General features: G+C 34.0%; 1 protein-coding gene, 3 long non-coding RNA genes and 1 pseudogene across 5 annotated transcripts; 2 read left to right on the forward strand and 3 right to left on the reverse strand.

Moving 5' to 3' along the window:
• Positions 1 to 3: 3 nt before the first annotated feature.
• On the reverse strand, positions 4 to 36,589 carry LOC134249055 (low-density lipoprotein receptor-related protein 2-like; the record flags this gene model as incomplete). The annotated part of the gene is made up of 7 exons (XM_062731414.1): positions 36,504 to 36,589; positions 24,689 to 24,931; positions 24,439 to 24,591; positions 22,417 to 22,545; positions 13,159 to 13,422; positions 12,885 to 13,034; positions 4 to 93 (listed from the first exon to the last, which is right to left on the reverse strand). Coding segments are annotated over exons 1-7 (1,099 nt in total), but the record flags the coding sequence as incomplete, so codon positions are not given.
• On the reverse strand, positions 5,925 to 8,180 carry LOC134249056 (uncharacterized). The gene is made up of 3 exons (XR_009988206.1): positions 8,030 to 8,180; positions 7,657 to 7,730; positions 5,925 to 6,494 (listed from the first exon to the last, which is right to left on the reverse strand). It is a non-coding gene; the product is annotated as an uncharacterized LOC134249056 (long non-coding RNA).
• LOC134249057 (uncharacterized) lies at positions 16,713 to 17,966 on the reverse strand. Its single transcript, XR_009988207.1, has 2 exons — positions 17,684 to 17,966; positions 16,713 to 17,319 (listed from the first exon to the last, which is right to left on the reverse strand). It is a non-coding gene; the product is annotated as an uncharacterized LOC134249057 (long non-coding RNA).
• LOC134249058 (uncharacterized) lies at positions 18,023 to 20,690 on the forward strand. Of its 2 annotated transcripts, XR_009988209.1 has the most exons (4): positions 18,023 to 18,217; positions 19,373 to 19,472; positions 19,746 to 19,793; positions 20,177 to 20,690. It is a non-coding gene; the product is annotated as an uncharacterized LOC134249058 (long non-coding RNA). The 2 variants fall into 2 exon arrangements; XR_009988208.1 differs by lacking the exon at positions 18,023 to 18,217 and having other exon boundaries at positions 19,346 to 19,472.
• A 1,883-nt stretch (positions 36,590 to 38,472) lies between the features above and the next one.
• LOC134249054 (uncharacterized) lies at positions 38,473 to 41,675 on the forward strand (annotated as a pseudogene).
• Positions 41,676 to 72,089: the final 30,414 nt, after the last annotated feature.

A 72,089-nucleotide genomic window follows, 5' to 3' on the forward strand; every position in this document is an offset into this window, starting at 1 on the left:
TTTTGTCAACACAGTTCTGAAAACCATCACACTTTACCGTCGAGTCCACACACCAACCATTATCACAACGGAACTCACCCGATAAACAATCCCCTGTAAAATAATGAAAATGTTTTATAATATTTATAATAAACTAGCTTCTCTATAATAATTCTTTTAAGAGTCACGGATCATGTTAAGGATCAAGCTAGGTGTTTGGATGTCTACTTATGTATTATGCACCTATATACTCACTGGCAGATTAAGGGGGGGGGCGATGGGGGCGCACGCCCCCCCCCCCTTTAAAATTTTTAAATTATGATATGACTAATGTTAATAATGCCATATTATGGTACATAACTAATCAGTACCACTGTTATTGTGCCTGGTTATACTCTTTTAAATACACCAAAACCCTGAAGCTTCAGGCTTCGCCCCCTTGGCCCCCATCATTCAAAGTACAATATGGCTAGACAAGTGTTAATAATGCCGTACTTTGGTTCATAACTAGCCAATACTACTGTGACAGATCGGGCTCGGGATGCTAGATGGATTACATCACCCGGACTTTATCGTAGTGCTCTATGATAGCGGCCGAGGGTAGTCCGGGTGATCTTTACTATATAAAAGAGCATTCTGCTGAAAGCTGACAGTTGCCAGTCGGAGCTCACAACAGAGGGTCGTCTAAAACGAAATAACAAGGTACGGGATTTAAAAGGATACAGTATACGGTGGCTAGTATACTGGGTTAAAATATATTTTGAAGGAATATAGTGATAATTTACTTCATAATAAATGCTTAAATCTGTCTGGGTAAAGAACAGAAACTTAAAACGTACCTGTCACAGACGTGTCCGAATACATCAGGGACAGAGACCTATACGCATTAGTTATTTTTATTATGATAAGGATAGGAAATCCTAAGTAATATATGTAATATATTGACTCGTTCATTTTTCTTATGCTTTGTCATCTATTATATCTAATCATTTGTTTTAATTCGTTCTATCTCAAGTTTGCATAATCATTTGTTTAATTCATTTGGTTGATTAAGGATCTATACTCAAATTCACGGACCCATATACACGTTACACTACTATAAGTTAGTAAGTAAGTGAGTAAGTAAGTAAATAGTTTATTATCGCAGGGACATACATGTATATATTAACGGGATAGGATACACGCACGATACGATAGGATACACGCACGATAGGACAGGATACACGCACGATAGGATAAACGCAAAACACGATACACGCAAAACACGATAGACCTGATAAACGATCTTCACGATAAGATAAACGCAAAAACTGATAGGTTTGTTTCAAAAGTCGGAACATTTTCTGACAAGACGAAAAGATTATTTTGTTTAGTTACTGCAATATTTTAATTTAAATAGCTTCAATCTAAATTATAGAGTACATTTAATTATTATAATAAAAACTTTGATATCACTGGTCATTTTACAAAAGTTGTCTATTTGTATATATTTTTTGACAATGATTAATTGGATTATTATGAAATGGAAACTGTAATTTTTTTTTAAATTTCTACTCAAGGGTGTGGATTTACGAATAATTGTGTAAATGTTGAAATTCTCATTTTAAGGTTGAACTATGAATCCTTTAATTATGGATATTTTAACATTCATGTAATTGTTGCACAGAAATCCCTTACATAATTATGTGCAGTTTCTCATGGATACTATTATAAATTTATGAAACTCTATGAATAGATTTATTATTTATGAAAAAAATATACATTTGTACCTAATAAATTTATCTACAAGTAATAAATTATTTCACGGAAGAAATTTACGCAATAGATTAAATATTTGTATTTAATGTCTAAAGTTTGCAATCTGCGGTGTATCCAAAAGTCGCAATTAAATATTAAAATCAAAGGGGAAAAAATAGATGTATAAGACCGGCCGAAAGAAAGGTCCTAAGAAATCGGCTTTAAAAAACTATATAGTTCAAGAAAATTAATTTCCTGAATAGAAATCTAAATAATTGTTAATATATAATAGCGCTCTGCATTAATACATGTAAACTGTGTCAACAGAATATGAATCTGCTACAACTTCACATGTACGTTTACGCTAAGCTCTTCCTCATATGTATGTACATGTAAACATTTATATATCATATTCTTAAAACCTCGTATTAATTAACGAACATTGAATTGAATAATAAAATACTTTTTTTTCTTTAAAATACAAAACACAAAAATTTATAAACAAATATTAAAAGGGTGAAATGCGACTTTTCCGACTAAATAATTATAAATCATTGCTATTAAATTTGTGTGTGCTGTTTCTAATGCAAATCAATAATTATCTGATAAATCTGAAAATTATTTTAGACCTACCCGGTAATCTCATATACGGCAGATTCGAAGGTCGGGATGTTGAAAATCCGTAACCAATTTAAAATTAAATAAACATGAGCTAACCAAATAGCCAAAAATAATATTGACTTCTTAAATAAAGATATATACGTATGGAATGAAATCGATTAATACTATAAATTGATTTGGTTCAATACATTTACTCGTCTCACATGGTCATTGCGGAATCAGACTTCTTTTTTGTCATTAATATAGTAAATTACCGTAGAAAAAAATCGATGCAAGCAACTTTTCGTAGTTTAGAATGTTAATATTATTTCAATCTTTTCTACGATCAAAGAAATTGTTTCCTGGAATTAATTTTGTTTGTAACCCGATGCAAACCCGGTGATCCAAAAGAAAATCCGATAATCCAAAAGTTCATGTACCATAAGTGCAGTATTTTTTTTTTAAAAAGTTCATTAAAAGACTTATTAACATACACATTATGGAAGCATCATAAATAAAATAAATCAGCGGATTGAGCTAAGGGACGTTGTTTCATTAAATTGATTTTTATGATTTTTTTTATTTAAATTCAAGCAAGGAAATGATTTTTTTTTTAAATCCACAAATTGTACAATTATTTAATTGATTTAGAATAATATTTCATGTAGTTCACACAAGGTATGAACAGAATACCGAAAATATATACTGTTTGACACAAGGTGAGAGAGCAGTTTAGGTATTTTGACGGTGAACACACACAGGCCGAGCTATCATTTAGGGGGATAGGGGAGAAGGGGGAGGGGTTTTGACCGCGCAGGAAGGCAGTGTGCTGATTAGAGAGGTACACATACTTTTCAGTTTTATGGCAAGGAAAGCTCTTCGATTTGACACTCAGGTGTATTATATTTTCAGTTTATTTCCACGCCGGAAAGGTAAGCTGTTAAATGTCATCATGTTTTTCCTGTTTATTATTTTAAGATTAAATGCCAGATAAAATCAATGAAAAACTTCTATTTTATAGTAACTGCCATGGTTTGTTAAATCGGGTAGAGCATTTTCATGCATTTTTTTTTTTTACATTTTACAATTTTGATATAATTCTTTTTTTAGATTTAGACATATTAAAAAAATTAACTGATTAGATAGTGATAAAAACATGAAAAATAAATTTAAAAATTGTACCTATACGGACATAATCCGCGTTAAAATTATCTGGATCAATGTCTTAAACGCTTAGTTATTTTTATTTTTAAAATCAAAATTTTGAATAATTGTGCATAATTGTGCATATATGCAGATAAGAGACGAAAACGCATTCCTAATAGTACCAGACGATTGATCGGGACATTTAAAAAAGATACAAATAAATCCTCTGCTAATTATCATTATAATTTTTTTCAGGGGGGAGGGGGGTTACGTATACACCGTGACTTACCGAAAATCATCCTCTAGTGACTCTGACCAATTTAAGAAAATTTGATTAACATTTAATTTTGACGAAAAAAAATTATACAATTCGTTGAATTAAAAAAACAACAACCTGGGAATCGCTTATTTCATTTTCAAAAATTAATTTTTAATTCTCTGCTTGACTATGATATGAGTATTGTCTGAATTTAATGAATTATTAATTGTTTAATTTATTAATTATATTATTTTTATATTTATTCTTTTCCTTCCACGCTTTAATATTTCTTTTAATGATGAAAAACTGAGGGATAAAACTTTCTTTTCTTTTTCTTGGTTAAAATAATCTTATTTTAGTTAACAACACGAAAAAGAAACTCGGAATACCTCGGTAGGTTTTTCCTGTTGTAAAGATAAAAAGCGAGGGTTTCCGAATATACACGATAAACACAAAACACGATACACGATAGAACCTGATAAACGATCTACACGATAAACGCAAAACACGATAAACGGAAAACACGATAGAAAACGCAAAACACGATAAACGGAGAACACGATAGGATAGGATACGATAGGATATACACGCACGATAGGACACGATAGATTTGTAAAGAATAACGATGCGGGTACTGTACTTACAAAACACTGTGTTTTGACAGTATTCCATTAGTATAGCAAATCACATGCAAATGAGGCTAACAAAACACTCTAACAAACTACTAACAAAGCATAAGTAACAAATCATCAATAAACCATTAAATTTGAAATGTTTAATTAGCCCACCATTCAAGCATTTAAAAACATGTACCATGCAAGTTCACTCTCTTATATCATTCTCTGCAGTAAAGTAAAGTCCCTTGGTTTAAGAGATATAATCCTCATGTCACTGGCCACCTCTCCAATCACCTTGTTTTCACAGAATTTTCAAGTATTATAATTTATCACTTAATCCAATGCTTAAAACTGTTCTAAGCTAGTATATGGATTGAAGGTCAATCTTAAAATAAATAAAAACCCAATAAAACAGGGCCATATATATACACATCCACATTCACAGATTGAAGGTTATATAGTTATTGTAACCACCCCTCTATCTCAAGTTATAAAGAGAAGAAAATGGCTGTGGATAGGGCATGTATGTAGAATGCACCCAACTTTCATCCCAAGGGTTGCTTTGAAATGGACACCACCTGGCAAGAGAAAGAGAGGAAGACCAAAAGAAACACGGAGAAGATCTGTAGAGAAAGAGATGGGAAAGAACCGCTGGACATGGGGACAGATACAGAAATGGACACAGGACAGGCCAGCATGGAAGTCTCTGGTGACGGCCTTATGTGCTACCCAGCACGAAGAGGATTAAGTAAGTAAGTAAGTAAGTTATTGTAGTCCAGTAAAAAAGAACTTTATGTCAAGCAATAAATATACCTCTTTTATCACACCTCCCAACCTTATTAATATTCAGGGTCATGAACCCAAGGGAGCATTCATTGCATCAGATAGTTTCTTTAAACAAGAAAAGACAACTCAAGATTTTTTTTAATGGTATAGTCAGTTTCTTTTATCAATTTATATACCTTTAAATTGTAATTAATTGGGGGAAAAAAGAAAACAAAATATTGTAAGATATATGTTTTTATTTCATCAAGATAACTTCTGATCAATTTTTATGTTGAATAATTATAACATTAACACACAGTCTATTTTCAGTATGAAATACTGCATATGTATATGAATGTGTTAACTAAATATCTGTATAATAAATATAGGCAAATTGATTTTCAAGTATACCTGATTTCACATAAGCTACATATCTGCAGCTACTAGTACATGTAAATATTTCTGGAAGGTATCTATCTACATAATTTGGTTCAGTTATTATTTTTTTTGTTGTTGTTAACTGAATTCAACAAAAATAATTTAAACTGATATGCACACCATTCATATATCAATGAAGTAAAAATTTATAAATCAATATATAGATCTCCTAAAATTTGACTTTTTTTAATAAACAAAATTAAATGCACATATACATTCTAAATATTTTTTTCCTACTCTAAAAAAATTAAAGTTCCAATTTTTAAAGATAATCAACCTTATAATAAAATTCATAGTAAAAATGTTAAAGTCTTTCTTTTTTTACAGATCATATTTAAAATACATGTGTAATTACAATATGTAATTCACATATATAGTTTAAGCATGCAATACCAGTGAGAGCTACATGTAGCCATTACATCCCTTTTTTTGCAAATATTTTCTATACTGTGATTGAATTAAAAAAAATCAGTTTCAAGTTATAAATCTTATCTTATTATTTTAAAACCTATGAAGTCACCTGCATGGGACAGTGGCAAGAGCGTCTGCTTGAGAGTCATGAGTAAGGAGTTGATCCTTAAATTGCTGGTTCAAAATCCCAGAGTCGGACATAGAGATGAAACTGTAAATACAGAGGTCCTGTGTTGCAGTAGGTGCTAGCACCAAAAAGATCCCTCATTGCTCAATTAACCATGTGTGCCAAGTAAAGGACAAAATTTGCAGCTCTTCACCGGCAAATATAAAATTGGCATCCCCATATGAGTGAAAAATTCTCAAGAAGAATGTTAAACAATGTACAATTAACAATAAACTATATAGTCTTTGAATATGCAAATTCTTTTTTTCTGAGAAAGGGATCCTCAAATGATGTTTAGATGTGGTTCATAAGAGTAGAAACGTACTGTATCATCCCAGTTAGTCTTCATGAATTTGGCAACCATTTGTTATATGGCCTGAAAAGTATAAAATGTAAATGCATTAACATAAAAGTTTATGATTGATATTTTTATAATTCATCATAAATTAATTAAATGATAATAAAATAAAGTCACACTTGTTATCTTGAAATGCTTATTTGACTGCTGAAAAACTGAGATATCAAAGAGATTCAGGGTGAGATAAATAGAAAAAAATATGTTGTTCAAGGGACTTTAAAAGGACTTTGATATCTCAATGTATTCAAGATATCACTCAGTGTCAAAGATATATACCAAAGTTCGACTCTGAACAGAGTATATAAAATTCATATACATGAACATGTATGCCATTTACAGTTGCTAATTCAATCTATCACTGTTCATTAATAATCTGAATGAGAAAAAGATATGCGCAAAATTAGCAAATTAAATTAACAAAAGTAAATCATATAAATGCAATTCCAAGTGTTTGCAAATCATTCATCCAATTTGTTATACTGTCATGAACATCAACATACCCTAGGTAGTCAAAAGTTGTTTGATTTTAAGATACTGTTGTTTCACTGTACTTATTCAGACGGCACTTTAATCACTTGTTTTCCAACAGTACACAATTATCTGGCATCTATCATTTACTATCATGATGAGAGTTATGCCCCTTTTCTATAACCCCAAAATATTGCTTTCTTTCTGAAAATTGTAGCTTTTTTGATCTAAAGTCTCCATAAAATAGGAATCTAAATATGAAAACATATTATTTTAATCTCTAATTAACTTAAAAGCCAGGAAATAAACAAAATGATTGTCCAATATTTACATAGGACTTTCAAGATATACATTCTGTTTCTAATTATGGCACATCCATTACCCTTGAATCTGGGATTCTGTACTAGGATGTATTCGTTAAAAATATGTGATGTATCGTGCCCTGATAATCTTGAATAGATTTCATAATAAAAGGTTCAGCCTTAAATATTCCAGAATAAAACTTTTATCCCCCACTGTGTACCCACCCTACCCTACATATATGAACAAGTCTAAATCTGCTCATAACTATCTCAGAGTGACTAATCATGACCTGCTGTTCTTGAAAAGAATTAAGATTTAATTTTGTGTCTACGGATTACTATTGTTCTCTCTATCTTATTGCTGTACTCTATTTACATCAATAACATATCGTCACCACTAATCAACATACCTTCTCTTTGGGCTTGACATCCTTTCCTAGATGGTTGAAGCTTTCATCAGATAATTTGTTTTGTTACAGTTGAACTACAAATATGATTAATAAGTTAATACAATCCTCTTAATTTTTAAAATCAATCCAAATAAAATACAAGCATTTGTAATTATGTGGAAAAAACTGAATTAAAAATACTGACAAATATCAATGCACTACATGCAAATCAGAAAAAATATGTAATGCAATCATTTACAGTTTGCATAATATGCTGATTTATGTATGATGGCAGCATAATTTTCAGTTCATTAAATTGTTTGCTGAAACAGACAATCAACTGTATTTATAAATTCTCTTTTATAAATGGATTTTCTTCTGCCTTTGAACTTACATGTACTGTTATGCAGCATGATTTGAGAATTTATTCACCCATTCTTTATTATTAAAGTATCTGCTGAAAATAGAACAGAATGTGATTAAATCTTTTGAGAATTAAACAAAAACAAAGATCACTAATGCATGATTTTCAATTATATTGACCCTTTTATCAACATCTCTCTCTCTCTCTCTCTCTCTCTCTCTCTCTCTCTCTCTCTCTCTCTCTCTCTCTAACTATACATAACTTTACACAGGATTCTTTTACATTGATATACATGTACATGTAGATATTGGAGTAAATGGGCATGCTTAATATTTTTTCTTTGTTTATTCCAATCAGGATGATAATAATTAAATAATAATGGTGCCTGTTAAATGTTCTAAATTTATCCTTACAATTACATATACAATACTCACAACAGTCAAACCTTGCACTTGTCCTCAGAGTATATCCTGCAAGAAACATTCATTGCACATTATGATTGAATTGAATTGATTTTCTTTTTTTTATATTTGCTTTTTTGTTTTACTTTAATGAAATTATAATATTTGTGCATTTAATACAGTATCATGCGCATACATATTGAAGATCATTTTTAAATTCAATAAACAATGTCATCTTCAAAAGAAATGACAAACATTGTATACATTTAAAGATCAGTAAAGCCCATATTTGAAAAATGGGAAAAAATATTTTCTTGTGTGTATAATTTGTGTGGGATGGTGCATATCATTAAAAAAAAAAACAAACAAAAAATGATGGAATGTCTCGATAGCTGACTTTACAATGCAAGGCTAAAAAATAATTGAAGGCCCACGTGACTGGGGTCGGTGATTTTTTTTTATCTAGGCTAGTACATGGTAGGGGGCATATGTCTTTTGGGTCAGGTCTATGTATAAAAAAAATACAATTATAGTTGGGATAGTAAGTTGACAGGCTTGTTTCAAAGTTCTGTCATTTCGGAATCCTGTTTTGTTTAGATTAATTATTTGTCAACTGTGTATCACATTAAATACACAAAATATAGCTATTACATTTATCATGATTATTATTATTATGGTTTTGGGTCAGTCTCCCTCTAGTAGCCTAGTGGGTTAATGATATTATGATGAGCTGACCAGTAAAAAGCCTGAGTGAGCAGTGAAAGAAAACTATTTCTAGCCTGGGCCTACAATGATTTCACATTTGTGCTTCATTATATACATTTTCTAAATTCAATAATGTTTGTTTATTACCTTATACAGTCAATTCTGTTATTTTTGTCATACTTGGAGATGGCTGTTCAAAATGTACTCTAGTAACCTGCAATAGACAAACAAAAAAGAAAATTACTCTTCATTTAACACATTGAAATAATTAAACAATATGTAGATTAAATACATGTATTCTTTGAATATTTTTGTTTGTAAGAATACATGTATTTAATTCAAACATTTTCATAAACTATTATAATATTATGTGATTGATTGCATGATGTTTAGAATGTCCCTCTCGAGAATTTTTCACTCATATGGAGACGCCACCACTTGCTGGTGGAGGGCTTCAAATTTTGTCCAATGCTCGGCACTAAGGGCCTTTCCCATGAGCAGGAAGGGATCTTTTTTGTGCCAGTACCTACAGCGAAACGGGGCCTCAGTTTATACGGTCTCATCCGAAGGACTGGTCTCCACGTCCCACAGTGGGAATCGAACTCACGACGTAAGGATTGACTCCTTACTTCCCGACTCGAGAGCAGATGCTCTAATAACTGCGCCATGCGGGCCACAACTGCATATGTAAAGTTTCATACCTGATATATACACAAGTATGTGAGAACTGCATTGACATCATCTGATCATAAATTCTATGATATTAAATTACAAAAGTAACAACCATATTTCGATCAGTAGGCTCTAGTGAAAACTGCATGATTGATATAAACACCTGACACTATTAAAACTGCAAACAAATGTATAAAACAAACCTTTAATCCTTTATCCACACATGTATATGTGTAAAGGAAATTCGGAAGAACTCCTTGTGCATACACACGAGTACGGATAGAATTAAATTTTAGTCTCTTGGTTTTTGAAAAAACACATATTGTTTTCACAAATCACTGGGTATTGATAAGTAAATATAATGACTTTTATACGAGTAACAGTAACTCTGCATATCTATGCATGCATAGTAGACCACAAGTAGGAACGAACCATAGCACACCTGCATTTTCTCTTCAATTTTAGACATGCTATTAACAGCATTTGACAAATATGCCCTAAAATATTTAGTCATTTTGTGCGACAGGTAATCGAAAAAATAAATGAAATTCTACTTACGAGTGTTTTTGTTTACTAAATCAATGTATATGGGTTAATCTTAACGAACACAACTACTCCCTTCCACGTGGAAACATGTTTACAAAATCGAGAGGTGCTGTTTTGACACTTTAAAGTGCAATAGCACTTGACAGAATAAGAAACTGCAAACCTACTTTCACTTTTCAGGTAAAGAAACGTTTGTTTTTCAACTTTTTGCAATTTACAAATTTTATAAATCGAGATAACATAAAGTTTTACCTCTTTTTTCATGTTGAATTTCTCTCTCGATTTTCACCTCTAGCATGTTGGTCTCGCTGAATCTCGCGAGGAAAGCTGTTCGGACGTTTACGGATTTTGTACATATTTTATAACGTTTATCGCCGAATTCTTCCGATTTATGCAAATGAGGTTAGGAGGTGTGTTTATGATTCATCCTGATCTTCCTTTTTCCAATCAGGGATCAAATATATATAGTAACAGTAGTCCAGTAAAAAAGAACTTTATGTCAAACAATAAATATACCTCTTTTATGATTCATCCTGATTTTCCTTTTTCCAATCAGGGATCAAATATATATAGTAACACTTTGCATGTCCCTTCACCAATCTCTTTGTTTCTCTCTGACCTAGTACTGATGGTTTGAAAATTGGCGCAAATAGTCTAACACAGGATGTAAATAGATACGTTGTTCTTGGAAGCTTTTAGCAGCTCTTAGATAATTCAACTTAATCATGTCTGTTACTCAAATGAAATGCTAACAAAATATTACTTTGATGTAGACAAGTGTACAGAAATACTTTCAAAATGCAATTTCATTCTGCAGAGTGTAAAGAAACTTTAATAAAACACAAACATTGTAATAAAACATTTACAAAATACCATGCCACCCCATCCTGTAAAGTCTTGCATTGATGTTTCGTTAAATGTAACACTTTCAAAACGTACTAACAAAATATAAAAGTATGATTTGGTAGGGTTTTGAAGATATTTTGCAAGTATTTTGTTAAATTTCGTTTTCATTTGGGTAGTCCTGGCCAATCAGATTAGGCATTTATTTTTAGTGTATAATTGGCTTACTCTCCCTATATATAGAGCTACTCAACTTGCGAATTTCACTCTGCTAGGGGTCAAGAACGCAACGTTGGTGCTTAAAGAACTTCAAGTTTGGTAGCAAAATTATGTAGTATAATATACCCATAGTAGAGTCAAATATTGTTGGTTCATGGTAGAATTAAATATCATTTACCTAATTTCAGTGAGATATATTCAGCTTATCCCTGTGTTTATTTTTATACATGTCTACATTCTGGGTGTATGAAAGCTCTTTAGTGCAATAAATACATATTTTTTAAAAGTCATATTCTCCCCCTATATTTTTCAAATATTTATTTATTTTTGGATAAATCCAGTTGTTATATTTTGGAAACATCTTTGCTTTTTGTTATCAACTAGTATAAAATCATATTTACCTTTGTTCTAATAAATTATAAAACTTGACAAATCTTTTCATTTCAAAACACAGTGTTGATCATAATCTAGGAATCATTAAAGAACCTGGGTAAATATTTTAACCAGTGTATCCCATCTATACAATCATTTTGATAAGACTTTCCAATCTCAAATACTATAATTAATAGAGTACATTGAATTAAATAGTTACATCAAGGTTAGGACTTGTACTTTGGGAAAGGTTCGCCTTATTCTAGTCCCTTGATTACACTGGTTCCCGTTACAGACTAAATCTATATAGTACCTTTTCTGCACGGAAAATGAAGAAGGCATATGCAGAAACTTATGAGAGTGTGTCAACTTAATTAATTTATCACATGCATTTAGATGTATATATGTACATTTATGTCAATTTAGATACTCCATTGATGTGATTTTTCCTACTTAGAGACATGGCAGCTTAATTTTCAAGAACACTGCTTGTCTTAGATTTCAATTTAATCTCCCTGCATTTTTTTTTTTCAAATAATGCATGACACCTACGTGCACTGACCATTGGAGTATTCAGCTAATGAAAAAAACTACAAAGGAAATAGGGGAGCATTCAACTTGCAGTCGACTGCAAATAAAATAAAGGAGCATTCAATTAACGGTCAATTGTAAAGAAAATAGAGAAGTATTCAACTAGCGGTCAATTGTAAAGAAAATAGAGAAGTATTCAACTAGCGGTCAATTGTAAAGAAAATAGAGAAGTATTCAACTAGCGGTCAATTGTAAAGAAAATAGAGGATCACTCAACTAACGGTCACTTGTAAAGAATAAATTGGAGCATTCAACAGTACTGTGGTTTACTCTCTGCAAATGAGTTAAACTCTCCCTCATTTGCATGGCAAAAATTCAACTAATGGTCAATTGACGTTCAGTTGACCGTCAACTAATTAGTCATCTGAATACTCCGATTGAATTCTAATTATAGCAATTTTTCGTTTGGGAAGCCACATGCACAAAACACAGTGTACCTGTTAAATTCAATCGTGTGTATTTTCTGTCCATTTTTCTTGACTCACGTAAGGTCGAAAATGCTTGAGTCTCGTTAGAAGCGAATATGAAGAACTCACCGGAAGTGGGCGTATGAAAACTGGTAAGAATTATTTCAAAATTTCCCCGTTGTGTGATTATATCTGTCTTGAATTCTATAGGCATGAAATTATCGTCTGTAGTTGAGTAGTCTGCAATTGCTAACGAATTCCCACAAAGTCCTTCACTTCCTGTAAAAATGATATTTGAAACGAATTTATTAATATTTTTGAAGCACAGGAAACAAATTAAAAAGTACACAAAAATATAAATTCATAAATATCATTTCAATCGAAATCAATTTTAATAAAATACCTGTTAGGTTCTTTTTCTCCTTTAATCCGCTGTAGATATCAATTCTAGAGGACATGCATACTCCATCTTCTGGCTGTGAAAGACTTATAGAGCGAAAATGTGCATAAACACTAACAACCTCGCCAAGGTCTGGAAATTTACCATGGGCTACCACAATATTATCGCACAACACATCCGGTATCAAATAGCCGTCATTTGACTTCAGTTTTAAATATAAAGAATCATAAACGTGGATTTCCTGTCCACAATTTTCATAAAAATACACTGAAATATAAAGATTAGAATAGAGCATTTATGTGATGTTATAATGATGACAGAATTGTTTCCCGCTTTCACAGAAAGTGGAAGGGGGCATTAAATCTCATTTGACAGACCGTTTTCTTCTCTGTAGCCTTAAACTTAAACCTTGGTCATATATTCTGATTGAGGGCAGAGACTGTAAAAAGATCTTTCCAAGTTTATATCTACATGTATTACATGTGACCCGTGACCTTGAACTTTGTTCTTCTCAAAATATTTCAAAATTACTTGAAGTTGATTTTAAGTAAAGGTCCGTGTACAAATCATGCAAAGGGTGATATACAATACATTAAGACTTTTGAGACTTTTCTGCAAACTAGGGGCCATTTTACAATATCATATCTCCATGCTCATAGCAATTTCTCCTTAGCAACACCTAATAGAATAATATTTTTAGCACTGTCATGTACAATTGTTAAAGATTCTTCAATTCATTTTATACAAATAAAATCAGACATATTTAAAAATGCAATTAACATCTCATATTTTTTTTTTCACTTGATTAACCCATGGCAACGATTTTGAGCACATAACAACCAATATAATCTATGCATGATTTTTGAAAGAACCGATACTTAACATGAAAGTTAAAAAGATGGGCTTTATATTACACATAGAACACATTACCTGTGACTGGAACTTTCTTAATAAACTATGATTCTTCACACTGCGATCTTGACCTTGAAGTTTGACTTACTTTTTGAAAAAAAAGTAAGCAAGCTCACATACCCCAAAAAAACTCAAAGTGCTGAAAATCCCGGAAAAATTAAGGCTTCAGAGTTCCCCGGTACAGTGGCTGGAACGTTATTGTTGACAACTTACAAGAACGATCACGTTACACGCACGATTCCGCACGATTGACGCACGATTAAACCTGATACACGAACGATCTTTCACGATCTCACACGATCTTACACGATTGCTAACGCAAACGCACGATTCTTCACGCACAATAGTTCAAATTATTTAGGAATCGATATTTCCAAAACGAAATACGGCTTTATATTGATTTTAGATTCAAAGAATTATCAAAAAATATATTATATTATCGACTTTGAAAAAAAAACAGAAATGGGTATTTCTGGTACTAAATACATGTAAGATTTTTTTTTATTATTATTTTAGATAATAAATAATTATTTAGATAATTCTCCGACATAAGAAAACGGATTTTTTTGTTCTATCAGAAGATAGTAGTAGGTGGACAGGTAAAATTGGATTGAATTGGATTTCATAATATGAAGAATGGGGGGTACGATTGACAAAAAAATGGCAGCATGGACTGACTTAACTTAAAAGTTATATCTATATGTTTTCATTACTTCAAAATGTTTATGTATCTCTAAAACATAGAAAACGACATTACAAATTATTGTTTTACTTTAAAAATTAATTAAAAGTAAGCTATTGTACGACTTACTATTTTGCTTGTTTATAAGCAATAGTTAGTTCGTTCCGCATTCAATTATGTAAACTGCGCTTTATTTCTTTTTATTTGGATTAAAAATAAAATAAAATAAAAACGAAATACTTGTTTCACAGATAACATTCCGATAAAAACTTACAAAACGAAATTTACACGTTTCTAAACGCACGTTCACGCACAATTAAAACCGCAAACGATTGAGTCTGTTACACGCACGATCTCGCACGTTACACGATCGATCACGCACGATGCACGAACTATTCTACACGATTGGTGTGTCAACAATAACGTTCCAGCCACTGTAATATGCACATCTACACATTGTGTCCTAAATATCTGCAAAGTTTAATGAAATTTGTGCAGCGGTTTATAAGGAGTAACGCAGACAAACTTTTCATCTCTGTATTCAAGGTATGGCAAAAAATCTAAGTTTTTAGTGAGGAAATCCCCGGAAAAATTAAGGAATCGAAATTTACTGGTAATATGCACATCCACACATTGTGTCCTAAATATGTTCATCCCTAAATTCAAGGTATGGACAAAAATCTAAGTTGAAAAGTGCCGAAAGTCCCATAAAAATAAAGGAATCGGAATTTTCTGGTTATATGCACATCCGCACATTGTGTCCTTAATATGTGCAAAGTTTAATGAAATTCTGTGCAGCGGTTTAAGAGGAGTTGCGCTGACAAACTGTTCATCCCTATATTCAAGGTATGGACAAAAATCTAAGTTGAAAAGTGCCGAAATTCCCATAAAAATAAAGGAATCGGAATTTCCTGGTAATATGCACATCCACACATTGAGTCCTATATATGTGCAAAGTTTGACAAAATTTTGTGCAGCGGTTTAAAAGGAGTTGTGCTGACAAACTGTTTATCTCCATATTCCAGGTATGGCCATCAATCTAAGTTGAAAAGTGTGCAAATTCCAGGACAAAATAGAGGAATCGGGATTTTCTGGTAATATGCACATCTACACATTGTGTCCTAAATATGTGCAAAGTTTGGCGAAATTTTGTGCAGCTGTTTAAGAGGAGTTGCGCTGAGAATCTGTTCATGTCCAAGGTATGGCCAAAAAATGCAAGTTGAAAAGTATGGACATTACCGGAAAAAATAAAAGATTCGGAATTTCTTGGTAATATACACATCTTAACATTGTGTCCTAAATATGTGGAAAGTTTGGACGTCGCGCACAGAATAGGGGCCGATTTTGTAACGTCAAAATATCCATTTCTGACGTTATTGCATACGTCGTTTAAGCGTAAATACGTCAAAAATTTGAGGCGTAACAAATTAGACTAGACATCCAATATCTGCTCTTGTTTTCTTAAAAATGTCTAGTTCTTTGGTGTTTCTTTCAATACAAAATTTTATTTATCTGCACATCGTAAAAATAAGATTTTATCTGTATTAACTTTTTCCATTAAAAAGAGAATACAGCTCACATTTATGATATACCCCCTGCGAGACGATCATGAATAATTCATGAATTTCCTTGAATTTTTCATGAATTTTATTCATGAAATGTTCATGAAATATTCATGAAGATCCTATGAACTTATTATTGGACATTTTCAAATCATGAATTTTTATTCATGAAAGAAAATTGATGAATATTCATGAATATTTTTTTTCATGAATAATTCATGAAGAGTCATATTCATGAAGATTCATCATTTCAAGAATGTCCAATAATAAGTTCATTGGATCTTCATGAACTGTTCATGAATAATTTGATGAATTTTTTCAGGAATGTTCATGAATGAATAAAATTCATGAACCATTAGCATTCATGAATATTCTTGCTTATTTGTAAACAAAAAATGCAATATTATTATTCATGTTTATTCATGAAAATGCATGAAGTCATGCTAAAAAAGTAACAGTAGATGTTTTATAATACAGCATCTTGAAAGATTTCACAGAAATGTTGTTTATTTTTCAACCATGGCAACAAAATCTTTGTTAAAAAACTTAAAATAGACAGTTCTGACATATTAAACCATAGTAAATGAGTAATGTAGTTCATTCCTGGTAAAAGTATAAAAAAATTTCAATTCAAACGCAACTCTTTGCAGAATGTTTAACCTTACTTGGCCAAGAGGAGAGGGGGGTCCTTCCTCAGCATGTTTCAAAGTGTGCTTTAATGCATGAAATTGAACAGTTTTTAATTCCAGTCTAGGAGAAAAGTTTGTTCAGCACAAGGGTAACAGTTTTAAGTGCTTTCAAGCAGTTCGAGCAGAGATGGTCAATTCAAAAATCCTTATTGTCTCTCCATGTGGAATTTCCAGAATTTCATCATTTGGATCCTTTGATTGAATATCATTCATATTTTCAATTCTTTTTTTCTTTCTTTTTCAAGAGCTCAGATTTTTTTTTACAACCAGAGTTTCTTGTCTTCTGCTCATCAACATTTGTGAACTGCTTCTCTTTTTCCTTCAAAAAGAAAGATTTTCTGAAATTACCCATGATTGTAAAACATATGACTTTTTTGTGTATTTTCTTGCATTTTAGTTTCATTTAATTTTGCATCAGAGGCACTTCCAAATTAAAACATTCTGAATGGAATTTAAGCCTATTTTCTTGGACCGCCATTTTGTAGATCAATCAGGCCTATGAATGTTTCGAGTCTCAGTCTATAATTAATGTATGTTATATGGTTGGATTCAAACTCAAAGCAAAGTTAGACAAAACTTTCATTTAAAAAAAAAAGAAGACATATTTATTTATTTTACAAATAGACAGTAACATTTACAGACAGATTTCTGACTCAGTGATTGCCTCCATTTTTGTCACTCACCAGTTATGAAGTAGATCAATCCTATATATAGTCTTCCTTCTTCATATTCTGTTATTTTCTTTAAAAGTTGACAAAGATCAGTGACTATGCAAATTATAGATCACAAATACCGATCCTTCCACTCTCCAAATTCCCACTTCCAACGTCTCGCGCGTTTTCAAGTTTGCGCCTTTTCAAAAATGTACGGTAGAGCTAAGAAATACGTTAGTTTCGAATTTCCAAGATTTCTGTTTAAAAAAATAGCAAACACTATCTGAATAATTTTTCACTGAAAATACAATTTTTTTTATATCAAAATAAGTTTTATCAATAAAGAATTCGAACTTTTTACGTCATCAATTAAATTGGACTAATATTACAATAACATCGGGATCGAAGTCGGGCTCGATGAACAATTAATTTTAACAACACCGAAATTCAAAGATATCGAATACCGTGTTGATGTTCCACAGAAGGAAAGTTGGAACGAGTGCCACGAACAGGGGTATCATGGTCAGCTTGGGATGAAAGAAGATGACGACATTTTAAAGACCGGTAGGTACAATATTGTACAGTATTTTATGTGTCCTCGAACGAAGAATGTTTCTGCTACTTTTGATTAATCCGGGCACCATACATAAAATGCCCGACTGTGACATCCTTAGGACAAGCACTATTTCTGTAATGATTATTTAACAAATCTATACATATCATTAAGATCATTGATTTTAACCCGAATTTCCTTGCTGGGAATCGAACTGATGTAAAGCACAGGGTCTTGACTCAATCTGAGCAAAATTGAGTATATAGTATAATAGGGGAAAAGGGACCTAACACGCCGCCATTAATTTCTGGGTGCCTCGCTTCAAACTCTCAAAACTTTCATTTTTATTCGAAAAATCCATAAAAATGCCTTGCCAGTCGAAAGGCAGAATGTTATCCTTAATTGTCATAAATAAATCGTTAATCTTACTTCATTAAAACTTAAAAAAAATATCCGAACTTCCGAAAATTGGGTCGCCGTCGTTAACCTCGCACCATTTCGTTCATTACCTTGATTTTGACGTCCCGCACTTAATGACTGGAGTTTAAAAGGTGAAAGACGATTGGACAATATTACTTGGAAAAAATCTTTCAAATATGGCTGACCCAATTGACCTCTTAGGCTAATCGGTGGTGAAAATGGATGTGATCTCTCGAGACGGACGATTAATAGTCATTCAAATATTGTGAGGGTGTCCAGAAGGAGTTATATTATGAAACGCTACTCTAAGATAAAGTGCAACGGATGACAAGTGCGTGAAAATCAAGGTAATGAACGAAAATTGCATGAAAAAATGGTGCGAAGTTAACGACGGCGACCCAATTCTCGGAAGTTCGAATATTTTTTTTTAAGTTTAAATGAAGTAAGATTAACGATTTATTTATAACAATTAAGGATAACATTCTGCCTCTCGACTGGCAAGACATTTTTATGGATTTTTCGAATAAAAATAAAAGTTTTGAGAGTTTTAAGCGAGGCACCCAGAAATTAATGGCGGCGTGTTAGGTCCCTTTTCCCCTATTATACTATATACTCAATTTTGCTCAGATTGAGTCAAGACCCTGTGATGTAAAGAATTTTACCTGCACCTTCCTTTGTTCAAGATAACATTTACAGAGTATGACCATTTTCAGCTCTTATCTTGCATGTTTCGATTGTTTTAATAGTTGCTGCATTGCCTGAGATGATTTTCACAGCCCTGGCCTTTGATAAAAGTGCATATACATGTAGATGCTTAACCAATCAGTCACTAGGCTTGTGAATATGGTGAGAACCAGCTCAAATTATCATTCAAAACAAATAAACTAACTTTGATTTTATTAATCTATGTCTTTAAGCATAAGATTAAAAAGTATTGCAACTATGCCAAGTAAACAACATTTAAAGATTTATATTCTTAACATGCCTAATTTCCATATCCTTATTATTTTTAACAATGAATTCTGAAAGGTAATCTAAACATGCTAACAGCATGGATATGTATAATTATTTTAGATTAAATATATATCATCTTCTATGAAGTATACATGCATTTTACAGGAATCCGGATGCTCACAAGATTTAGGACAAGAACTGTATAAAAAAATGGTAAGATTTCTTCATTATTTTCTTAATCAATAAAATCACATGAATTGAAATTAATTTTTTTCAATGTTAGTCAGGCATTGAGCTTCAGCTCTAGCCTTTTCATTTAAGCTTACCTGAGCCATTTTAAGGCCTAAGTGAGTTTTTTGATCAGTGTCACAGTCTGGTGTTTGTCTGTTGTCTATAAACTTTTCACATTTTTACATTTATCAGAATTCATCCTAATTTGAACAAAAAATTGCAAGATAGTGAATTCATATTCTACAGTAAACTGATCTGCCAGGTAGAAAAGAACAATTGTTTTGTAGAGCTTTAGTTTATTATTTGTCATATATTTATACGGATATCAATAATGATACATCTTAAATGGTCATCTCCTCTTTCAGAAATTGTGCAAGGAAAGTTTGAAGTGTCTGTTGGAATGATCAACATCGAACTTGCTGAGCCTTCGTACTAAAAGTGAATCCGTTGGTGACACCAAATATCTGTCAACCCTCTATTGCAAATTTCATGGGATATTTGTGAGGATGTGATTCTAGCAACATGTCAGAAGTTTTGTATCTTCCATAATTGGGATCTTTGGAACGTACATTGGTGGAAAATAGCAACTGTTCATTTTATGGGATCTTTGTATCAATGTAGTTGTGTACTACATGTATTTTTGCATTTAATACATGTGTTTGTCACTCTCGTCACTAATTTTGTACAGTAAATGTACATGGGCCACTGGCACTTTATTGTAAATGTATATCCTGTTGAGGTTTCAATGACCTCTCCCAATCCTCGGCCAATGTCATTTAATGAATCTAACCTCTTATTAAAAAAAAAATGCATACTTTAGTTTACTACATACATGTACATGTATATCATAACTTGATTATCATTAATTTAACCAAGGTGATCCCCAGTAATCTTATTTTTTCTTGGATATTTCTGTTAATAACCTTTGATGTAAAATACTTTGCAGTTTCATTGAGAATACATACATTTAAAAAAGGTGTGCTTATATCGTACATCTGAGTGGTATATGCTATTATATTTGTCTCAAAAAACATTGTAAAAGAAACTGTGAATTTTTTATTTTGCAACTTGCTTAAAGTTTGATGTTAGAGAAAATTCGGTCGAACAAAGTTGTGGGATGAAAAACGACATTATTTAAAGCACATTATGATGAATATAACTGTTTAATTTAAATTATGAAGAAAATTTGAAAAAAAAATGCTTTCAATGGTGATGCAGTGTTTGTTAAATTAAAATCAAATAAAAACACGAAATGTTTAGAGATTTCATGATTTATTTTTTCAGATAGTTGGTGAAAGAATGTTATTAAATATAAATTATGCCAGGGGCTTGTTCAACAATTGCATCTGCATGCAAAAGCTGCATTATGAGAGTAATGAGTGTTTTCTGTCAATCATTTTTGTCAATTATTTTAGTCTTCATGAAAATTCATGAACATTCATAATACCTTGAACTCTACATTTTTTCTGTCTTTAAAATGAAAATTACCAATATTCATATAAATTCATCATTTGTTCATGAACTACATTTTATGAATATATTCATAAATAAAGTTCATGAACCATCTTTATGAACCAGTCATGAACTGTTCATGAACACATCATGAATGTTCATGAACGATTCATAAAAGTTCCTGAAATTATGAATTTCACCTCGCAGGGGTACGTCCTGTTTAATACATCATACATGTACGTATATTTGTGTCTTAGTAACAAAACAGACTAGACATCAACATCGCTCTATTAAACTCTACAATTAGGTGCTTATAATCTTTTAAAGAAACATTTGACTACTTCTTGATTTGCACATTTCATTAGTCACTTTAGTTTTACGAAAAGAAAATGTTATATAGTAAAAAATCTTGACCGAACATTCCACCTTTTCTTGTAACTCGTCAAGATTACGGCATATTACAGAATGCTTCCAATTTTCGAACAGTCGGTATCGGTCAGTATACTTGAGATTTATTATCGAATTTTGTTTGACATCATCACAAGACATTATAGAAGATTGGTATAAATTGACAGAAAAATCCATGTATCCAAAATAATAAAATGACCAAAAATTCTAACGCCCGTCGTTTACAGTGTTACAAGTTACGCAATTTAAGATCCCAATACTATGCGCGACGTCTAGATGAAATTCTGTGCAGCGTTATGAGGAGTTGCGCTGAAAAAAAAAACAGAACTGACGGACTGACTGACTGACGGCTCAAGATAATAATACCTCACGTAACTTGTTGCGTGGGGTATAACAAGTTGTCGTTCCTTCTAACTTCTTGTTGAGAAAAAAATATTTTTTGTTTCGTATGTGACATGTGCATGGTATGTGATAAGATGTTTCTAAGCATGCTATGACCCTTTGTCCTTGATATTTAGTTTTATTTAAAAAATGATTTTGGAAATTATTTTTGAATAACATAGGAAAGTTTATATTTGAAACAAATTGTAGTAATTAATGACTATATCTATCCACTAAGACACAAAAGCTTCGAATTTGTTATAAGCTGATTCTCTGAATAATATAAATCAAATGTCAAAGGGAGACAAGAACTAAAAAAATGTTATCATTATCCTTTCCAAAGTGAATTTTTTTTATAACATACTTGTTGTGTCACATGTTTCGTATGTCTCATCGCTGTTGTCTCCACAATTATCAAACGAGTTGCATCTGGTTGATGGATGAACACACCGGCCATTTCGACATTTCCACCACTTATATAAACACTTCTCATCTGATTTTTTTTAATGATACAGAGTTTAATGAACTAAAAGTTTCAACATTTGTCAGTTTTTAAGGCCCTTTCACAATTTGCGAACGCGCAGTTTACAACACTTTGCGATCGGAAAAGTTTAGCTTCACATGAGTTCTCGCCGAGCTCTCGCATACGTTGCACGATGTTTCATATTTCGTTGCATGTGTTTTAGTGGTCGCATCAAGTCTCCTCAAAATAGTCGACATCCACACTTTTCAGACGCGACCAAATGCGATTCACATTTATCGCAATTCAACGCACGAATATTAGTACGAGCATCGTACAACATTTTGTGTTCTGGCAAGAGTGATTCGCGATTTTTAAAGGTCGTAAGATGAATCGCAGCTGTATATGCGTGTGTTGTGAGACTGTTGCCTACGTGTCTCTTGTAATCTTGCAACGTTTTACTATGCACGATTTATCAGCTTCTATTTCCCATGCTTTGCCAATAGTATATGTTAACCCTGTATAAGCATCTCTGTTTCAGACTACAATTGACCAAGGATGTTGCTTCACCAATACCTTCTCGCCGTCTGATTGGTTTTCTGAATCTCCGAATACAACTCCAAGTACTCCAGCAATGACATATGTTCGTGCAGTCATTACTTCTTCGTCGTCAACAGAGACATGAAAGACATAGAAGACGTTGGTTGGTCAAGCCATGGATTGAGAGGCCCATGTTATTTGGCCAGTATGAAACATTGATAACGGAGATGGAGAGTGCCTTCTCAGGAAGCCTAAGTTTTTATCCAACCACCTCTGCCTGGCCTTGTGGTTGCATCTTTTCTGGCCACTCTTCTTTTTCTGGACCTTGCCCAGGATGGTCTGTTGGATCTATTCCAGAGCCTGATCTTTGCTACTGAAAAGAAACAAATGCCAGAATTGGTTAACATTAAGAATTTAAAATATTCATCAATAAAATATATCAAAATAAATCAATTAAAATATTCAATAATATGATTTTGATTTAAGCACCTGTTAAATTCATAGCTGCTGCCTTTTCCTGAATCAGGCGATCTTTTTTTTTTTTAGAGTTTTTAAATCACTCTGACTTTTATCATGGAAACAGGGGTTTTCTTGGTTAAAGTCTGCCAGCTCTGGAGTCATGTCCAACTATATATGTTTGATAGGATCTTCCTCGTCGTCATCCTTACTGTATCCATCAGGTTCGAAAGGCTCAACTAGCTGGTCTGGTGGCTCTTCCCCCTCGTCGACAAGCTCTGGCGGATTATGAACAGGGCTCGGCTGCTGCAGCAGGTCCTGGGCATCCAACTCCTGGGCCTTCTTTCTACGGTTTACCTTGGCTTGATGTAAAGCTCCAGCAAGTGTAGCATGTAGCCTTTGTCATCTTTTTTGGGAGGCATCTCTTGCATTCGACTGACGAGGGTCGGAAACAGTTAGTACATACATGTATGTATTCCCCTTCTCACTCGCACAATCATTCGTACCATGAAACGCATAATTGCACGAACACCTTACGTCCAATCGCATTAGTGAACGTTCAATCATCCGATCACTTGATCACTCGTGCGATCCTTTTGCATTATCGTACAACACTCGCTTTCATTGCACAACAGTCGCATATAAACACAAAATATATCGTAAGATTTAATGCACAACGGTCGATTTAAATCATGCGAATTTCGTACGAATACTTTTTCATATACGATTATTTCAGCAACAATTTACGATCCAAATCAAAGTTTTCCGGTCGCACGAATATTTTGTTGCTTCTGCTCGTGCGCTAATTGTGAAAGGGCCCTTATAAAGCATATTTTCACGGATAGGTAAGAAAAAAAATAAAGGAGAATTAATGACAAACCTGGTCGAAATGTTTTCAAATATTTCATCTAACTTATCTTACATGTATACCTTCTTCGACTTTATGGAAGTTTGTAACAATTGCATCAAATGAACCCTCTTTTGTAGAAGGACCAGTTGTCAAATTAAAGGTCATGATACTCTCATTGACAGTAAAGTAGCTGTAAGTTTTGTAAAGAAAGTCCCCACAAAGTCCGTTGATTGCTGAAAAAAAAGATTATTGACGGATGTTTGCTCACATATCAAAAGACAAAGTAGAAAGAAAGAAAGAAAAAAAAAACAAAGTGTAATAACAATTTACGTGTAAGCGGATTTGCATTTCTTGTTCCTTCGTAAAGTTCTATCCTTGACCTCTCACATTTTGATGTTCGTATGGACAGGTCGATGCTGCGAAAGCGAGTGTGGATCCTCGAAGAATCTCCAGGTGTAGCTGAAAGGTACACCAGACATGTCAAGTCTGGCCGCAGATGGTTGTCTTTGGACGCCTGGAGTCGGATAAAACTCTCCACATGCAGAGTTCGACCACAATGCTCATTAAGGTAGTCTTTAAAAAGAAGACGAGTTCTTCATTTGCAAATCTTGAAGGGGATGTTTGTACATTTTTCACACTTTTGATTTATTTAAGAACCATTAGGCAAAATTCAACCATAGAAAGAAAGAGTGGAAATTTGTCTTAGAATCACAGGGACAGAAAAAATGAAACCTCTAAATGATTCATCCTAAGGTAGTGTTATTTTTTTTAACAAACCATTGAGCTATCTAAAACGATGCTAGTTCATAGATCTGCTCAGTTAAGTAACACGAAAATATATTATGTTTGAAGATAAAAAACATTTCTAGAAATAAAAATGGAGCTTATCGTAAAAATATCCGTATATTCAAAGATGTTAAAAGTGGGGTCGGATTCACCCTCAGGGTTGAAAGGGGGGGGGGGGGCAATAAGTGATCAGGGTACGGGTGAAATTTTATATAGGGATACATAGGAAATGTGTTTGAAATTCATATTTTGAAAAAGAGTTAAACCATGACTTGTCATATAATATGCACATATCCTAAGATACATGTAGGAGGGATTCAAGATGATCAAAACCATCTCCGTCCCCTTCCCGAGGGGTGACTAAATGTGCAAGGTTTTGAAAAGGAATTTACGAAAATGATCGAATAATATTTCCATATCCAATTGTTTTCTCTATGATAAACACTACATAAGTCTATTTTGGTATCTTCTTGGTAATACCTCTGGTTTTATATTTCTCTATTGAAATACTATTGAAAGGTCATCCATCCTGTTAATTTCTTGGTAATGCCTGTAGTATGTATACCGGTATTTCTCTATTGAATTACTACTAAAAGGTCAATTGTCAACTGCATTTATATGTATGGCGTATAAATACACTGAAAAAAATAGATGTTTTGTTTATTTGTTAAAGTCAACAAGATTGCTTTGATCATAACTTAAAATTCTTTTGTTGTTTATTTCATAAATGTTAAACCGTTCACGGTAGCCTAGTGGTAGAGCGTTCGCTTCGTGATCGGGAGGTCCGGGTTCGATTCTCGTTCCCGGCGCCGCGTCAAACCTAAGACGTAAATATAGGTAGTGACTGTTCCTTCGCCAAGCGCTCGGCAACAGAAGTGAAAGTCACGGGTCTTTCGGATATGACCTTAAAAACGTAGGTCCCGTGTCACGGTAGGCGCTGGCACGATAAAGAACCCTCACTGCTCAATGGCCCTGAGTGCCGAGTATAGGTCTAAATTTGAAGCCCTTCACCGGCATACGGTGACGTTTCCACATGAGTGAAAAATTCTCAAGAGGGACGTTAAACAATATACAATCAATCAATCATAAATGTTAATATTTGACAATCTAGTACAGTAATTTAACAACCATTAAATTTGTTTCGTGTAGCATTTTAAAGTATTTCACAGAAATTTCCATTTTTAGCTCTACTGGTCAGAGACAAGTAGAGCTTGTGCGATAGAAAAGCGTACGTCGTCCGTCCGTCTGTCTGTAAACAATGTTTCAAAACGCTTCTCCTCCTACAGTTTTGGTCTGATTTCAATATAACTTGGCACACTAGTAGACTACACTATGATATATAATTCTGTTTATCGGTTTTTGATTTTGAAGAACGGTGTTGCAGTGCTTTCTAAAAATAGAAATTCCTGTGAAATTTATTCAAAATTCTAATCCTCCTACAGTTTTTGTCTGATTTAAGGATATCCAATCCTCAGCCAAGAAGGATAACTCCAAAAATTAATATCTAATTTGATATGCATCAAAATGAAGCTTTAAAATGAAAATTTTTCATGCAACAATTTTCATTTTATTCATCCTTATAAGATTTAAGGTCTCTGGAAGTCTTAGAAAAGGTATTATAAAAGTTGACATTTGTCCCCTATAAAAGTTATATAAAAATCAATACAGTTTTAAAAAGATAAGATTTTCTTGAATCCAGCCTTAGATACCAATGATTATAAACATGGTGTGAAATGAGAAGTGATCTGTGGTGTCTTGCAATGATAGCAAAAGCCTTTTACACTATGTATTATAGAATACATGAAGGGAATAGAAGACAAAAAATACCAAATAAGTATGAAAATCATGACAATTTCTCTGATTGCCTGGATACCTATCGTTTTTTAACCTAAAATATATTTGCTGATCAGTTTGCAATTAGAAAATGCATTGCTGATATTCCAGTTCGTTTGTTCTGCAAAAATATTGGAGATTTGTCAATTTTCACTATATATTATATGATTAACTTTAATCTATAACTTTAAAGAAATATTGTGGATAAATTTACTTAAATTGATGGATTCAGAAATACTTTTATGAGTATTTTTGATTACTTAACTGCTAATTTTATATACCTGAGGATCGGACTACCTTAAATATAACCTGGCACAAAGATAGATTACACTAAGATACATAATTCTATTTATCGGTTTCTAAATTTGATGAACGGTGTTGCCGTGATAACTAAAAATTAAAATGTCTGTGAAATACTTTTAAAATGCTACTTCTACTTCTACGATTTTGGTCTGATTTCAATATCACCTAGCACACAAGTATACTACACTATGATAAATAATTCTATTTATTTTAATACAATAAGTATTTACCCATCAACTGGTTAATTTCTTTCCATAATCCTTTCAACGCTAGAACTCCTTATCTTATCCTCGTGTGTTGCCACCTTTGTGACGTTTAATAATTTGTTTGAAATTCTCAAAAGTATTATTAATAATATAATTTTTAGCAGACATAAAATATCAAGATGAGAAATAAAACCAATTTTGTAAAGGGAGATAATCCAAATTTACAGTAATTACCACTTAGATTTAACAGAAAAATCATGAAAATGGGTCTGAAAACGCCACTGACTTGACCGAACTAGGGAAAGTTCAGACCCATAAAGGAAAAATAAATGAGGCAACACACCTCAAACATGAATCATACCAAAAGTGAGTAAAATTTACAAAAATGGGAATAAACATATGTCCCGTAATGCAACAAAACAACTTTCTCATGAAATATATACAGTTTACTAGTATATGACAAGATACTGTTTCTATTAATCTTTTACAATTCAATTATGATAAAAAAAAAATTGAATTCACAAGTGTCTTATGAGGGATAAACATCATGTTTACATTCGACTACACGTGTAAATGTCAACTACAAAAGACTGCCTGAAACTTGTACCTAGGACTTGCCCAAAGTACTGTAAAAATGCACAAAATTTTAGTAATCAACTAATACCGAAACAAACAAATTGGCAGATGTTTTCCAACGAATTGTTTTTTTTTTATAAAGAAAAAGGATAAATCTGGAACGCATCACATGCATTTCTAGACTAATCAAATAAACAAGCGATGGAAAATAAATCGCTGGGGGTAAAAGTTGAAACTAAAATGAAAAGACCGGCATGGGTACAAACTTGGCAAGTACAAAAGACTGCCTGAAACTTGTACTTAGGATTTGCCTCAAGTACTGTAAAAATTTTTTAGTAATCAACTTATACCGAAACAAACAAATTGGCAGACAATTTCCAACGATTTTCCTTCACAGAAAAAGAATAAGTCGATCTGGAATGCATTGAAATACATTCATAGACATCAAATAAAAAACGATAGAAAAAATCGCCATCTGCAGGGTAAAAGCTGAATCTAAATTGAAAAACCCGAACGGGTTTAAACTTGGCAAGTACAAAAGACTGCCTGAAACTTCTTCTTAGGATTTGCCTAAAGTAATGAAAAACTTCACAATATTTTAGTAATCAACTAATACCGAAACAAACTAATTGGCAGACATTCTTCCAACGAATTTACTTCACAGAAAAAGGATAAATCTGGAATGCTTTAAAAAACATTCCTAGATATCAAATAAAAAACGATGGAAAAAAATCGCCATCTGTATGGTAAAAGCCGAAACTAAAATGAAAAAAAAAACAAAAAACAAATGGGTTGAAACTTGGCAAGTACGAAAAACTGCCTGAAACTTGTACTTGGGATCTGCTTAAAGTACTGTAAAAATTAAACTAACAACAAAACAACAAAACAATCAAATTGGCTGATACTTTTCCAACCGAATTTTCTTCACAGAAAAAGGATGAATATGATATACACTATTAGACATCATAAATGCCTATCGTACTGTTAAAATAACAAAATGTTGTATAATTTCAAAGAAAATCTATCTGAAAAATTGACGAACAATAAAAGTAACAGAATGGTGAAAAAAAAACTTTTTTGACTTAGATGTATATCTATTTGATCGCTGAAATTAAAGCTCCCCTTATACTCCTATATAAATGAAAATTCCCCCGACTGTTCAGATGAACTCCGTCGTGAACAAATTTACGACTGCAGTCTCCTTCACGGGGAGAAACGAAAAAAATTCCCATTTTCCCAAAATACGCAGTAACCCAGTGCTGGCAATGCATCTCTCAATATTGTGTTTACTTTGTCTGCAATAGTATTGTACCCAAAACAAACACCAAATCATGGCAATAATTAACAATTATTTTTGCATCTTTATAGCGGCGATGCATTACCGATACCACAGATTCAATTTCTGCAGCTAATAAGGTAGCGTCGGTACTAGGACTAATATCGTTCTCCCCAATCATTAGAACAACTACATCTGGACCTCAAGCAAACACGCTCTCCATATCCTTAGATATTACATCCCGAACCTTTCTTCCACCCACACCCTTGTACAAAACGGAATGCGTTTCTCCAAGACCAAGACTCGCAGAATACCTAATGTCACCATATTTCAAGAATTCATGAAAACGACGCACAATTGAGTGTCCAAGAATGACAACTGAAGTTTTACTCATAGAAGACATAATGAAATAATTTTACTCACCAAAATCTTGATAAAATAAATAACAAACTTTGAAACAACGTCCGTCCTCCAAGGATGTAGATGGGAGAAAAGGCAGAGTAACGCACCGCATGGTCAGAATTTCTTTTGTTAGATTTTGATTGATCAGATTTTGATTGGTCAATCTCTGCCTGTCCTACCATGATAAGACATGGAACAAAATTACCATTACAAAGCACAGCTAAACAGTATTTCAGACTTTCACATTCAAGGTGGACACTTATTGATTACAGTAAAAAAATTTAAGCAAACTTAAAGCTGACATGAATTCTTAAAAACGCAACATTTTCATCTATGTACGACTTGTTTCATACCAATTTTACCCGTATTCCGCCATATTTCTTTCAGATACATTGTCTCATTGTAACGATATATACCCCAATGCGGTCGTTACACTTGAATGATTTTTGGGTTTGGGTATCGACTTGTGCACATCTCCGATGGTAAAGCATATGAGAACACATGAGGTGATCAAGACATTTCAAAACCACAACAACAAACAACATAATAATCATATTTCTGAATAATTATTGATTTGAATCAAAAGGAAAAAAATGCAAGTTTGGAAGAGAAATTTAGATGCATGAGTACGTGTTTTACAGTGCGCCAATTTATGCAGAATAAACTTTAAATAAAAAGCAGTAAAATCTGCAAACACATTTTGAAATTATGTCATTTGAATGGAACAAAACAACGTCTTTGGTTTGCAGGTCCTAAAGATGCAATTAATGCATATCGCGAAAACGCCTCGAACGCTGTAAACGTACCCATACCTGGAAATAAAGTTACTGCATCGGTTCGAAGATGTGCTCAAGTCAAGTGATACACCCCCTGAATCCCATTTATTGAAATATGCATCACTAAAAAGAAATAAACTCCATAAAAGCTCAAAAGTAAACACACTGGATTACTCCGTACAGCACTTAGTCCGTGCTGATCACATTTTGATCAGGAAAAATATCACAAGTGGAAAGAGAAGTTATTTGGTATTTGCGCGGCTGAAAAGGGGGGGGGGGTGTTAAAGTATGTTCATGAGCTATAATTGTGAATTGTCGATCTACATGTACTTCTTATATGCATTCTATACAAAGTCATGTATATAGTCTGCAGTTGGTTTGCATCGCAAAATTCTTTCTATTTTGTCAATTATAACTGATTATTTTAGTACTAATCTCAAATCTAAACCAAGTAATTTGAGGTACGGTAATTATTTACTTCAAATCTTAAAAGCAATTTACCAGAATACAAATCTTTATGTGTACATCTATCGTTCTTTAAAACACACACACACAAACACGGAGAAAGGTCACCCCCTGTTCAGATTGACATTTAGGCATTTGGTTTTTTTTAGGCGCGGGGGGGGGGGGGGGGCATGCAAAAATGATTGACATGATCGTTATTTAAATATTCTTGGAAGATTCCAGTATCCCTGTCTGATAGTTTAGTTATTTTTTGTATAAAAATAATTTCTTTAGGAGTATTTGACAGATAATTTTAAGAGCTAGAGTAGGGATACTTGACACTGGTTGAATACGGATAATTTTTATTAACTCTTTTGTATATTGAACTCTCTCTCTCTCTCTCTTTCTCCCTCTCTCAACCGTTAGGGCAATAATAGGTATAAGATCCTACGCACTTTGTGCTGTACCATTATTAAGCCTTAGAACTTATCATGGATTTTTCTCAGGCGGGATGTCGAATCTTCATAAATTGAATAATAATGTTAATTTGGACAAGAAATTAACCCAAATGCCCAAATATTAATTGAAAGAGAAACTAGACGTATTGTGAGCAATGAGCTCACTAAATGATACCCCGCCTCTCATATGGTTTTAATGGCAAAGTCCATATTTTGCTGTTGTCGCTAAACCCAAAATATGTGTCGAATCAAAAAGCAGGCACGTAGCATCGTATTTGAAAGTGGTGGCCAATCAGAGAATTTTTTTAATTACCTGAAAAAGTTGACAAGCACAAAAAAAACAAAAACAAAACAAAACCATGCACACCTTCAATAAACATTTCCTAAAGTATATGTAAGGTCGCGGAAAAAAGTTGGGGGGCCCCCCCCCCCCCCCCCCCCCCCGTTGCTACACCCCTGAGTAAAATAGGAGTTGCACAATGGTAATATGTAATAAACCTAAGATTCTGTGAAAGTTTCATTAAATTTCACTAAGTGGTACAAGATGATTTGCGGATAAGAGATTGGTACCCCAAAGCGTAAGAGACAGACGCACGGACAGACGAACGAACATAACGATTACTATATACCCTCCCACTTTTCAAGCGGGGGATATGATAAATGTGAAATTACATCACAGGAATGGGAACATTGGGAACTTTCTCAAATACCTTCTCAAACGTACGTGTCGAACCTGGACCTGGACAACAGACAATAGATTTTTTAAAAAGCTAATTGTAGGTAGAATGTGGAATTCTTATGAGGAGTTTGCTCTCTCTTCCTAATATGTTTTTTCTGATAATCATTAATTTTTTATGTCTAGAAATTTAATTCACATAAATTCTATTTTCATTATCATTGCACCACAGAATCAAACTCGTTTATTATACCCCTCGCAATAAATTGCGTGAGGTATAATGTTTTGGACCCGTCAGTCAGTCTTTTTTCTTTCTTTTTTTTGGTCAGATCAACTTCTAATAAACCATTGCACAGAGTTTTGTCGAACTTTGCAGATATTCATAGGAGACAATGTGTGTGTGTAGATTTGCACATCACCAGAAAATTCCGAATTCTTTATTTTTTCGGGAATTTCCGCACTTTTACATTTAGATTTTGGCCATATCTTGCATATAGAGATGAGCAGTTTGTCAGCGCAATACCTCATAAACCGCCTCACACAATTTCGTCAAACTTTGCAGATATTTAGGACACAATGTGTATAGATGAGCATATTACATGGAAATTACGATTCCTTTATTTTTTCTGGGAATTTCAGCACTTCGACTTTTGAGGGAGCGTGGGGTATGTGAACTTGCACACTTTTTTTCTTTCATTGTGCATAAAATTATAAATAACTTTAAATCAAATTATATTAGGTCTGATAAAGCGTATACATAGTATTTATTTGATAATAATTAAACTGTTTCAGACGTTTTTCTTAAATTATTTTTATGAGAGTGTTAATATGCATGTTTTATTACCCCCCCCCCTCCCCTCCTATCACAGAAAAATATCTTCAAAAGGTGAATGATTCGTAATAATGCATGCTTTATCATAAATTTAATGAAGTTAAACCATGTAATCATAAATTTTATTTACTACATTTACGAACAAGAGTAATGTTTATTTTTGTTTTGAAAAAAAGAATTTCAATCAACCCCACTGAGCTTTCAACCTTTGATATTTTCCCTGTCCAAATAAAATGATCGGCATGGGCCACGTGTGTCCAAGCATCTTTTACTATTGAGTTAGCAATGGATTACATGACTTCTGAGATGCATTTTTCAATAAAAGTAAAATAGGATTATTCTTTTGAAATGTGCACATCCCTGTAACGATAGCATTATTCAGGTAAATGTTTTATCACTGCGTTTGACGCGTTTTCTCGACCTGCATGGATTTTTGCTGTACATTGCACATAAATATTTTCCGTGTTAGTGTACTTTTTATATTGGAGCAAATGCATTCAAAAATAATTTAATTCTCGGTATATTTCTATTTTTTGTTGAATTTTTACTTTTCAAACATGTATTGGTCAGTTTATGGACTTCTAAAAACTATGCTATCGGAGATGTGTACATGTCGACAGCCAGACTTGAAAATCACTCAAGTGAAACAATTCTAGAAGGCTATATATAACAGGTACAGGTGACCGAAAATCTTCGATTAAAGCTGAACACTACTCGTAAATAGGCATAGTCCGCCATATTTCCCGTTCTTCAACGCTCTCCCTACAACTCGTATATAAGGAGCAGATCGCTATTCAGTTCAATGTATTTCACTGTAGTGATCCGACGAGTGTAGACGTACATCTTACAAAGCGTGCTACTCAATATCGATGAAATTATCAAATTTTACGCATTTTTTCCGAAACAGGACAAAAGTGTCATGGAAGATGCAGATCAATACATTATTTACAAACAGAAAATGCACATAAAAACAAGAAATAAACGTAAAAAATATAAGAACACGATAGGAATACTACATGTCGGTCACAAGTTTCGAGTGTGCAATCGGGTGTAACGAAAGCGAACGGTTTATATACCCGTCTGACAGTGCCAATTTATGAGAAGTGTTCAGCTTTAAATATGGCGGAATCGAACAAATATGTCGGACAAGGGCGTACAGGAATGTAGAAAGTCGTACAAAGATGAAAACTGATGCCTTTTTATGTCATCAGTTTTTGGCTTCCAGTCTGCCAACCAAAACCCAGGAGAGTCACTGAGTCAGTGGGCCTACAGAGTCTTGACCTTGGGGATTCGAGCCTTCCCCATGTGTGCCTTATGTGCACACTCACGCTATACCTCGGCTATGCTATGGAGCTGAGGACAGAGATGCTGGCCTTTACGCGTTTGATGGGCATCCAGTGTGCCTTATGTGCACACTCACGATATACCTCGGCTATGCTATGGAGCTGAGGACAGAGATGCTGGCCTTTACGCTTTTGATGGGCATCCCCGGACGGAGAAGGAAGCCATGGAGCGCATGCAATACTATCAGCACTCCGGCCTCCACAGCCCTTAGCAGTCTAGGAAGTGAGAAAGCTGGATTCTGCTCAAGACATGCAGCAGAGTGATCCGGTAAAATAAATGTTGCTGCTAAGGGGAGCTCGAAGCCCTCTGGAGCAGGATAGAAAAACTCGAGGAAGCTGCCCCTCCTCAGAGAGATCAGAGAAGTGCCCTGTCAGCAAAATGGACGGGGCGGGACCGAAAGCCTGCTGTATGTTTCAAGTGTGGAGAGGTGGTGCACTTCCGTAGAGATTTCTCCACCCTAGCTGCAGGGAAGACGGGCAAAGGGGCGGGACCAGTATGGGAGGACTTCCTGTAGAGACGTTCCCAGGGTCGGATTCCAAGGAGCAGGGGATCACTATTTCCTGCTCCTGTGTGCACCGCCGGCGCAAGCTCCACAGGCTGAAAGATCACTTTGCCACCATCACCGGAGCTTTGCTTGGCTGAGGATCGAGTGGTCACCATGGAATAGGAGGTGGGGACTGTAACTCCCCACTCCACTCTGGAGCCGCTTGGACCAGCCATAGTTGGTAAAGAACCCCAAGATCTTTGAAGGATGGAGCCATTTGGTTCTGATGTCGAATGCAGGGATGGGTAATCCATGGTCATCCGTGAGAGTGTAATATCTGTGCGACTTTCCCGTGGAATCTTACTTTCTCGCATAACTAGTGTTAGATTGACTTGTCCGGTGTGAGACAGCAGTGTGAAATTTTTCTATCTTATACTGTGTATTACTACGCCGCAAACGATACCCGTCTTGATATAAAGAAATTGTAACAATGTTAAAAAAAATATCACATATAATTTAAATGTTGTCTTTTAACTTATAAGAATAAACTTATTTTCATTCAAATTATTGTCGTATTTTCACTTTTAAATGGCACTATATTTAAATCGCGGAAGAATTCTTCTAGAATGAATTTTTACGCCATCGGATAGATAAGTATTTTTATTCCCAGTTTTAATCTATCTTATAAATTTACATGCACTGAAATTCATTTTATTAGTTTGCAATAAGTGTATACCATTTTCAGGTACGCTGTCTCCGATGGTGTATTTAGCTTTTTAATTGGATGAAAAATTAAAAGAATATATTTTTAGCCCTATGGCGACGTCATTGACAGGCCGTTATTTATGATAAAATAATGCGAGAAAAATAATCATTCATTACATACTCGTTTGGGAATAGTGAAATTCCACCTCGGGGCCAAGATTCATGGTCTAGGACTCGGCAAACCCTCGACCTAGACTTTGAATATTTTCCCCTCGGTGGAATTTCACTAGTAATGAATGATTCTATTAGTCTCTTTTACGTCAGACGGCGGGATAGTCGCACGCTCTCTCTTCTACACGTCGATGCCGAGCTGACAGGACGTGTCTGGGATAGCAGTGGAGAGCAGTGGAGCGGAGAGTCAGTTCGGGCCAGAACCCACTGTGTTTGTATTTGTATATATGTTGTAGTAAATAAATATATTGTAAAAAACACCCCTACGACGGTTCCTTTATATTACAAAAAAATTGATTTTAGTAACAATATCAACACAGTTCTTAAATGTTATCCAAATCCGATAGACAGAATTCAAAGGAGCTGGTAACATACCATATTAGATTTTACGTAATCACCGTATATACAAAAAGAGGAAGGAAAGCAACATCAGCCCGAATTTACACAGGGTCGATCTAAAAAAATCATTTTCAACCCCAATCCACCTTGACTACTCGCAACCCCCTCCCCCGAATAGCTCTCTATAAATACACAGAATAGGATTTTCCACTATATTTGAGTCTGGTGGAAAAAATCCTACACAAGAGTCATTTTCCATGGGGTAAATTCTACTCTAGATTCTATTTTTCGAAAGGGAGGGAGAGCTAATCTTGAACCTGTTTTCCGGGAGGGAAGGGGGGATAGAGGGGAAATATTTCTCTGCAAGATTGATTCCCCCCTATCAACTTTGAACCTACTCTATTTCTTCAATTAAAATAACATTATAATAACATTAGTAGGGAGTAATCAAGATGGATTAAAAGTACTACTCACATGTTCTGTACTCGCATTTCACTATACACAGTGGAATAATGCCCAGATAAAATATCCATAACGATTTCATGGCTGTTTTCTCGTCAAACCTGGAATCATGTTAAAAAGATCATGGAATATTGTATTACTTATAAATAAATAAAATAGTCCAGGTACATGTATACATGGGAGATTATTTTGAAAATTCAATGCTTATTTTTCATAAACTTAACATGGCGCGCATTATTTCCTTTTTTAGTTAACTAGTTAAACCCTCTTTTAAGCATATGTTGTCCTATCTTTATCAATATAAATACTACAAAACTTAACACTGCAGGAATGTTATCTGTATGACACGTATTGTAAATGGCAACACTTGGCACGATAAGTAGAACGAGGAAACACACATTGAAACTATCGATATTTTCTAGGAGAGACCATTTGCAATAAAATGATAAATAGCCCCCGTTTCCTACCAAGATTTATCGCAATTTTGCTTATAATTACTTATTACTGCAAGAAAATCAAATTGTGTCAATGAAACACTGATGCCCCCTTATATGGCAACATTGAGAAGATTAAACTTTTCTTAAATGCAAATTTATCATATTGGTACCCAATTTAAGAAGGGTCTTCTCACTTGAAACACAATTATGAACTATGAAAGATGTAGCAGATGTTCAAAAGTTATGGCCAAGGATAAGAGTTTGAAAGGAGGGTCAATATCCAAGGTTAAACCTTGTTGGTTTCTTAAAAAAGTTCTAACGTTACAAAGATTACATGTGTGAAGTATAGAAACCCAAGCCTAAAGCATTAAAAAGTATGGCCAAGGTTAAAAAAAAAAAATTTAAAGGTAAAACTCCAAGGTCAAAGTGTCAAGGTTTTTGACATCAAATATAAGGTCTCGTCAAAAAGAACGAAATATGTAAGGTATGAAATCACTAGCCCTTATCCTTCCAAAATTATGTCAAGGTTAGATTTTTAAAAGTAAGTCAAACTCCAAGGTCAATGTTCGATCCAATAAAGGTACTTCTCACAAGGATAACATATGTGAAGTATGAAAGCCCCAGTCTTTACCGTTCAAAACTTTTGACAAAGGTTAACGGTTTTTCAGAAGTATAGAAATCTCCTAGGTGAAGGTCAAAATGTCAGGGTTTTTGCAATCCAATGAAAGGTCTTAAAGCTTGCCATAAAAAAATGTGCAATATGGAAGCCCTAGCCCTAAGTGTTCAAAGGTTATGGCCAAGTTAAGCACTTTTAAAAAAAATTCAAACTCCATGGTCAAGGTCAAAGTTCTTGACATCTGATAAAAGGTCTTGCCAAAAGGATTATATATGTAAATTATGCAAGCACTAGTTATGGCCTAGGTTAAGGTTTTTAGGTCACCTGAGTAAATTTTTCAACATTTTCTTCTTCTCTACAACCGCTGAACCAATTTCAACCAATTTTGGCACATGGCATCTATAGGTTAAGAAGAACAGAATTTGTGAATTTCATGGTCCCAGCCCCCCCACCCCCCACCCCTGGGTGCATGGTGGGACCAAAACCTCTCAAATTAGTACATTATTTAGAAATATTATTTTACTCCTGGACATTCAGCAGACAAACTGTTGGATGATTGTAATCAGCATGGGGTTCTCTGCCAAAATTATTAAATTCATGGCCCCTGGGTCAGGGGTTCTTGTGCTATGTCAGAGCTAAATACATGTAGATTATATTGAAAATGCATTATTTCTTTGAAGTTCTTCTTATCTGTTCCTGGGCATTAAAAATAACGTAACCAAGTGAATAGTTAAGTTGAATATGGCATCGTCGGATACCCACGGGTGATCTCGTCTTTTACTTATCACCCGTTGGCGAAATCGCTGAAATATCGTCGTATCATGCAATTACATGCACGCATCATTTGATTTGCCGCATTTCAGTCTCGATGCTCATGCCAACCAATCGGAGTTTACATTACGTATAACGTTTCGGCAATAACACAAACATGGAGGACAAATTTTCTGCGGTGAGGGACAAATTCAATTTAGAGACGTTGAAACCTTTTCAAGAGGAAACAATTGATCAACTATTGAAAGGCCTGGATTCTTTTTCCATCAAAACTGGTGGAGGTAAAAGCATTTGTTATCAATGTTTTCAGCCAATGTGGACGGAAAAAATGGGTGCAAGTGCAGTGTACCTATCGTTTCGCCATTGATTTCGATATTGAAAGAACAGTGAGAGTACTTGAAATCATGTAATTATATAGCCACATACATTGGTAGAGATTGTAGCGAAGATGATAATATTATAAATGGCAATTTTCAATTCCTATTTGCTCCACCCGAATTCATTTTGTCCGTGAGTAAATGGAGAGACATGCTGGCTGAAAGTAAACGCTTCAAATTATTTGTTTTGGATGAGGCCCATACTGTATTGCATTGGTATGGTCGAATTTTAACTTTTTAAACTTATCAATCTTTGGAGACATATTATATTACCAATTAACAAAAAGAAAATCAAACATCTTCAAAGAAACTGAATTCTAGTATATGTTACACTGTAATATTTTCAGTGGTGAAAATGAAACAGAGAACGAGTTTTTCGGTGTGTATGGTTCATCTAGCTATGTGAAATCAGTTCCCTTATACAATGCCCTAGCTGTCCTGTTAGTAGCCATTCTCTGTAACCACTTGAACTTCGTTGCCACGCATGGTCACCGATTTTGATGAAACTTCACCCATGCTTAATACTCGACACCTGAAACAAATATCAAACAAAATTTCGTTGCTATGTGTCTCGGTTGCTATGGCAACAGCCGGAAAAGTTTGAAAAATCGAGATTTTCAGCCATTTTAAATCTTGACTGTGGCTTAATAAAAACTAGAAAAAGCAAACAAACCATTCTGACAAAACATGACACCTTGATGTCACTTATACTGTAAAGAAACTGTTTAGAATATATCTCTAAGTAAGTGGTAACCAAGGGTACATATGGAATACATTTAAAATGCTGAAATATGCTGAAAAACACTCCGTATTCACTAATGGCAGGTGTTACATGCTCAAACTCAATCTACGACTTAAGAAAAACAATGAAAATGTTTGACCTTAAGTATATAAGTATAAGCAATATAATTCTATAAATGACTTTTATGGTTGCCATGGTAACACAGTGTAACCATGCAAAACCAGTAACTAAGATTGGGTTAATGCTACTGTCTTGAGGAAAAACATGAAAATTTAAGACTGGCAAATATTCATCCTTAGGAACTTGCATCACCAAAACATAAGAAAAATTGGGTATAATTGCTACTTTTGCAGTGTTTCCATGGAAACAAAGTACCAGTGCTTAAAATTGAATTATTTTTCGCTGCATTAAGAATTAAATTGCCATATAATCAAGAAACAAATTAAAGGACTCAGCTTGAATAGTATTTATCTGTTAGAACTGAAGTTGAATATCATATATTGATAAAATTTGATGAAGAAAACAACACTGTTGCTATGGTTACCAAGAAGGGAAAATGTTAGATTTTGTTAACTTTATAATGATATTAAACCCTGTGTGCCAACTTCTTGCACCCACTTACAGATTGGATGATAGTTAAAATTAAAAGTCAGGTTAGCTGTTAATAAATATCCGTCATAAAAATTTTAGGAATCTACATTTAAGGGTACGTATCCAAGGAAAGAAAATATTTTTCAGGTTTTTAAGCATATTTTTTCTGCTTATTTCCAAAGCAACGCTCTATTTAAAGAATCTAATCTGAATTTTTTCAAATGGGAAAACTAGGAGCACACCAACATCTTTAAATATTTGTCATTAGTTATGAGGAAATTTGCTTTTTTAAAAGATAGGATCAGATTTAAAAATACAGAGTATTACTTTGAAGGCTTTCTGTGATATAAAAACCTTGGCAACCATTGCCAACATAAATGAAATATCATATTTTGATCTTGATATATGTTTCAAGGCTCTTTTTTCTATTATATGGTCACATTTCATCCTCTAATTGCTTTTTATTTTTACGTGTATGACTTGATTAAATTCAATGAATATTTTTTCTTACTTTTGAATACTTTGTTACCATAGTAACGTATGTAATAGTTAATTTACCAAACATGTTTATCCTATATTTGAGACATCCGACCTTCAACTTTTGGAAACCGTCATTGCCAATTGTTTGCTTTGCTGCAAATGATAATTAGGGGGCTCTAAACATGTTGAAAAATGCCATTTTTCGAACTTTAAGACATGTTGCCATGGTAACTATAAAGCATAGCAACCAATTTTTGCCTGATTTCAGTTAAGTTTATCAATGACTTTTATCATGGAGAGTTTGGAGAAATTCTGAGACTATTCGTGCCACTGCTCCTATATAAAGTTTCCAGAGAATGGCTCTTAATAACTGCAACAGCTAACAAATCAACACGAATGGAAATGCAGAAAAAGTTGTGTATGGTAGATTGCCACGAAATAGTGCAAAACCCTGACAGGGAAATTATCAAACTTTTTGTTCATAAAACAAAGAGCACTGTGTTGCTTTGTGAGCTTTTTTTTATTCATTTATTAAAAAAGAATAAGAAACTCTGCGAGAGATTTTCGATATTCTGCCCTTCTATCAAAACATGCGGTGAATTATTTTCGTCCTTACGAATGGAATTGGGGAATCTCATAGTCCATGTTGAAATGTTCCATTCACAATCACCAGACACTGTTAAACAAAAAAATAAAAGAGGACATGAGTGTAGAAGACGGAAACATCAGAGTTTTAGTTGCAACAAGTGCGGCAGGAATGGGGTCAATTTTAAAGTCCTTAAATATGCTATAAACTATGGACCACCTAAAGATATGGACGGATTTGTCCAGCAGTTTGGTAGAGCAGGACATGACGGAGCAGTGGCCATGGCTTTGTTACTTTTTACTGGTAAACAGTGTAAAACATTAGATGATGATATGAAAACGTATGTTTTAAATACAGAGAGATGTCGTAGGGATATCATACTCTCAGCTTACAAATCAAAATCAAATCCTAAATGAGTATGGCATATGTGCTGTGACATTTGTAATGTTAAATGTAATTGTAATGGCAGTGACTGTTCAAATTTTTTGCATCCATTTTTTAAATACAAGCTACCAATATGCTCTTCAGATTCAAAAAATAGTACAGATGATATATTCGATGGCAACTTTGAAAATTCTGAATAAAAATAGAATATTAATTTAATTTCTGGTATTTCTTTTCATTTTTAAGGCAGTATGAAGTGAAGATTAGCAGTGGTCATTTAGATTAGAATCATTCATTGATAATAAAATATAAAGTCGTATTAACTCAGTTTGATGCCTTTGAGCATTATATCCGGTAGCTCTTTTTCACTTCAAATCATCTTGCTTTTTTAAAGATAAAACAGAACAAATGGAGAAAATTTTATTTTCTTTACATATGAATAAATTCACAGTATAAACAAAGTACATTGTATACATACCTTAAATGATGAGTTCCAGTGTTAACAGGTATATTCCATACTGATCAATTATTGATGTACAATAGTTCATCATTGTCATTATGTCAAGTATACCATTATTCAAAGTTAATGACATATTAAGAAATCAGCTCTTCTAGCAAAAAAAAAATGTATTTAAATTTTGTTACATCTGCATACATGGGTTATGTTACGTGCCAATGAAATGAATAAACCTTAACAATATCACTTGGTTGCTGGATTGCTAGGGAACGCCATGGCTGCCTTATGTTAGATGATAATATTATATGCTGTGGGTCTATTCTTATATGCTGTGGGTCTTGATTATATGCTGTGGGTTTGTTATTATATGCTGTGGTTCTTATATTATATGTTGCTGTTCTATAATTATATGCTGTGGGTCAATATTATATGCTGTGGGTTTTTAATTACATGCTGTGGTTCTTATATTATATGCTGTGGTTCTATAATTATATGCTGTGGGTCAATATTATATGCTGTGGTTTGGTTCTATAATTATATGCTGTGGTTCTTATATTATATGCTGCGGTTCTATAATTATATGCTGTGGGTTTGTAATTATATGCTATGGTTCTATTATTAAATGCTGTGGGTCTATAATTATAGGCCGTGGTTCTTATATTTATGCTGTGTTTCAATATTTATATGCTGTGGGTGTATTATTATAGGCTGTACATCTATTATTATGTGGGTCTATAATTATATGCTGTGGTTTCATAATTATATGCTGTAAGTTTTTAATGATATGCTATGGATCTTTAATTATATGCTGTGGAACTATTATTATATGATGTGGTTCATATGCTGTGTTTTCATAATTATAAGCTGTAGGTTTTTAATGATATTCTATGGATCTATAATTATATGCTGTGGATCTATTATTATATGATGTGGTTTCGTTATTACATGCTGTGGTTTCATTATTATATGCTGGGGGATCATAATTATATGCTTTGGGTGTATTGTTACATATGCTGTCAGTTTATTAGAAACTAGCTATTCAAATCTTGACTTATTTTTTTTAGTTTACTTTGCTAAAAAAATGGCGGCAACTGCAACAGGCCTAACCGTAATAGGAATGAGAGTGTAGTGCTGAATAGGAAGGCATTACCTGTTTGGTTTAAATGAAGTACATGTATGTAATTTTTTTTAAATAAAAATATTAATGTTTGAATATAACAGAAATATAGAAATACCCGGGGAGATTGCAGGAGTGGGGGTTGTTTTTTTTTTTTGGCAGAGTGTTAGTTACTGCCGGTTACTATAAATTAATTTTAAACAACTGCAGTTTTGACCTATAAACGCCATTGGACCCTATATATTTTTTTTGGAGGGGGGGGGGGGTTATAATTAAGCGCCTGGAATAAAGTTTCGAACGATGCCAAGGAATTGTCTGAAGTTAAATTAGTATAGTAGTCAGAGGACAAAAGGTTTTTGAATAGAGTTCTGTGGGAAAATAATTGGTACTATTTTCCTTATAGAGATCTTAATTTTTAATAGCCATTCTCTGTAACCACTTGAACTTTGTTGCCACGCATGGTCACCGATTTTGATGAAACTTCACCCATGCTTAATACTCGACACCTGAAACAAATATCAAACAAAATTTCGTTGCTATGTGTCTCGGTTGCTATGGCAACAGCCGGAAAAGTTTGAAAAATCGAGATTTTCAGCCACTTTAAATCTTGACTGTGGCTTAATAAAAACTAGAAAAAGCAAACAAACCATTCTCACAAAAACATGACACCTAGATGTCACTTATACTGTAAAGAAACTGTTTAGAATATATCTCTAAGTAAGTGGTAACCAAGGGTACATTTGGAAAACATTTGAAATGCTGAAATATGCTGAAAAACACTCCGTATTCACTAATGGTAGGTGTTATATGCTCAAACTCAATCAACGACTTAAGAAAAACAATGAAAATATTTGACCTTAAGTATATGGGTATAAGCAATATTATTCTATAAATAACTTTTATGGTTGCCATGGTAACACAGTGTCACCATGCAAAACTAGTAACTAAGATTGGGTAAATGCTACTGTCTTGAGGAAAAACATGAAAATTAAAGACTGGCAAATATGCATCCTTAGGTCCTTGCAACACAAAAACCATAAGAAAAATTGGGTATAATTACTACTTTGCAGTGTTACCATGGAAACAAAGTACCATTGCTTGAAAGTGAATTATTTTTCGCTGCATTAAGAATTAAATTGCCATTTAATCAAGTAACAAATGAAAGGACTCAGCTTGAATAGTAGTTATCTGTTAGAACTGAAGTTGAATATCATATATTGATAAAATTTGATGAAGAAAACAACACTGTTGCTATGGTTATCAAGAAGGGAAAATGTTCGATTTTGTGAACTTTATATCAATATCAAACCCTGTGTGCCAACTTCTTGCATCCACTTAGAGATTGGATGACAGTCAAAATTAAAAGTCAGGTAAGCTGTTAATAAATATCAATCATAAAAGTTTTGGGAATCTACATTTAAGGGTACGTATCCAAGGAAAGAAAATATTTTTCAGGTTTTTAAGCATTTTCTGCTTATTTCCAAAGCAACACTCTACTTAAAGAATCTAATCTGAATTTTTTCACATGGGAAAACTAGGAGCACACCAACATCTTTTAAAATTGATCATTAGTTATGAGGAAATGTGCTTTTTTAAAAGATAGGATCAGATTTAAACATACAGAATGTTACTTTGAAGGCTCTCTATGGTATAAAAACCTTGGCAACTATTGCCAACCAAAATGAAATATCATATTTTGTTCTCGGTATATGTTTCAAGGCTCTTTTTTCTGTTATTTGGTCACATTTCATCCTATAATTGCCTTTTATTTTTACGTGTATGACTTTATAAAATTCAATGAATATTTTTATTTTACTTTTGAATACTTTGTTACCATAGTAACGTATGTAATAGTTGATTTACCAAACATGTTTATCATGCATTTGAGATATCTGACCCTCTAATTTTGGAAACAGTCATCGCCAATAGTTTGCTTTGCCGCAAATGTTAAGGTAGAACCTATGTCGGAGAAGTCTTTGTCACAAGATTTTCAAACTTTTCATAATGGTAAATTAGCACTTGCTTATCAATCAGTTAAAAGCACATGACATGTTTCCTTGTTATTAAATGTAGTGCAGCCAGTTAAACATGGAATGATAAATACATATTGTGACTACACAATTTCAGTCATTTTAGGGGTACTTGTCATGCAAAGAAGACAACAAAATCCCAGAATTGCTTCTTTAAACATAGTTGTTTTTATTGTTTATTAATTGAACAGTATTAAACAATATTTCCCGAGAATAAATTCTTTTTTATTCAATTGACATAAAAGATGAGTCCACATTTTCAAAACTATTGGCAATGGGACTCTATTTATTTTCAGTCAATTTTCTACCCTACATTTGTAAATATATATCAGAAGTCTTTGTCACAATGTTTTGAATCTTTAATATGATAAAGAACATACCCAAATAATTACAAAAAGTAATTAAAATATATACCTTTCCCCTCTAACTAATGAGAGATAGGTTATTTACCGATACTAATATTCTTGACCTTTTTGCACTTACACGGATTTTATTATTAAATGACTGTTCAGGGCTACTTTCAGCTTAAAAATGTTTATAAAAATTATACTTTTTATTTAAAAGATCATATTTAATAGAGAAATTGTAATAAAACTCCAAGAATATGAATAAGTAACAAATAATTATGAAAAGTAATGCACATCATTTCATGATAGATATCACAAAATGTACACACAATCTACAACACATACATCTTTGACTAAGACACATTTCATCAAGGTATTTCACTATTTAGTTGGCAACTGACGATTTTTTTTTAAAAAGATTTTTGCATTCCTTCAAAATAGTTACATACCATTTACATCATTACAGTTTGTTGTATACATTGTAATTCATCACACAATAAGTCTTGGATTTGTCAACTTAATGAAGGTCAAGATCTATTATATGAAAGGTGCCTACATGTTTCTCTAATTCAAGAAATATATTGTCATTAAGCATTATATTAAAAAATATATAAATCGAGTATTATGAAGATTATTTCGTCATGATTTTGAATTGAATTCTGTGAATTTCAAAATCCAGTATTTTCTACCATTTCTATACTGAAGCTGTAAACTACGGGAAATGACATTGAATTAATTATGACGTCATAATGGATCTAGCACAGGCTAAACACATTCACTAGTTATGATGTCATACGACGTAGGTTCTACGTTAACTATGGGGCTCTAAACATGTTAAAAAATGCTATTTTTCGAACTTTAAGACATGTTGCCATGGTAACTATAAAGCATAGCAACCAATTTTTGCCTGATTTCAGTTTAGGGTATCAATGACTTTTATCATAGAGAGTTTGGAGAAATTCTGAGACTATGCGTGCCACAGCTCCTATATAAAATTTCAAGTCATTACAGAGAATGGCTCTTAAAATGTTAAGTGAATTTAAAGTCAAGGAAAGTGATATTTTGCTCTTTATTTGATGACACACCGAGAGGAAATATACAGGTATATAAAAAAAAGATTTGTTTTTCGTGTGATGAGATTTGAGAGGAGTTATGTCCTGGGTTATGGGGGTGGGGGGTAAGATGAATGTAGATATTAGTATAGCGTGATGCATTTAATAAAGTTTGAGGATGGCAGTAAGTTAATAATGTGCATCAGATTGCTCTTATGATAAATATTTGTAGTGTATGGCATCGTTTGAAACATTAATCCAAGAGTTTTTTAAAAAAATTACCCCAAAATATAGGGTCCCATGGCGTTTTTAGGTCAAAATTGCAGTTAATTAAAATTATTAAATTAACTTATAGGTATCGGTAAGTAAACTAAATAATTTAGAAGTCCAGATTTGAATAGCTAGTTTCTAATAAACCGACAGAATATTTAACAATACACCCACAGCATATAATTATAAACCCACAGCATATAATTATGAATCCACAGTATATAATAAAATAACCACAACATATAATTATGAACCCACAGTATATAATTATGAACCCACAGCATATAATAATGAAACCACAGCATATAATAGATCCACAGCATATAATTATGAACCCACAGCATATAATAACGAAACCACAGCATATAATAATGCAACTACAGCATATTATAATAATAGAACCACAGCACATAATAATAGACCCACAGCATGTAATAATGGATCCACAGCATATAATAATAGACCCACAGCATATAATTATAAACCCACAGCATATAACTATAGACCCGCAGCATATAATTATACTGAAAGCAATGTGTATCAATAACTGTATAAATACAGGTATGGGGTCAAGAGGTCATAGATGTGCTTATAGATAAACGTTTGACGTAATTTCTCAGTGACGTCATAAAGGGTCGACGCGCGTTCAGTGGATTAAACACTTGCCGTTGGGTTTGAAAAATAATGCATTTCACACGTTAAAAGTCACAATCTGGCAAATATAAAGTATGAATAAGTCACAAATGTAAATATAAGTAATAAGGTATCATTTTAAAACATCTATCGGGCTATAAATACGGGTTAATACGAGATTAAATTCATCATAAAGCCCTTCGGGCTTTATGGAATTTAATCTCGTGACCAACCCGTATTTATATCCCGATAGATGTTTAAAAATGATACCTTATTTCTTAACTGACACAGATTTTGAAGATTTTCTTCCTTAGAAAGGGAAGTATAAGTAAGAGTAGGATCAGCACTTGTAGAATTAAATCTAAGTTCTTCTAAAATACAATTTATATAATGAGCTTTACAATCGAAGACATTGCTGTTACCAGCTTTGTCGGCAGGGACCAGTACGTACTGATCATTTAATTTATCTAATTCTTTTTTTCACTTCTGGGTTATTGAACACAGAAGGATAGATGGCTTACATATTACGCCTAAATCTTTTAATATGCGACTTCAACTTGGATCTGATACATTTAATCCATTCTGACAAGGTTTTAAGGTCTTTTTCACATCTTCATGCCCATCGTCTGGCGTAATTTTAAACAGAATCCATAATATTTATGAAATTCCGACGCCAGTTGAAAGATCGGGGTTCCCTATATTTAGGACCTTTTAAAATAAGTGATCTAAGGTCCACATTATTAACTATATTTAAGTCACCTGCAATAAAATGTCCAGCAGGACTATAGTTATAGGGCGAAGAAAAACATGAACACGATGGATATTTATATACACTACACTTTGAATTGTCAACATTTCGTATTCCTCGCAATCATAAAAACGGAGCACAGGGTGAGTGTGACCGGCTGAAAAAGGAAGCTTACACCACCATAACACCCGATCCCACCTTGGATGCTTAAAGATGTCACTTTATATTTTGCTCGTTGTAATGATTCAATGGACTTCAGTCCGATAAAAATTATGATTCAAACAAATAAATCATCACAACCTAACAAAACTTACATACTTGTGAAACAACTTATGCATTTTTTTTTCTTGGTCCTTTTCTCTTCTGTGTATCAAATAGCCTACTCTAAATATTCCCAACCAGAAGTCTCTGTCGAGACTGTAGCTCTACTGGTTTGTACTTATCAAAAACCATTGCACTATTTTATGTATCTTTGTGTAGTCTACTTATGTGCCAACTTATTTTGAAATCAGACAAAAACTGTAGAAGGGGTAGCGTTTTTAAGGAATTCCACAGAAAATTCTATTTTGAGTAACCATAGCAATACCGTTCATCGAAATCAAAAACCGATGCACTATTCTATGTATCTTAGTGTAGTCTACTTGTGTGCCAAGTTATATTGAAATCAGACCAAAACTGTAGAAGGAGTAGCGTTTTAAAGGAATTTCACAGAAAATTCTATTTTTAGTAACCATGGCAACACCGTTCATCCAAATCAAAAACCGATGCACTATTCTATGCATCTTAGTGTAGTCTACTTGTCTGCCAAGTTATATTGAAATCAGACAAAAACTGTACAAGGAGTAGCGTTTTTAAGGAATTTCAGAGAAAATTCTATTTTTAGTAACCATGGCAACACCGTTCATCGAAATCAAAAACCAATGCACTATTCTATGTATCTTAGTGTAGTCTACTTGTGTGCCAAGTTATATTGAAATCAGACCAAAACTGTAGAAGGAGTAGCGTTTTAAAGGAATTTCACAGAAAATTCTATTTTTAGTAACCATGGCAACACCGTTCATCGAAATCAAAAACCGATGCACTATTCTATGTATCTTAGTGTAGTCTACTTGTGTGCCAAGTTATATTGAAATCAGACCAAAACTGTAGAAGGAGTAGCGTTTTAAAGGAATTTTACAGCAAATTCTATTTTTAGTAACCATGGCAACACCGTTCATCCAAATCAAAAATCGATGCACTATTCTATGTATCTTAGTGTAGTCTACTTGTGTGCCAAGTTATATTGAAATCAGACCAAAACTGTAGAAGGAGTAGCGTTTTTAAGGAATTTCACAGAAAATTCTATTTTTAGTAACCATGGCAACACCGTTCATCCAAATCAAAAACCGATGCACTATTCTATGTATCTAAGTGTAGTCTACTTGTGTACCAAGTTATACTGAAATCAGACAAAAACTGTAGAAGGAGTAGCGTTTTAAAGGAATTTTACAGAAAATTCTATTTTTAGTAACCATGGCAACACCGTTCATCGAAATCAAAAACCGATGCACTATTCTATGTATCTTAGTGTAGTCTACTTGTGTGCCAAGTTATATTGAAATCAGACCAAAACTGTAGAAGGAGTAGCGTTTTAAAGGAATTTCACAGAAAATTCTATTTTTAGTAACCATGGCAACACCGTTCATCGAAATCAAAAACCGATGCACTATTCTATGTATCTTAGTGTAGTCTACTTGTGTGCCAAGTTATACTGAAATCAAACTAAAATTGTAGGAGGAGTAGCGTTTTGAAAAATTGTTTACAGACGGACAGACAGACAGACGGACGGACGCCGGACGCATTACTATCGCATAAGCTCTTCTGGTCTCTGACCAGTAGAGCTAAAAATTAGGAGGGTAATAGTTTTTTGAAGGGCACTGATGTGTCGAACAACCCTCATGTAGATGTTGTTGCGAATCTTTGAAACCGAATTTGTTCAGTGGTTCCTTAAAACTGAAATTTTTAAAGTCGATATTTTTTCTTAGCCTCTGAGTTATCACTGAACTAGGCGTGTACCGTCACTAAGCATTCATACATATCCTTCACACATTTTTTTTGTAAAGTACATTGTTAATGACCTTTAGGTGATGTACAAATAAAGGAAAGGAGAGATATAGCTATAGACATATCAATTTCATTTGAAGAGCTCAGCTAAGTCTTTACTTCAGGTGAGATGTAACGAGAAGAAAGAAACTTAATTTTATAACAGAATTATTTGATAAAAACCATAAGATATTAATAAAATACATTTGTAAGTTAATAAATTTCCATTTGCTCGGTACATTTTGTGTATGTCGTGATACACAGTACATGTATATATAAGCTGAAATAGTTATTTGTTTACATGTACCTGTATCAAGACATATGCATGTAATCAAAACCCCATGTAATATTAACTTGTTTAACAGCCTGTTCTAAATTTTTGCATTAGAAACGATAGTAAACATTGTTATAATTATAGATATCTAAATTTGTACTAATAAGATGATCGTCGAATTAAACATGTAATCAGAGGACAATTTATAAAGCAGCCATTTATATTATTTAACAGAGTAATGTTTATTTATTGTAGTCAGGCGACATAGACAACCTATTGTGCATTTTATGATAAAAGCACCAATTTTTGTACAACAAGAGATGTTTGTAAAACCCCTAAATTGGAATTTGTTTAAGTCCAAAAGGGCATAACTCTGTCTAAAATGGTGCGATCCTACCCAAAACATTTCTTGACCTAGATATTCAGCTCATAAATCTGTATACTAAATTTCATTTTAATTTGTGCATCACCTGCGAAGAAAATGAATGGAAACTGCAAATTAATGGAATTTTTTTAAGTACAAGGGGCATTACTCTGTCAAAAATGGCGCGATTGTACCCAAAACAGAACTTGACCTAGATATTTATCTGAAATACCTTATACTAAATTTCATTTCAATATGTGCAACCCCTGCGAATAAAATGAACGGAAACTGCAAATAAATGGAATTTTTCTAAGTCCAAGGGGCATAACTCTGTCAAAAATGGGGCGATCGTACCCAATACAGAACTTGACCTGGATATTTACCTGATAAACCTGTATACCAAATTTCATTTATGTATGTGCAACGGTTGTGACGAAAATGAACGGAAACTAAATGGACCGACAAACCGACCGACGGACAGCAGCAAAAAAATATGCCCTCCCTTCATCGAAGAGGGGCATAAATATAGACATTTATTGTCTAAACAAATCTGCATATTGGGCTATCGCAGAATCACGCCATGGCAGACATAACAGCCATTTTACAAAATGGCCGCCAGAATTTTTTGCTATATTTGAAATTTACCTAAATCTCTTTCGAAATAAGTGATAATCATAGTATACAAAAACAAAAACCCTCTCTGGATCTTTTAAAAGAAAAATAAAATGCTTTGAATGAAATAAAATGGTCATAACATTTCTTTAAAAAAAAACATACCCAATTTTCCCTTTTTATTGAACATTTCAAGAACATGCATTTGTACTTTCTGCATTTGATGTGCATATTCCCTATGCTTTATATATGTTTATTTGTGAGCATTATGTGTCCCTTCCAGAATTTTTCATTCGTACTATGACGTCATCATGTGCTGCTTGGCGTGTGGTGTGAGGTGTTTGTATGCAAACAACCCATATTCGTAACAATCTATTCTTAAGTGTTGGATCTTTATTTATGCCAACGCCTTTTTCGACTCAAAACTTCTTTTTATTTTGTCTCATCGTGCACAGGTATGATAATAGCATTGTAACAATTTCTTAATTCACAAATTTAATTTAGAACAAAACCACCACAAAACGTGACTAACCCTATGGTTAATTATAAATGCATGTACTGCTACGTAATGAAATAGACTAAAGACAACATGTTTATATAAGTAAGACAATATCAGGCGACCACAATAACAGTTTTGAAAAAGAAGTCGTTTGTCCTGACTCGCAGCAAGCCCCATCACATCCACACATGCTGGTGCACTTGAGACCTGAAAGTTTACAGCTACATTTTTTTGACGTACATCCTTTCTTTTTCAAGTCACAATTGCATCTTATTAGCTCATAACAGACTTTGGAGGCTTCCGGCAGTGTTGTCCATTGGGGCTCATACAAACCATCTGTCAAAATCCAGCCCCACTCGGTAGGGGAGGGCAATAATGGATTTGGTTGCAGTAGCTGTCCCCAAACATGTCCTCCCTGGTAGGTTGCTCGCTTGACATGCTCTTCTAGGGCAGCCTTAGTTGGCGGAATTTGTTTAACATCTGGTTTCCTTGCGAAGATCTTTTGTCGAGCTTGGTTAATGTCATAACATGTACTGGTCCTGTCATAGAGAAGTATGACAAATCTTTCAACGGTTTGAATAACCTCGCTTGATATGTTAGTTGGTGCACAAACTAATCTAACAAGCGCGTCAGTGAGCTCAGGTAGGGCCTTCCAAGTTTTCCATGCAGTTTTTTTGCCATGCCCAACAAAGCTGGACACTGTGTCACATCCGGTCAGCGCATGAAACATTGGAAGTGCCAAAGCTTTTTGGGTCCAAGGCCACGTGCAATTATATGGGCTGCCAAGTGACGGAATTTTTTTCCAGTTCCAAAGGCTATCCATACCTCCGTCTCTGCGTTCAAACTTTGCACCACGGACACAGCCAGAACCACCACATCAGTGTCAACAGTGCGGATCAGTATTCTGTAATGGCCTTGGCGAGATGCATGTGCTGCATGTAACAACATTCGGCTATCTGCTTCCTCGTGATTACATGGAGAAATTGAATCAATATCTTGTATTTGGGGTTTTGAAAGAACATATTCACCATCGGTGATAACTATTTGGTTGACACCTTCTTCAAAAGTCCTTATGAGAAATCTTGAGAGAAATCTGTAAAGTTCCGTCTTGTAACTGTCTACCCGGAGAAAATCTTGCCAATTTCTAGGTACTGTTGACACCGCAGTCACACGTCTTCGTACACCCTTGCCTCGCTTTGCTCTAGCGGTACCTTTTAATGAATTGTCTATATATTTGTCCCATACCAGGTCTACACGCGAAGCGTTTAGAAACAGTGAGGAAATATATGGAATGAAGTTCTGATGAGCATAATCTTCAAAGGTCTTAGCAGTACCTGGCCTTAGCATCTGAACAACAACTGAACCATCCAGAATTACACAGCTTGTCAATGGAGGCTCAGACTGTTCCTAGCACTACTGGACGAAAAATGTGCTGAGAATCCCAAATTTTACTGATAATGTTTGATAATTACTGATACTGTGCTGTTCTTGCTGATAAATACTGATATTTACTGTTATTATTACTGTTGTTGCTGATAATTTTAGTTGTTGCTGATAAATACTGATAATTACTGTCGTCTTTTACTGTGGAGTCTGATAAATACTGATAATTACTGTTGAGGTACTGTCGCTGCTGAGAATTACTGATAATTACTGTTGAGGTACAGTGTACTGTCGATGCTGAGATTTACTGATAATTGCTGTGGTCATTGTTTTTAACCTGGGAATGGATTAAAATAGACTGAGAAATGATTATTTGTTTTTAAAAAAAGTATGTAAACAAATTGAAATTCATTACAGTACATGTGTAAATTACAAAATAAATTATTCTAAATTAAAAAAATCATGTTTTATTAATTTGTTTTCAGTTTTCAGCTATTAATTTTATTATAATCATTTTTAGATAATTAATGCTAACATAAGCTTTCATAAATGTTTATGTTTTTTTTTTTAAATGTAGATGACATTACCTGAGGAAAATTATTCTGTTGTATTTGCAGTGGTTTTTCTTCCCAAGTAGTTTTTTTTTTAAAGTTTAATTTTTATTCATAAAGGTTTAAAAAAAAATCTCATCTCATATTTTTTCTAACATGTATTTGTACTGTCATCAAAAGCTTTTTGTGGGTATCTTTAATACTTCAACACAGTCAGTGGTTGTAAATATCAATTTATTTTACCGTGTAGAGAACTGAAAATGTATGAGCACATTTAGTTGAAAACAACCCCCCCTTTCCATTTACTTTTAAATTAAGCTCTCATTTTAACAAGACAGTATTAAATATTTGTCATAAAATCTAGTCTTGAAGCGTACACTTTGTTATTTTATAGAAGAATGTGACAGGATTAAATAATTAAATTGAAGCATCTTTAATTATTGCAGCCCGGAGGACCGGGCTGCTCTATACATATAAGTTTAAGTGTTGGTGTATGGTGATTGGGGCGGGAGTAGTTATTCAGAATTAAATTTTTTGTAAACATTGAAAAGATTGTTAATCAGATTGTTCTTTCCCTTATAAATTAGGAGATACATAATATATTTAATTTCATAAAGTGAATCTGTAAAAATTTATATGTTTTTCATATTTAATATATAAAGTTGCTTATCATTTACTATGGAAAAAATGTCAGGTCCCCTTTTTTAGAACATCGAATTTTACTTCTCGCATAAAAACGTAGTCTGCACAGTTCGTGTTTTATCTTCGAAAATTGAAAATTAAAAGTACATTTTTGAATATAGTTGATGCATGTGTCCAACTTCAATTTATATTTTATGCAGCCAACATTTACTTGAGGAATTGATCAAGTTTAAAAATGGTACCGTTTTTGTTTGATTTTTTATCCGACTATGAGTTTTCAAAATATTCGCCACTATTGTCTCCATCAATTAGACGCATGATTTTTCACACGTATCTAAGCGGTTTGATGATCAAGATTGATTTCCATTGTTTACTTTATATATTTCCTGGGCGACAATTGATGGTTACATCAATGTTTTCTTGTTTTTTTTATATATTATGTAGACAGCGCGCTCTAGTTCTCCGATGTCCTCCCTGCGAATTTTATATCATTGTGTCGCTTTCTAGCATTCTCTCTCTCTTTTAAATTATTTGTGAAGGCTTAAGTATTGTACACTACATGACATAAATCTCTTTCAGTGTGATTTTCAGTCGATGAAATAGGTTTTTCTTTAGGCTAATTCTTTTTTCATTGTACATACAGTTTTAAGTCTATTGGCATATTGCTTCTAATATTATGCGCCACTCCTTAAACATGTTATATGCGGTCAGTCAGTTAAAAAACAAAATAAAATAAATCAAAACTTGAATTAACTTTTTCTCGATGAATGCAATTTTGCTTGTTGTTCTGGAACATACATGTCAACCACGTGTAAAAGTTCTACTTTCGTTTTAGAATCGGGTCAATTATTAGTACATTCTGCCATAGGAATATCGCTACGGCTTGCGTTTTTGTGAAATTAGAATTTTGTGCAGAGATTATCATTTTTTTTTAAATTCCATTTTTGTTCGAGACATTTGTATAAACGAATAGTACAGACTGGGTGCTTATTTATATGATTTTACTTGATTGTAGCACAAAAAGGAAGGGGGGGGGGGGGGTAAATACTGTTTACATTTAAGTGATAGCCGATAGGACAATGTCTGTTCTTTAGTTGTGTGTTTTATAAGTCATGCAAGTTATGATATCATACTTATCGAATTTTTTAAATGCATGAATAAAAATATTTTAGAGAATCAATTGCAATGAACAATACAAAATTTAGAACTGAAGTAATTAACATTTATTCATGAGTGCGATAAATAACTGTCATGTTTCTGACATTCAAAATCCATACATTTCAGGGTTTTTTTTTTCTCGGATTAAGCGAAGTGGAGTTTCCCTGCATCTGAATTGTGAACAATTAATGCTAATATTATTTCAAAAAAGTGCTTTCACTAAACCATCTTTCTCTTTATATTTATATGATATTTTGCACACTTTTTTTTAAATTAAAAAATGAAGTCAATTTCTCGTCTACGTATTAACCGGTCCCAAACCATCGTTAACAGAAATTCAGAATTGAAAATACATGTGACCACCTCCCCGGGATATTCTTTTATCTGATAAATGAAATATATTCCCCGGCCTAAATTCCTTTACTTCGCATTCATACACATGTAGTAACCTGTAATTTTTTTTTGTTTAGTTTCTTATTCACGCATGCCTTTTAGACCTACTGTAACAGTTATGTATAAAATCACCTACATTTTATATGTTTTTGTGGTCTCTGTATACTATTGTAAAATAGTAAAAAGATTCAAATAAATGATTGACTGATTGAAGAAATATGCGTAAAACTAAAAAAATGAAATTAAATACTGAAGAAAGATAGATCTTTGAGAATTAATAATTAATCAAAATAAATCTGTACAACGTACAAGATGTACATGTATATATCATCTATTTTTATTTTAGTATCACAGTGTTCTATTCTAAATATTTTTTCTATCAATTTTATTTGTCATCAAATTCAATATTACGGAATTTTTTTTTCGTGCGTCTGTAAACTTTGATTGTTCCAAAGTAGCGAGTACATGTACAGTGTAGGTAGTTTATATATTGATAACACCGGTAACCGCAGACGAAGAACAATAGGTAATTAGTACCCATTGTTACGCTGACCACTATAATTTGCATGGAATATACAAGTTGTACACCGATCTACCCCGGGGCTGAAGATATGTACACAATACAGCCAAATCACAGGTCGATCACCGATTTCTGATCAATTGAAATCAATTTAAAGATGTTTTCCTTAAAACTTTTTACCATGCAAAATTAAAATCGATCAATTTGATCATATACTTATAGTAACATATAAAATTAAGTCTCATTTCAGTTCTTATTTCCCATTCCATAAAATCAAATAAAAAAAATTAATGAGATTTCAAAAATGATTTAAATTGATAAAAAATGTATTTTGTATTGAAATTTTAAGAGAAAAACTAAACACATGTACCTTTGCTCTAGGGATTCTTAACCTCTAATCTTTAATCAGCTCGCCCCATTTGCCAGGTTGCACATGCATACAGTGTGTACTTGTATATACAATGTATGCACATGTGGAGGAGTTTAATTTTTGGACGATCTACAAACGTCTATAACATTAAAATAAATGAATAGATAAATAAATAATTAATTAAAATTAGTGCTCACAGATTGAACATATTCAACCCTGTTTTCATCTCTTAGTTACTTTTTAAAAGGGATAAAATTTCTAATTTTCGAGCAAATTTTCAAATATTTCCCGAAATGAGACCAGAAAACAACATTTGACAAGATTTTTTCGAGAAAAAAAGGCCTTCAAAAAGAAAATGTTGTCCAAACCTGACCAGTTGACCTAGTGAAAAAGGTACGAATCCAACTTTTCTAACCTGAAGGAAACATTTTTATCCTGATTTTTTTTTCCATCCATTAAGAACTTTTTTCTTATTATTGATAAAAAAGATCACCGATCTCTTTACATAAATTTCTTGGAGTCGGGAAAGGCTGTGGTGAATCCTTTTTAAGATAGCATAATTTTCTTTTTATTTACAGTTTATTATCAATAAGATCTTATGCAAAAGTAAAATTCCATTTTTTTTAAATTATTAATTCTATTTTTATATATTCATTCTATTAATAATTCATTTGATTATTGTCAAAATTTTCACAAACTTAATGTAGAAATTGAGATCAGCATACATACATGTAAACCAATTACTAGGTTAAAAACAATGACCACAGTAATTATCAGTAAATCTCAGCATCGACAGCACATCAACAGTAATTATCAGTAATTCTCAGCAGCGACAGTACCTCAACAGTATTTATCAGTATTTATCAGACTCAACAGTAAAAGACGACAGTAATTATCAGTATTTATCAGCAACAACTAAAATTATCAGCAACAACAGTAATAATAACAGTAAATTTCAGTATTTATCAGCAAGAACAGCACAGTATCAGTAATTATCAAACATTATCAGTAAAATTTGGGATTCTCAGCACTTTTTTCGTCCAGTAGTGTAGTCATATTCTTCCAAGCACTGAAGAAGGTCACTCTTAGTTCCAAGGTGGATGTTACATCCATCAGAGAGTGAAGGCGGGCATGGTTGATACTCATGTCGAAAGAATTCTCTAAGATTACCTTGTCTGTTTTGACAACCAATGTAAAGTCTAGAAAAGAGAGCAACATCACATTTGAGTAAAGTTACATCCTCTTTCTTTTTACTGGATTTTAAACTGCCTGTGTTTTTGAATAAGCTCAGCTTATTACGATGAATAATATCATTGATCTGTCTTGACCTGTTAATGAGACGTTCTTTGCAAAACTCTGTAAATTTATCAATTCAAACTCTCTTTATACTTTCTACTGCGCTGACTGCAGATTGGTTTGCAAGTTCCTTTGTATCTAGAACTAGAAGATCTTTACTTAATTCTTCAAAAAGATTTCCAAGGTCATTGATCACAAAGACAAGAGAGCGAAAATCTTTAGCAAATGAAGCCTGAATACTAGGTGTTTGTTCATGATGACGGGTATCTTCTGACCCTCTCCTGTTAGGTTGTTCGTCTTGAAACTCCTGTATCAATCTCGCAATCTCTGGCCCAGATATCATCCATCGAAGAAGGGCTGGAGGGTTATTAGTAAGACCTTTTGCTCCTCCGTCGTCCTTGATATACGCATTGTTTTGTTCATGTGCCTGGTCGATGGGAATAGCAGAGAAAACGCGTTTGGTTTTTTGCACTGTGAAATTTCCATCATTAAATTCCTGATTTAATTCAGGGTGTTTTGTAGAGAGTTCCACCATGTCCCTGAGATGAACAGGAATCCATCTTGCATAATTGGTGTGATCTAAGGCATGGAACCAAGTTGCTAGCTCTGTAAGAGCTTCCAGATACATCGGAAATGATCGAAGTCGCAGAGATCGAACAAAAGTCAATACGCACAGCTCAAGTTCCATAACAATAGACCAGTACTGAAAATGAGGGCAGGCTTGAGCTCTATGTTTGCACCAGTCTTTAAATTCTAGGATTTCATTTCCCTCCTCTGAACAAGTTAAACGATAAGTCATACATGTAGGCTTGCTGCTGAAGTATATACAAGGCAGAGACGGTGACCTCGTGAGCTCTCCTTGTACGAGAAACATGGGATGCATGTGGGAATGAGTCGGCTATTCCAGGTGTCGCAATATCCGCCTGTATCAGAGATTGTACCCACCCACTGCCTTGCAACCAATCGCCCAGAATTTTCAGCGCAGCCATCTCGACATGAAGGCCACCAAACATTATAACAATCCTATGTTCTCTATATTTCTCTGGCCATTTCCACTGGATTTCTTTTGCCATGGCATAAAGTGGCTGATCAAAAGCAATTACGGGCGTTTGTCCTGGATTCAGATATTCCACCGCACTCCAAATTACATCCATTGAATGCCTGACCATTGCTACTGTATCGGCACTTTCGGAAAATAGAGGAAGCAAGGCACTGGTACATGTGGGAAGATCTGTTTGAGGCTGTTGACTAGAATGGTATGCCGCCCATGTTGTATTACCAAATGTCTCTGATTTGCATGGATCATTTTTCAGAACCTTTCGAACATGATCAAGCCACAAACACTCTTCATTCACATACTGCATGAGGCCATCCCTGTTAAAGGTTGTTACACTAGTAGAAGGAACAGGTTGATTTTTAATGCTGCTTGTGACTGGAAAAACATCAGTGTGAAAGTGTGGCAGATGATTCAGTGATTTGGAATATGAATCTGCAGATTCCTTATCAATGACAATACTTCTATCTAATCCTTCACCATCAAAATGGGGATGCTGGATAAGCGAAATACCTGTTCCGTGGAATGACTCTCTTGATGTTGTTGAACTCGGATTGTGATCAATGTTATCAACAGCAGCTGATGTAAACACCCTTCCTCGCAACTTAGGAGGACATACAACTTGTTCTCTTTGATAAAGATTGCATATACTGTTTGCAATTTGAGCTGAAAGTCTGAGAACACAATTATATGAGATGCTCATTCCCAAGTGAGACAGTCTGTCTATAAGTTCTTTATTTCGAGTCTGAGAGTGCAGCATCAAACCAGTATAAACAAGAACTGGCGTCTCATTAACAGTGCTGTTTCTAACGCTTAAGGGTTTTAAAATTTATCGTTTTTGTTTGACGCTGTTAAACTTTAACAGCTGGGCTATAGAAAGCGTAGCAGGCGTTTGCTCTTTAATCTGATCACTGATGCTCGGACCCTCAAGTTTCATATTGACAAGAGCCAGTAAAGTGGGTGGCACAGAGTCTTGTTGACATCCTGATTGGATCCCAGTAAAAGGTTTACTGTCCTCAAGTATATTCCGCCGAACAATTTGTGCTGCTCTTGCAAGGTGGACTGCATCCCTGTCTTTGTCAAAATCGCATGCTTTAGCCAGGGCATTACTGATGTCATCTTCAAATGCCAACAAAATATCTCTACCTTTCTTCTTGCCCGCATATCCGGAAAATGAGCTAAAAGGCGATCCTTGAGTCGAGTCGTATGAACCCTGATATCAAGAATGATGCCAAGTTGTTCCATTCTGGACATGTATAGTTGTGCAATATCAGCAAGCTTAAAAACTGGTGCAGTTTCTTCATCTAGTACAGCTTCTTCAATGTACATCACTAACTCAGCAAAAACAATACCTTCCATTATCTCCCTTTTGTCAGCACCCCTGCACACTTTATTTTTTGCCGTTCTCACTCGGTTGTAGAGGCCTACTAAGCATTTTGTATGGTATTTTTCCTCCAGGGCCACCAGGTCCCCATGGCTAAGTTTTGCTAATAGCTCTGTGTCTTCAAGATAAACAGCACTGTCTCTTACCCGCTTGTATATCTCTAGCGTTGTTACTTCATGCAGATCACCTGTGCTATCAGATTTTTCACAGAAGAAGCATTTTGCCTTTTCAATCCTGTAGGCGGAACTTTGAGACCATAGGCGCTCCCCATGTAATTCTGTAAATGACGTATGATAAGTATATATAGGTCTACCCCTCTATACTATAAAATATCCAAGGCCTGCAACTGGGCGCCATTGTGGATTTCGCCTGGGACCTCTGACTGACTTACTTTAAGGGTTTCTGGGGTATACTGGGCTGGTTATCAGCATCGGGTACTGTAATTTATTGAAATAAAATATTTGCAAACTTTTATCCAGCACCATTCCGTTGCTTTCTCTTGTTTTCAAACATTTCTCTATTACACCGTCACACTTAGCTGATCTCGGCCGGAAGAAGTCGATTTCGTCGATTTTCAACAACTCGTACGAAAATAACTTTCGGAAGTTTGACAATATTTAGTGGGGAAAGTACATAGGCGCTTGGTTTCAGGATGGTGTATGTTGTGTATTATATGTTTTTTGGTTTGTCTGAATACCCTCATTAAATAAAAATGAAATTTCGCTGAAATTAGCACGTTTTAAAAATGTCATATGTACAGTATATATACTCTCACAGGCACGTACATGTAGCATCGTTTTTGAAAGTGAGGGGGGGGGGGGCTGCTAGAGAGAAACATTTTTTTTCACTTACCTGTAAAAGTTGACGAGTCGAAAAAAAAAAAAACCGCTCAAACACAAAAATCCTATTTCGGAGGGGGGGGGGGGGGGGGGGGGTAGTGGCCAATTTTTTTCAAAGCCAACTTCCTTTCACTTTCATTTTTTTCCCATACAATAGTACATTTTCCTTCATATCGCAATACTATGGTAATAAGTGTGTGTGTGTGTGTGTGGGGGGGGGGGGGGCAACCTACCTTTCAATGCACATTTTCAATAGTAAAGGTAATGTTGGGAAAAAAGTAGGGGCTGGCAACCCCCCTCCCCCCCCCCCTTGTTGCTACGTGCCTGTCTAGCTCATACGGACTTGTGTAGAGAAAATAAATCAGTTAGAAAAATCAGTACCTCTTTCCGAGATAATATTTTTTTATTTTCTCAAAGAGTATGACAGGGGCTTGTGTACAGAAACAAAAAAATGTACCCCAGAGAGAAAAAAAAACTCCGAGGAATATGACATTTTTAAAACGTGCTAATTTCAGCGAGTTTTCATTTTTATTAGCTCTACTGGTCAGAGACCAGAAGAGCTTATGCGATAGTAATGCGTCCGGCGTCCGTCCGTCTGTCCGTCTGTCTGTCCGTCTGTCTGTAAACAATTTTTCAAAATGCTACTCCTCCTACAGTTTTGGTCTAATTTCAATATAACTTGGCACACAAGTAGAGTACACTAAGATACATAATTCTGTGTATCGTTTTTTGAATTCGATGAACGGTGTTGCCGTGGTTACTAAAAATAGAAATTTCTGTGAAATTCTTTCAAAATGCTACTTCTCCTACAGTTTTACTTTGATTTCAATATATTTTGGCACACAAGTAGACTACACTAAGATACATAATTCTGTGTATCAGTTTTTGATTTCGATGAACGGTGTTGCCGTGATTACTAAAAATAGAAATTTCTGTGAAATTCTTTCAAAATGCTACTCCTCCTACAGTTTTGGTCTGATTTCAGTATAACTTGGCACACAAGTAGACTACACTAAGATACATAATTCTGTATATCGATTTTTGATTTTGATGAACGGTGTTGCCGTGGTTACTAAAAATAGAAATATCTGTGAAATTCTTTCAAAATGCTACTCCTCCTACAGTTTTGGTATGATTTCAGTATAACTTGGCACACAAGTAGAATACACTAAGATACATAATTCTGTGTATTGGTTTTGATTTCGATGAACGGTGTTGCCGTGGTTACTAAATATAGAAATTTCTGTGAAATTCTTTCAAAATGCTACTCCTCCTACAGTTTTGGTATGATTTCAATATAACTTGGCACACAAGTAAACTACAATAAGATTACATAATTCTGTATATTGGTTTTTGATTTCGATGAACGGTGTTGCCGTGGTTACTAAAAATAGAAATATCTGTAAAGTTTCAAAATGCTACTCCTCCTACAGGTTTGGTCTGATTTCAGTATAACTCGGCACACAAGTAGAATACACTAAGAACATAAAGAGACTTTATCAACGATCATTATTCTATTTATTGCTGTTGTAAAATTTCAAATCCCAGCTGCTTAAGTACTTTTCTTTTCCTTTGCTATAAGTTCAAACCAGTAGAGCTTCAGTCTCGACAGAGACTTCTGGTTTAATGAGGGTATTCAGACAAACCAAAAAACATATAATACACAACATACACCATCCTGAAACCAAGCGCCTATGTACTTTCCCCACTAAATATTGTCAAACTTCCGAAAGTTATTTTCGTACGAGTTGTTGAAAATCGACGAAATCGACTTCTTCCGGCCGAGATCAGCTAAGTGTGACGGTGTAATAGAGAAATGTTTGAAAACAAGAGAAAGCAACGGAATGGTGCTGGATAAAAGTTTGCAAATATTTTATTTCAATAAATTACAGTACCCGATGCTGATAACCAGCCCAGTATACCCCAGAAACCCTTAAAGTAAGTCAGTCAGAGGTCCCAGGCGAAATCCACAATGGCGCCCAGTTGCAGGCCTTGGATATTTTATAGTATAGAGGGGTAGACCTATATATACTTATCATACGTCATTTACAGAATTACATGGGGAGCGCCTATGTTTGAGACCTTGCACGCTTGCTAACATTGCTCAAATTTTCATTCTCATTGTTTGTTTGTAGTGATCTCTTTTGCGCTCTTTCTAACTTGGTATTGTTGTATCTGAGTTTACATGATTGATGGTAAACCGCACTGTTTTTAACCATAGTTTCCTCAATTCCATGCCCTTCATCGTCATTCGAGTCTCTCTAAATGATAGGGTAATTGCCCAAGATTCTGGAATTCCGTCAAGTTTTTAGCCAATGAAATATAGCCGCTTCTAAAGTTCTTTCTCTTCGATTGTACTGGACTTGTTAGCACCTCTGCTTTTTCTTCTTGGCAAATCATACACAATTTCCAATTTGTATGAGGAAAACCTTCTTTTGATGAAGAATTGGCTAATGATCCAGAATCAACAAGTTTAAAACCCTTAGTAGACATTTTCAAACTCTATTATGAATGTATTTGTCTTATACATAAAGGTACTGAACAATAACTACTTACTATTGTCTAATTTTGTTAAGCGTTACATATTTAACACAATTCATTCCAGGCGCGGATCCAGGAATTGAAGTTAGAGGGGGCGCCAAAAATAGGCAAGGGGTCTGGGGGCCGCCTTGAGGCCCCCAGCGGGTCCAAGGCAAAGCCTTGGTGGGGCCTAGGGGGCAAAGCCCCCGGAAGCTCCTGGGTTCTAGAGATTTTGTAGGGTAAAAATGAGGTCTACCAAGTAGACATATTTACATTTTCTAGACGAAACTGTGATTTACGTTAACTTTGACAATTTAGGGGGGGGGGGGGGGAGGGCGCCAGGTGGCGCGCCCTTTTAAATCCGCCACTGAATTTGGCAATGATGTTTTATGGTGATTTGAATTCAATCTGCATGGCCATCATATGACTGAATAAGTATTGGCGAATGATAGTTCAATTTACTATAAAAAGTAACAACAGATATAAGATGAATGCTGCAAGTTAATCAACACATTTAAATGTGGTCAATTTTTAAGGGTTTGCATTTTGTCTTTGCCCGGCACATTTAATTAAAGATAGGTTGTAAATGTCTTTTTAAAAGCATATATAGGTGTACTTTTTAAAAAAAAATTATCATAGATTTTTAGTATAGCCAGTTTTGAAAGATTATACTATAAATAGCAACAGCTGGCACATACTAGCCACCGATGAGTTGATGATTGATTGATTGTTAATTGTTTAACGTCCCCCTCGAAAATTTTTCACTCATATTGAGATGCCATCACTTGCCGGTGGAAATGTTACCCTATACTCGGCACTCAGGGCCATCGATCAGGGAAGGATCTTTTTCGTGCCAGCACCGACTGCGACACTACCTCGGTTTAATTACGGTCTCAGCCGAAGGACCGGTCTCCACGTCCCACAGTGGGATTCGAACCCGCGACTACGGATCAACTCCTTACTTCGCGAGTCTAGAGCAGACGCTCTAACCACTGTGCAGGCGATGATGAGTTGACGAAACATCAGTGTTAACATTTTTTCTAAATCATAGAACATGTGCAAATGTACGTACATTTATAAATATTGCAAAGTTATTTTTAACTTTTAAAAGAAAATGTGCTTGTAAATGTTTGCATTTTCAGCCATTTTGAAACTCGGCTGTCAAGGTCATACAAGGTACCGATTGGAGTCACCCAATATCAAAATGTTTGTAATGAACTACTCTACTTACATACAAAATTCTACGCTTTTATCACAAAATGCACAATTCTTTCAAAAATTTTAGGTATGCCGCCTGACTATTGATGAAATTTATGAAAATAAATCTTCCTGCTAAGTTTAAAATGTATATCAAAGTTGATTTTCCTCACACCTTTTAGCAAACGAAACTAGGAGATATAAATATTTAAAACCAACAAAGCCATGTCGTAATTGTGTTGAGGACGAATATCATTTTCTCTTATTACTGTTTATGCAGATTATCTAAGCAAATTTATTTAAAAATATTATTTATATCTCTTTAAAAAACATCCATGTTAAAATTATTGCAATTGTTTAATACTGAGAACTATAAGGATATGTATAACCTTGATAAATATATTTATTATCTTGCAATCAAGAAATTGTATTTTTTATCCATCTTTTTATTTCACTGTAGTTTTTGTACGAATACATTATTCTCCTGTAAATTATACACACTTGTACTGTATCTGATTGTTTAAGAATTATAATATTTATACTTGCAACTATTTTTTTCTTAGATGAACCTATTGAAGAGAATATATGTTCAATTCTGTATGAACTTATTTCGGGGTTAGAGGTCATAGTGCGACCGAATCACACGGCGTGATGATATTTTGCCTACATACATGTATCTCTGTCATGGTGCAACTTGTTTCGGGATAATTTTCAGTTTATAGCGATGAAAAAATAAGATGATTGAAAAACTATCAACAAGTTGTCTTTCGATGGGAAAAATGTTTTGAATACCATAATTATCCCAAAAAATTTCTTTGGAGTTATATAAACTAAAACGGGCGATACTACTGCTTTTGGCTTTGACTATTTTAAGAACTCAATACATGAAATAGTAAGATGATTCTCAGCAGCGATCATTGATCGTTCGTTATAAACAGAAAATTCCTAAACGAGACGTCTAAACATGAATGTAAACATTCAAATCTTTAATCGATTCGAAGTAGTTGTTTATTTTTAGGTCACCTAAGAAAACTCAAATAACCTATTGCTATCTGTTTTTGTCCTTCGTCGTCCGTCGTTCGTCGTGCGTTAACATTTGAAGAAATTTCAGCTTCTTCTCTGAAACCACTAAACCAATTCCAACCAAATTTGGCATAGAGCATCTATGGGTGAAGGGGAACAAAAACTGTGAATTTCATGGTCCCTGCCCCCCTGGGGTCTGGGGGTGGGGCAAAAACCACTAAAATTAGTGCAATCTTTAAAAATCATCTTCTTTTCTCCTGGACATCAAGCAGTCAAACTGTTAGTATGATTGTAATCAGCATTAAGTCTTCTACCAAAATTGTGAAATTCATGGCTCTAGGGTCAGGGATTCTAGTACTAAGTTGGGGGGGGGGGGCTAAATAGGTTATATAGTGAAAATGCATTATTTCTTTGAAATTCTTCTTTTCTGCTATTGGGCATTAAATAAACTAACCGAGTGCAAATTTGAGTTGAAAATGACTCTTTCAAAATTGTGAATTTCATGGCCCCAGGGCAAGGGCTTTTAGTGCTAGGGCGGGGCTATATGGATTATACAGTGAAAATGCAAAAATTATTTGAACATATTCTTTTCTGTTTATGGGCATTAAAAAAGAATGGGACAGAGGTACATGGGGGGGGGGGGGGGTTACATAGTCTGAAAACTATTTAATGCTCTGAAATCTGCACTTTGGTATTAAACAACAACAAGATGAAATAAAATTTATAATAAAATTTCCAAGATTTTGAAAGATGTGGCCCCAGGGTCGGTGGTTCCTGTGAGATGGGGTGCACAACTGATCAAGTGAAAATGCATTTTCTTTCTGTCACTCTGATCTACCTCTGGGTATTAAGTAACCAAAGTAAGCATGCTGAGTGTATAATTATGATAAGCATTGGTGCCTCTTTCAAAATTGTGTCAGAATTTCATGGCCTCTGGTTTAACACATGAATCGAATTTAATTTGTTGGAAAGTTGTTGCATGATACTCAGGTGACCTATAAGGCCCATGGACCTCTTGTTTAATTGTACGAGACTGATAAGCTGTAAAGCGCAAAATCACATTTTAAAAAAGTTTATTTGTTACTTACGTTCCCAAGTTTTCACGCATATGGGGACACCACCACTTGCCGGTGAAGAGGTGTAAATTTTGTCCTATACTCCTTCCTTTCAAAATTTATCCTATAAAAAAGACTGACATTACATGTATATATTTTTTTTTCATGGCAACTAAAATTGATAAAAAAAACATTTCAAATTGATACGACTGGTAAGGTTTATTTACATTCTACGAGTCGTAATTCTGCTTCGATTCTCTCTTGTATTTGGCTAGGACTTAATTAAATGCAAACAAGTAATGAGCTGTATCATTTTATCAGTAAATCATTTAATAAAACAATTATTGCTGTTTTTTTTTTGTTAATACAATTATTTAGCCATCTGAGGTTATTTCAGACGAAATAATGTTAGTTGAAGTGTAGGCTGTCTCCGGTTCTACAATTCTACATTTTCATGAATAACAACATGACGGCACAGGCACACCCCTACTTACTGTATATATACTGTAAATCGTTTTAATAACACGGTGTTAAAATAAAGAAGCTCAACAAAAGACGTCTAAATCGTTTTTATTGACAAGTAAAAAAGTCTCTTGAAACGAACAATGACATTTTAAAGTAGGTTTATGATTGATTTATTAACAAAATAAGAGTTTGAAGTGGGGTTGCCTGAAAATGAGTTAGGTACCTTGTGGTAAATATAAGTAGGGGGTACACCCTATACGAAACAAGTGCCTGTGCTTGAAGGCCTGCGAAGAGAAGTGGATGTTGGCGAAATCCTGTCAAATTCTCTAAAAAGAATAGGTAAAACCCTTTTAAAGAGATTAGAAATCACATTTTAGCACTTCAATATAGCGATTCTCCTTCCTTGTCTCATATTATTTTTAATGTGTTAGAAAACAGTTACTATGATGTCATGCTGTGCTACGTTAAATTGTTTAGCGAGTTTCCGTGCAAGTTTTCACGATGTGTTCCCGTTAGTTTTCTCCTCTCCGCTCATTCCTTGCCTTTTTGTTTGTCAATAGACATTCGCTTAGGCTTTTCGTAATCAGAAAGTTAAGGAACTTTTAAAGTTTGAAGAAACCTACTGAATATGGTACAAATTATAGACTCTATAGATCCTTTTTAAAATAAAGTATTTTGGAGCTTTGATATAAAAAATGTTTTTTTAATGTAAACACGATGACATCTTTACATTATTGAGCATAAAGAATTTTACCGGTCGTTGTAATTTATTCATCAATTTGAATATTTTTTGCAACTGAGACTACTTAACTTTCCGCCATGTATTGTCATATATGTGCTGAATGCATAAAGAAACCTAACACTTCCTTGTGATTAACACAACAAATTACATTCACAAAAATTAAAAAAAAAATATCCTTATGCATCTCTAACTATGGGGCGACAATCTGTACAGGGAGGGTACTGTTAAATCACTAATTTTCGTGGGGGGGGGGGGGGGTATTTTTTGTTGTTTTCGTGGTATGAAGAGACCCACGAATTTATGTCCACCACGAATTGTACATTTTCATATGCACAACTACTAAAAAGTTCTTCATCCACGAAATCAAATCCCCACGAATCAAAACTTTTTCCTCAAACCACGAAAATTTGACCTCACGAAAATATATGAATTTACAGTATGTATACAATGTCGCAAAAGACAAGTGAATTTCGCGACAATATGTACCAATGGACGACAATATGTGCAGCGAGGTTATGTACATATTTTCCCCGACGAAAAAATGTACAGTACCACTGTGTAACCTAGGGTTCAATGTTGCAATTAGTGCTTGGACAAAAAAAAAGATCCCTAACTGCTAAATGGCATGAAATTAGAATTTATGTCATAATTTTAGACCCTAACCGGCATAGGCTGTTGTCTATATATGAGCGAATGTCTTATTGGAGGAGTTGCGAACAAAAGATGGATACCCTTTACTTTTAGAAAGAATGACAGTGTCAATCTTTGGCTATGTTAAAACCGAAATGTGTTTCTGATCAAAAAGTAGAATAGGTGGTCATAATGGCACCATGTAACAAAGATTCTTTGAAATTGATTCAGTGGCAAAAAAAAAAAAAAAAAAAAAAAAAAAAAAAAAACAGTAGCGCAGAAGAGATGGCCACTCCAAAGCGTAACAGACGGACGGACATCCAGAACTCTCGTATACCTTCCCACTTTTCAAGCGAGTGGGGGTATATTCATAATTCTTATTTTGCCTTGTAAAATTCTCCAAAAACAAAGAAGAAACAAATTAATGAAGATAAAATATATACACATGTAATTCTGGATATATTGATTATTGAATGTATATTTATATCCTTTATCCCTTGATCTATAAATAAACGCTGAATCACACCTAGCATTAAAAAAAAACAATTATCAGAAAATAAAATAAAAACAATTTAAGTAAAACTACACAGAGAAAGATAAACATGATAAATATTGGAGAAACATAAATTACTGTGTATGTGAAAGTTAAGCTTTAAAAATATAGCACTTTCCTAAAGAATAGATTAAATTGATTTCAATTTTCACCCCACCCCCTATTTTGTTTCCATTTAAAACAAACACTTTTTATTTTTATCAATATCAAATTTGTTTTTAAAAATGTATGATTTGCCGACCAAAACAAAATAAATCATTTTAAAAACGAGTCATATTTTTATATTTGATTTCTAAATGTAAGTAAGGTCCTCAAGCAAAGCATTCAGTTATAACACTTTAATATAAGGCACGCGTTGTGGAATGGCCACGCCCAACGGACGCCCTTTCTATAAGATTTTTTCCCCAAATGGCTACTCCGAAAAAACACTTAGGGTTTTCACCACGACAAAGATGTTGGGATGTGCATGCTGTGCCATTCTTTTGAGTTTTCCATGCCATCCTTCGAGGCAGTTGTTGGTCTCTTGAAACGAACAATGACATTTTAAAGTAGGTTTATGATTGATTTATTAACAAAATAAGAGTTTGAAGTGGGGTTGCCTGAAAATGAGTTAGGTACCTTGTGGTAAATATAAGTAGGGGGTACACCCTATACGAAACAAGTGCCTGAAGGCCTGCGAAGAGAAGTGGATGTTGGCGAAATCCTGTCAAATTCTCTAAAAAGAATAGATAAAACCCTTTTAAAGAGATTAGAAATCACATTTTAGCACTTCAATATAGCGATTCTCCTTCCTTGTCTCATATTATTTTTAATGTGTTAGAAAACAGTTACTATGATGTCATGCTGTGCTACGTTAAATTGTTTAGCGAGTTTCCGTGCAAGTTTTCACGATGTGTTCCCGTTAGTTTTCTCCTCTCCGCTCATTCCTTGCCTTTTTGTTTGTCAATAGACATTCGCTTAGGCTTTTCGTAATCAGAAAGTTAAGGAACTTTTAAAGTTTGAAGAAACCTACTGAATATGGTACAAATTATAGACTCTATAGATCCTTTTTAAAATAAAGTATTTTGGAGCTTTGATATAAAAAATGTTTTTTTAATGTAAACATGATGACATCTTTACATTATTGAGCATAAAGAATTTTACCGGTCGTTGTAATTTATTCATCAATTTGAATATTTTTTTCAACTGAGACTTCTTAACTTTCCGCCATGTATTGTCATATATGTGCTGAATGCATAAAGAAACCTAACACTTCCTTGTGATTAACACAACAAATTACATTCACAAAAATTAAAAAAAAAATATCCTTATGCATCTCTAACTATGGGGCGACAATCTGTACAGGGAGGGTACTGTTAAATCACTAATTTTCGTGGGGGGGGGGGGGGGGGGGGGTATTTTTTGTTGTTTTCGTGGTATGAAGAGACCCACGAATTTATCTCCACCACGAAATGCACATTTTCATATGCACAATTACTAAAAGGTTCTTCATCCACGAAATCAAATTCCCCCAAACCAACATTTTTTCCTCAAACCACGAAAATTTGACCCCACGAAAATATGTGATTTTACAGTATGTATACAATGTCGCAAAAGACAAGTGAATTTTCGCGACAATATGTACCAATGGACGACAATATGTGCAGCGAGGTTATGTACATATTTTCCCCGACGAAAAAATGTACAGTACCACTGTGTAACCTAGGGTTCAATGTTGCAATTAGTGCTTGGACAAAAAAAAAAGATCCCTAACTGCTAAATGGCATGAAATTAGAATTTATGTCATAATTTTAGACCCTAACCGGCATAGGCTGTTGTCTATATATGAGCGAATTTCTTATTGGAGGAGTTGCGAACAAAAGATGGATACCCTTTACTTTTAGAAAGAATGACAGTGTCAATCTTTGGCTATGTTAAAACCGAAATGTGTTTCTGATCAAAAAGTAGAATAGGTGGTCATAATGGCACCATGTAACAAAGATTCTTTGAAATTGATTCAGTGGCAAAAAAAAAAAAAAAAAGAAAAAAAAAAAAAACAGTAGCGCATAAGAGATGGCCACTCCAAAGCGTAACAGACGGACGGACATCCAGAACTCTCGTATACCTTCCCACTTTTCAAGCGAGTGGGGGTATATTCATAATTCTTATTTTGCCTTGTAAAATTCTCCAAAAACAAAGAAGAAACAAATTAATGAAGATAAAATATATACACATGTAATTCTGGATATATTGATTATTGAATGTATATTTATATCCTTTATCTCTTGATCTATAAATAAACGCTGAATCACACCTAGCATTAAAAAAAAAAAAACAATTATCAGAAAATAAAATAAAAACAATTTAAGTAAAAC

Source organism: Saccostrea cucullata, unplaced genomic scaffold, assembly GCF_032062105.1.
Source record: "Saccostrea cucullata isolate Sc308-1 unplaced genomic scaffold, CSIRO_AGI_Scuc_v1 ctg3683, whole genome shotgun sequence".
Taxonomy (NCBI): Eukaryota; Metazoa; Mollusca; class Bivalvia; order Ostreida; family Ostreidae; genus Saccostrea; species Saccostrea cuccullata.